General features: G+C 40.5%; 2 protein-coding genes and 1 pseudogene across 2 annotated transcripts; all 3 read left to right on the forward strand.

Annotated features, from left to right (window-relative positions):
- The first annotated feature begins 8,237 nt into the window (after positions 1–8,237).
- LOC149274434 (glutamine-dependent NAD(+) synthetase-like) lies at positions 8,238–19,105 on the forward strand. Its single transcript, XM_089505533.1, has 21 exons — positions 8,238–8,322; positions 9,252–9,312; positions 9,724–9,840; positions 10,307–10,360; positions 10,636–10,725; positions 10,930–10,981; positions 11,251–11,339; positions 11,859–11,976; positions 12,293–12,424; positions 12,577–12,651; positions 12,871–12,995; positions 13,344–13,392; positions 13,725–13,827; positions 14,398–14,566; positions 14,958–15,093; positions 15,361–15,467; positions 16,614–16,745; positions 17,219–17,288; positions 17,637–17,762; positions 18,624–18,800; positions 19,052–19,105. Exons 1-21 carry the CDS (start codon positions 8,238–8,240, stop codon positions 19,103–19,105), a joined length of 2,121 nt encoding a protein of 706 aa, XP_089361659.1.
- Positions 19,106–20,719: 1,614 nt separating this feature from the next.
- LOC149274435 (two pore channel protein 2-like) lies at positions 20,720–33,241 on the forward strand. The gene is made up of 25 exons (XM_089505534.1): positions 20,720–20,885; positions 21,393–21,451; positions 22,225–22,301; positions 22,667–22,844; positions 23,736–23,852; positions 24,149–24,255; positions 24,690–24,762; positions 25,741–25,840; positions 26,244–26,313; positions 27,158–27,218; positions 28,256–28,359; positions 28,654–28,735; positions 29,085–29,171; positions 29,322–29,441; positions 29,736–29,795; positions 29,909–30,037; positions 30,144–30,193; positions 30,691–30,790; positions 30,905–30,976; positions 31,490–31,563; positions 31,658–31,751; positions 31,841–31,923; positions 32,469–32,550; positions 32,800–32,876; positions 33,163–33,241. The coding sequence occupies exons 1-25, from the start codon at positions 20,720–20,722 to the stop codon at positions 33,239–33,241; spliced, it is 2,301 nt and encodes a 766-aa protein (XP_089361660.1).
- Positions 33,242–43,395: 10,154 nt separating this feature from the next.
- LOC149274436 (small integral membrane protein 38 pseudogene) lies at positions 43,396–43,527 on the forward strand (annotated as a pseudogene).
- The last annotated feature ends 28,562 nt before the right edge of the window (positions 43,528–72,089 follow it).

Consider the following 72,089-nt stretch of genomic DNA (forward strand, 5'->3'; position numbering starts at 1 on the left):
CAGGTCCCACATTTCCATGGAGTAAAATGTGATCATAACGTAAACGTTTACTTACTTTTTGGTGGGATACAAGCACCATTGTATTTTAACCCTAAACACAGAAACACAGAATGTGCCAGCAGATCGGCCCTATTCGGCCCCATCTAGTCTGCCCGTTTCTCCTGCTGTAAAGACTCAAACCTAAATCAGTTGTTGGTCTCTTCTTAGATTCAGGAGCCGTATGCCTATCCTCACTGTATAAGGAAACACAAGGCTGCTTATACTAAGGAAAACTTCATGGAAGACAAACCGAGTTTCATGGGGTTTAGAGTACCTGTCCTCCAAACCAAGTGTCTTGGGGTTTATAATACTTGTTCTCCAGCTAGTATCAGTGTTGAAAGAAGTGGGAATTCAACAGCTTTGCTAAACCAGTCATCCACCCAATAAATGTGTTTGAAAAATATATTAAACCTTAATATACGTGTTTGCTTTCTCAGGAGCCACCAACATTGAAGATGACGATGAAGATGATGTGTTCAGCATTATCTCTAAAAATAATAAAGGTACATATAGCATGATAAACCTCATGGAAATCCTGTGGTATGATGTCCACACATGGGAATCTCCACCTGGATTTCAGGAAAAGAGAGTGATGTTCTTCAACTGCACCCCTTGCCAGGTTGTTCCTAAATGATTCATGATGTAGGCTGGGCCTTTACCCTGCTCAAAATCAAAACTGATTCAAACTGATCAATTCATATTCCAATCCCAAAACTGATCAATTCATATTCCAATCACACCTGGATTTATCGCTTTACAGAATCTTACTCTGAATAAGTGGCCTGTGTATATAAGGGTTTTTTTTAGAGTGCCAGCAGATTCTGTAGAGCTAGTACAATAAAGGGGAGAAAGCAAAATTAACAATAACACTAAAAGTAACAATATTCTAAATAAAAAAGCAATACAAATAACCAAATTAAGAAACATAAAATAGAACAGAAGGAGAGTAGGTTCCTCTCTTGAGGTTACAATCTGTTTAGGGTGATTGAAAAAGAAGTAAACAGGGCTTCTTTTATATACAGAACCTGAAGATGGGTCATACCACTGTATACAGTAGATGGGGGATGTTTTATATTGGACTACCTCCTGTTGAGGTACAAATTCCGTATCACTGAAATCTGTTCTCTTCTGCAGGAAGCAAGAAGCTGATCCATCAGGGAGATATCGCTGTAAGATTTAGTCGCAGTGCCCTTAACTGTCCTGGGAAAACTTGCTTATGGCCAAAGTCCGCAGAGGGGTTGGTTTTTGTGCCATATATCTTATCTCTGGAATACAGTAAGCCTGAATAATGTCACCGATTGTCATAAACACAAAGGCTGGTCTCTTCTGCCATTTCTATGTGCTTTCAAGGTTTGGGGGATACTCAAGTCACCCTAAACCACTAAACCCAAACTTTTAAAAAGTTTTGAAAACTAATTAACATACATCATCACACTTGTACATCCATTTCAGCCATACCATTAACGGAACACAATATTTAACATGACTATAATTCCTCCGTTCCGGGCTCTTACGAATATATATATATATAAATAAAAAAACTTCCTTCGTTTGGTGAGACAGTAACTCTGATGAGTCCCAAATCTCTCTGTCCCTATCTTCTGTATCACATAGGTTAATGTATAGACTTGCTTCTACTTAACTAACTTTATTATATATATATATATATATATATATATATATATATATATATTATATATATATTTGCCACTATCAACAAGTTATAAAATCAAGCCAGCACCTAGATAGAATGCTTATCTTTGGAGGATGTAAATGTTAATGAATGTGAATGACCTCTGTAGATGATGATAATGGTTTCAGATATCAGACAATGGATGATAAAGAGTCTTTGAAAAGAGAGGAACTTAAATCCCGTAGTAGATTAGACATCTTTTTAAAAAGTTTGATATGCGGAGTAAGCGGCTACTTTTTTTGCTCAGAAGAAACATTTTTAAGTCTAGAAGTCTAATGTTTACAGTGAAAGCCATAAAGGGCATTAAGCACCATAAATATCTCTGTGTTCTTTGTCCTTGAGTAAAGTCAGCATATGGTGGGTTATAGAGACACATTTATGTGTGTATGTGTACTATAGAGTTTCAAATGATACTTTCCCGTCTCTCTAAAGGGTTATTGCAAATAAAATCCATTACAGTACACGTATCTCCCTTACATGCGCAATGCTGGGGTTTTGGGTGATTTTCCTGTCATCCAGGTAAAACACAGAGGAGAAATAATCCAAGGCAGTAGGACTAAGGTGTCTGATAGATTAGGAGACTTTACGAAACGAGCTCATGTCCCAGGACCCAAAACCACTGGGTCAAAACAAGAACTACATTCTCAGGATCCGTGCCGTTTGTTTGTGCAGCGGCTGCTGAGGCCGAAGTCATATTTTCAGCCATGGAAGAATATACTACCCTGACCTGCCTACGCTTTACAAAACGGAAGACAGAGACAGACCACGTCCAGATTCGATCGCTTGATGGGTAAGGAGCTTTTCCTCTAAAGCATCTTCGGTGGTCATCAGGTGGTCATCCTTTTGTTTTATTCACTTTAATGAACGTGGAATGCGTTACACATAGAGATTATGTTCATGGTTTACCCCCCAGATGCTGGTCTTATCTGGGGAAGGTCGGAGGTCCTCAGGATCTGTCCCTCGTTAAGTCCGGATGCGTATCAAAGGGCATCGTGCAGCATGAGCTGAACCACGTGTTGGGATTCATCCACGAGCATACGCGGAGTGACCGCGACAGCTACGTGGACATTGTGTGGGCAAACATTCCAGATGGTAAACGTTCACTCCTTCTATCGCATCTTTAGCGCTGTGTTTTTAAATAGTTTTTTTTTTATATACTGCGCTGGGCCTTTTCAGTTGAAAGGAATGTTACAAAACAAGGCTTTTCTGTTTTGTTTTTTATAATATATAATATATATTCCACCCTCCCTTGTGCCGCCCCCCTAGTAACTCATATACACACTGGCACACATTTTTACACACACTCTCATACATACACACTGATGTTAACACACATATACACTTACACACATACACTAACACACACTCTAACACAGACCTCATCCACAGCTTTCTTTCTGGCTGCGCATGAGCAGCCTCACATTTAGCGTGGGGTCATGTAACATTGCGTTACATGACCCTGCTGCGTCCCCAACCTCTCGGGGTTCCTGCCTCTCTATCTGCTTCCTCTCTGCTGAAACTACAATTTTATCTTCTTAAGACTTACATCTTTAGACCTTCCTGATTACAATGATGTCAAGGAGAGAGACATCTAAGTGCAAGTGATATGCAAATTTAATTGTGTTTATTTAGATGTAGATAAGTGCATAAGATTTCACGAGAGTAGGACAAGGACAAGTTACTTTAACTCAACAGCAGCTGTCTGTCTGCCCCCCAATCTTCAAGAACTTAAAGATTTTTTTCCCATTGAATTATTTAATATTTTTTTAAGATTTTCCATTATACACATCGATAGAAGATGGCTGCGTAACGTTTATTTGGTGTAAAATAAAACGTTCCTTGGGATTCAAACCCAAAACATTCTTTCTTTTTCTATATCAAAAATATATATATTTGCTACGCCAATGCTGTATGCAGTTTGTATGTAGCCTCATTATAGGGATATTGTATGTACGTGATACACAGTCCAATAATTCTATGTAATTAAACACACAGCATACGCCAGCAACTTTGCCAAGTCAGAAATGGCTAGCGATACCCCGTCTTTGCGGTACGATTACACATCAGTGATGCATTACGGCCGGTAAGTGACTTAAGAATATGAGAACTATTCGGTTTTAAGTCCACTGCCCACAAGCAGTACAAGTCTGATATCCCCCCATCAAACAGGCGCATAGTTTAATGATGACCCTTTAAACTATTGGAGTAACTACCTTTCATATCTTCTGAGTGCCGGTCTCCAAAAGCCGAAGCGTAAGTAAGACCTTAAACATGCAAGTGGAACAGTTTCCTGGCAGAAGTGGTAGAGGGTAATATAGTAAGGGTATTTAAACATGCATGGGATAGGCCTATGGCTCCTGAATCTAAGACGAGACCACCGGCTTAAGTCTTTACAGCAGGAGAAATGGGCAATAGATAGGGCCGATCTGCCAACAAATTTTATTTTGCTTTCTGGTCTTCTAGATATGCCTTCTCCAACGTACCAGGACAGCCCACCATTAACCCAAAGCCCGATTCAACTGTCCCTATTGGACAGAGATATGGCCTAAGCAACTTGGACCTTCAGAAGATAAACCGCCTCTACGAGTGTGGTAGGAATTCACCCTGTGATCCAAAATCAACCCCTATGTCACATTATTGATTGAACGGTAAACGGTTGTCCATATTCCACCATGTTCTTCTATATCAAGTGGTGTTAACATTGCCTTCCCAGATGTATGCAGCGCTCTGTTGTGTGACCCGTCTGGACGCCTGAATTCCGTGAATATAAATCCATTGTCCTCAGATAAATCGCTCTGTGTGTGGCTCATTCGTGTTCCTGCAAACAAGGTAACTTATGCAAATGTGTAATCTGTGCATTTCTGTAATAGGCGATTAAGCGTCTTTGTTGGGAACATTTATCTTGCAGGTATTTCTGCAGTTTGAAACTACTGATACTCCCGCTGGCTCCTATGGCCATATGAAAGTTTACAACGGGGCCAGCAGAACTTCCCCTCAACTACTTAACAGATTGTGTACAATGGGAATAGAACTCCCCCCACTGGTGTCATTTGGGAACATGATGTTGGTGGAATTTTCCAGTGATGGAATCTCTCGTTTCACAGCTTCTTACTCTACAGGTAAAATGATCCTGGTGTGTGGGGTCCACCTGCCACCTATCAACTACCAGGCAAATCTGCACTAGGCCGATATGAAAGTACGGGTAACTTGGTCTCATCGGTATAGACTCCCCATGTTATCACCGAATGTCCCGGGTCATCTGATGGTGGGACACTATCTCCACATGCTCACCTCATATGCCTCTCCAGCGGGTGGCGGATCGGGTGCTGCAGCGGGTGGCAGCTGTCAGCCAGACTTATGGCATCAGGCGGCACCACCTTAAAGTGCCATCGACAGTAAGCTTCCAGTAATTAAAACATAGCCCAATGCCCACTACCCAATAACTACAGGTTTACGGTAACGCTATTTCCAAATCATTCTGTATTTTGCTAAAATAAAAGCAAATGTAACAATTCTATACAGTCTCCAATAAATTCTCTTTAGCTCTTTTTCGTAGTACCTTGGGGTACCTTCACCTGGCCTAACAAATTTATTAATACAAAATAATACAATATTCGGAAAAAAAAAAAAATTGTTCCATAAACAGCGTGATCTTTATATTCAAAGTCATATGTGGCGGAACCTTAATGACGTGGAATGGAACCTTGACCTCTGCAGGATTTCCCATGAAATACCCCGCTTCTGCTGACTGCACGTGGACTATTGTGGCTCCTGTTGGCTACAGAGTAAGTTAAACCTAAACTGGTGATTTTTTTAATTTTTTTTTTAGTTTATAGTCCTGTGAAAAAAAAAAACCTGAGTGTTCTCTCAATGGTTTATTTCACAACTAATATAAGACAGAAAATAGATTTACCGTAATAGTCCAATTTAAAATGATGGGATAAACATTAATTCAAAATAACAAAATAAAAATATAATACATGTAATGAGCTTAGATACTTTTAATCCTTGGATTTTCTATAGTATTTTTTTCTACACACACCTTGACTTCTAGCCTTATTTCTGCAGATTTTGCTGAATTTTACTTCATTTTCTCTGGAGTCTTCCAAAAGATGTATTTATGATTATTTGTCCATCTATGACGGCTCTGGATCTTCTGGGTCAGTGAGGTACTGTGGTACCAGGAAGATTCCCGTGCTTGTATCCTCCGGGAGCTGGATACTAATGCGGTTCCACACTGACAAATCAGTGCAGAGTATGGGATTTGAGGTCAAGTACATGTGGGGTGAGTAACCCTCTAGACATAAAACACGGGTAATCACCAGTTCTCAGATAGGCTTCTTTAGTGCATACAATAGCTGAGTGGTCTCTTTCATGGTCAAGGCGTAAATAAATGGGGGAGTTCCGCAGAATCCCCCCACCCATATGCATATCCTGCCACTTAATGGCTGCTTTAAGTAGCCAATCACTGGTGTGAAAACAGGGCCACCTAAAGGACGTTGCTCTACAGCTCTGGAGCTGCAGCATCTCCTAAAGGTAAGTGCTTTAAACGACTTCCAAAGTACTTTAATATACATTCTTTATTGTTGAGGCTACCTGGGGCATTAGAGTGTCCCCTTGGGTTGTGAGCACGGCAAAGGTTGCAGATGAAAGACACAACCACATATTCACAAGTGCAAGAGCAATCAACGTGCAAGTGGGGGACCTCAACTCAAGCAGCCTAGCAGGTTTTCTTTTAGAAAATCACATTGAGAAACCTTTCAGTCCGTTCAGACACAGGAGTCTCCTAAACCTGGACACACTTCACTTTTTAGTTAAATCCAACATTTTTGCACATTTTATTGAAAATGTTCTGTTTTTCTCCCTCTAGTTACATCATCGTGAAGAGGAACCAACAGAGTCAAAACGTCTTTAAATCCATGACACACATATACCTTCTTTCACTGTCATCGCAGACAGATAGTGTTTCTGTGATTAGCTACAGATATCTTACATGGACCTCAGTGTCAAACGCTGTGGTGGTCAGTAGGTTTTCGGTGTTATTTCTAGGGGGCTATCCTTTCTGCCAGGGCAGATACAAGAGCACGACAATAAAGACACAACTGAGAGACAAATTCTTCAGAGGCAACTCGTTCCCATACTCCAATACTGTGTTTATTGAGATATATAATTTCATCAAAGCAAGTATTGCAACAATCAAAAGTAGCAGATTCATGCAGTTGTTTATAAGGGACTTCTTTGCTAATAAACCATCTTAATTTCCACTAATCGATGTTGTTCACTCATTTAAATGTGTCGTACTGAAACAATTCCAGATCTCTTTATATTTATTCAAACAAAGTATTTACTGGTCTTTGATCTCTAATGACTTGGAACCTTAGAATAAAAAAGGTGACGCTATGTGTTCAAAAAATACATAAAAAAGGGCTTTACCTTTATAGGCAAAGTAGGTCTATTTATTGTATTATTTGAACACATAGTATCGAAAAGTTTTGGACATTGCGCCGCAAAACCCCGTCCCTCCGTGGTCCTGAAATGACCTCCAAGAACAGCCAGGAAGGTCACTGCTGGATTTTTTTAGGAATTCTTGATTGACCGGGAGGTGAGTTACATGGGGAGAAAATCCAAAAATACATCAACACAAACACTCTACAATTATCTTACATAGAATAATTCATCAAATCAGGTCCATTTGTGTGACTAAGCCAGGGAGCAGTAGGTGGACAACAGCAGGGCTGCAGCTTCTACCTCAGGAAACGACTTCCATTGTATTTCTTCGGCTTTGAAGAATGTGCATTGCCCACAGAGTATTAACAGATTAATATATGTTGCCCCTTAGTGGGGCTTTCAGGGGCATTTAACTGCCCCATTCATTTGTACATCAACATATAAGCCAGCACTGTACAGTGTATGCAGAATAACCATTGTATTCAGACAGTGACAGCAGGCCTCTTAGTACTATGTGTTTTATGCCATATGACACCCGGACCCGTTTTCCTCCCCATGTCCACACAGCATGTCTGGCAGGAAGGGGCTTCTTTCGCTTTCTCGGCAGGTCTGTGGGTCCAGGAAGTGAGCAGCGAGCTGGGAGGCGCCCGGGGCGGGAGGAAGTGAGTGACGGAGACAAGTGACCTTCCCTATCGCCCAATTTACAACGTTCCGGGCAACATTGTATCAAAGCAGCTGCCTGTAACCCCTGCCTGCCCGTCTGTAACCCCTGCCTGCCCGCCTCCCTGTCTGTAACCCCTGCCTGTAACCCCTGCCTGCCCGCCTCCCTCCCTGTCTGTAACCCCTGCCTGCCCGCCTCCCTCCCTGTCTGTAACCCCTGCCTGCCCGCCTCCCTGTCTGTAACCCCTGCCTGCCCGCCTCCCTGCCTGTAACCCCTGCCTGCCCGCCTCCCTCCCTGTCTGTAACCCCTGCCTGCCTGCCCGCCCCCCCCCCCTGTCTGTAACCCCTGCTGCCCGCCTCCCTGCCTGTCTGTAACCCCTGCCTGCCTGCCGCAATAATGGGTAGGAAGGTGACTCTGGCGACCTGTTCCTTGAACCAGTGGGCTCTGGATTTCGAAGGAAACTTAAAGAGAATATTACAAAGTAAGTGGACAGTTTAAAAGCCTCTGTGTCTCCAGTGTGCTATAATGTATTATATGATATATTTATATATTATTATTATATAGTATATAATATAGGATTATATATATATATATAATATATTCATATATATATATATATATATATATATATATATATATATGTGTGTGTGTAGCCCCCTCTTAATATGTAAATATGTATTGCCCTTTCACCAAGTACTAGGTCTCCAGCATTCACAGGGTTAATGCAACTATAGGCCAGCAGCGGCTATATATGAATCTCATTTTGGAGGCAGGGAAAGACGATCTCTGGCAGTTGAGCTGCGGTGGCATTCAGCTTGCTTCACTCCCAGCCATCTATTGACCGGTTAAGAGTGATAGGAGTTATAGTGCGCTGCAGCAGAAGCTCCAGAATTTGCCTAACCCTGCGTGGAGGTGTGATCTGGCGTGGAGGGTGTCCTGAAATTCAAGATTGATTGATTGATTCATTCATTCGTTCATTCATTCATGCAATTATTCCAAAGAGCATTAATTCCTTTCAACTAATTGCTGGCAGTGGAGCGTTTTTGGTCGCCTGAGTGAGATTAGATTTTTAATCCACGGCATATTAAAGAATCTGACGTTCCCGTTTCTAGACGATGTTGCGATGATCACAAAAGTAACCAAATCTAATTTTACAGCAAATTTTAGAGAGTTGGGTCCAGGTTTATCAAGAACGCTTTACTTATTTAAGGCGGCATTTCGAAGAAGGCTTGTTAGAAGCACACGGGGATGATTGTGGCCCTTTAAATACGTGATTGTAGGAGGATTCCGCGACACATCTGTTTAGTGAGAACAAATTAGAGCGCGCATTACCTGTAGTTTAGCGAGAATGGATAAATTAAAATTACATGTATTTTTAAGAAACTCTTTTTTTTTTTCTTTTTCTTCTAGGTATAAAGATTGCAAAGCAGAAAGGTGCCCGGTACCGACTTGGTCCAGAACTAGAAATCTGGTAAGTTTTTCTCCAGTAAATTTTCTGAAATATTTAAATAATATTATATTTGTCAAATTTGACTAGATAAAGGGGCAGGAATAGATATTTTGTCTTTCCAGCTATAGAACTACTACTCCCATGAGCGTCATAGGAATTGTAGTTCATCAGGAGCAGAAGCAGGTTGTCTATCATTAATCAAGAACCTGGGATATAAAGTTCCATGGGGTTCTGTGGATCGATTCCCTGTGAAAATAAGGCTGGAATGATAAAAGTTCAGCCACTGGCGAATAAATACATTTTGCTCTAGTTTGACCCTAAAATGAATGATGACATGGTCACCCCATGATCCCTCATCCTCATCCCATTTCGTGTCTCAGTCCAAAACTAATGTTGGAATGCTTCACTTCTTTTTGTCTTTGTCGTCTTTAGCGGATATGGGTGTGCGGATCACTTCTACGAGTCTGATACCGTACTGCATTCATTTCAAGTTTTGGCCGAGCTCCTGGAGTCTCCTCTTACTACTGACATTATCTGTGATGTAGGCATGTGAGTGTGAAATATCTATACCGACCACCGGGGGGGGGGGGGTTAATCAACCTAAGCATCATGGCAGCTTTATTTTAGATTATGGGCTATAAAAGAGGTCGGGTGTCCCGTCAGAACACCCAATAAGAGGTGAGCCCCGACCAATACAACATTACTAAGCTAAGAATAAAAACCTGGCCTTCCAACCCAAGTGCCTTGCCTGTTTAACCCTTTACAGGGAGCTGAAGCCAAAAGGGGTGACTTTCAGAGCTAAAAGGGAATTCCCCCCCCCCACCCTGTTATACACATTTTAGTATTCTTCTGCTACTGTTTAAAATATTTCTCCCTTAATAATAATATTATCTTTAATATTAATTATTATTTAATAATATAGTCAGTCGGTGCTGGTTAGCACATTCACCTCTACTATTTGCTCGTGTGCAACTTTTATAACATTTATTTTGTTTTGTTTTTTTGTCCTTTTCAGGCCGGTAATTCACAAAAATGTTCGTTACAACTGCCGAGTGATATTTCTCAACAAGTAGGTTATTGTTTCATTTTAATTCTGAAATCCCATCACTGGGAAGCCTTGGCAGAATGAGCTGTATGAGGCAGAGGGAACCTAATGTATTTTGGATGAACTCTTTTAACGGTTTACGGATTTCAGTGATACGTACGTCATATCACGCTGTGTCTTAAAGGTGTGCAACGCCTTTTAATGAAGTCTATGGAGGCTGTGTTGAGCAGTGACATTAGTGGTGTTCTATCTATATACTGGCTGTCAATCATAAAAGGGTTATTATATATATTTTTCAGGAAAATCCTTCTGATTCGGCCAAAAATGGTTATGGCCAATGGTGGAAACTACAGAGAGCTGCGTTGGTTCACGCCATGGAACAAACCAAGGTGGGAGAATATTTCCAATTGCGTTACCAGTTTCAGATCACTGGAAACACTGTGCTGTGGATACACATCACTAATTATATATATATATATATATATATATATATATATATGCAGTATATATACTTTATTTTTTTCAAAAGAAAATATCCAAATAATCATCACTATCATACAGCAGAAATATTAATTTATTTGTATGTGTTACAGAGAAGTAGAGGACCATTTCCTTCCTAGAACTATCCAAAGAATCTCTGGGCAGGTTAGTGAATTATTATTATTATTACTTCTTCTTATTATAATTATTACTTTTATATTTTCACCTGTATGATAACAAAAAAAATATTATAAGGAGTCCTGGGGGACTTCACACTCCTGCACCTGTCTTCAAGCAGGATGCTTTCTATTGATGCATCACTATACTACACCAGTTGTGGGGCAGATGCTCCTGACCACTGAGGCTCTCAATCAGAATTGAAACATGTGCTATTGTCTGTACCATCATTCATTCGTTCATCATTTCCTCTTCAGGACACTGTTCCTTTCGGGGACGCGGTTTTAGCAACAAAAGACACGTGCATAGGGACAGAAATCTGTGAAGAACTGTGGTCACCAAACAGGTAAGAGCAGAAAGAAATCTATTTGTCATGAATTCTCATAGTTGAGGTCCTGTTCCAATATCAATCACACTCTCTGCTATGCTGAACAGATACACCGTATCAACGCTGCCCTTTTATGCTTTGCCTTAAATGTGTACTTGTATAAAATGACACAGAAACTGTTTCTGCTTCTTTGGCAATAACCAATCAGTGCCTGCTTCTGTGTCACATGGTAGTTGTGTTCCTGCAGAAAAAATATGAATGTGGTAACATTTTTGATCATTATAGAATTATTTCTGGGAAGGGTTGGGGCACTCAAGAGTACCAGGAAGAATGTTACTAATGCAGCATTCAATGCTTCCTTAATTGTTCCGCCGTATCTTGGCCCCATCAATGCAGCCACCATTTCATTTCTTGCTACAGTGAATAGACCACATTGTGCCCGAATGATCTTTAACCTTCACCCCACTGGGCTAGTTTTTGTTTGAGTTTCATATTTTCCAGCTTTTCATGATATATTTGCTCTCTGCCTTTCTGTAGCCCTCACATTGATATGGGGTTGGATGGCGTCGAGATATTCACCAACTCCTCCGGCAGTCACCATGAACTGAGGAAAGCCCACCTACGGGTGGATCTGGTCAGGTCCACCACAGCTAAGGTACTTCAACGTCTTCCTTTCCCTGTAGACAATGGTTAATGAATATTATTCCTACCTGGCTGTGTATCCCTGCAAGCATAGCAGATGACTTTCAATGTCACCTCATCCCAAAGGACATCTGGATAGCTTGCCAATTCCAAAACTGGGGGCGAGACAATACGAACCAAAAATATATCTACTGCCAGACGTGGGAGAGAACAAGCAAAGACCATTAAACAATCGAAACATTGATACATGTATCCTACACATGGGTCACTGGGTGGATTTGGTTGTTGATATTCTAGAACGGAGATAAATAGAATGTTATGTGTTGCAGAACGGAGGGATTTATCTTCTATCCAACCTACGAGGATGCGATAGTGACCGTCTGTACTTTGACGGCTGTTCCATGATATCGCTCAACGGAGACATCGTCGCGCAAGGATCCCAGTTTTCGCTAAATGATGTGGTAAGATGGTTTTGGGTCTTCAGGAGAACCCTTATATTTACTTAATGATGCTATCTAGGTCTACGTCTCATTGGCAGAATGCTGAAGCTTGAGATATATTTGTGTGAAGAGGTAAAAGGTAACCAAAACTCACAGCTTGCAATATCTTTTAGGAAGTTCTCACGGCAACATTAGACTTGGAAGACGTTCGAACGTACAGAGCTCACATTTCATCTCGGTGCATTTCGGTGAGGACACACGCCATATTTTGATGTGATTTGGCCAGAAATTGTAATCGAGAGATACTTGACATTTTTGTTTAAACAACTGTAACCTGTATTGGCCAAATTCTTCTATGCATCATGAACATTATTTTTGCATGTCTGATTTTGTCTGTTTCACGTTGGAAACACAAAATGCTGCTTTATATAAAGGTGTATTCATTGGCGCTTTATAATTTGGTGCAGGCGAGCAGAGTGACCCCATATCACAGAGTACAAGCGGATTTTTCACTCTCGCACTTTGAAGATGTTTTCACGCTCACTTCTAACCCGATCCAGTGGAAATATCATAGTCCGGCGGAAGAAATCAGGTGTGGAGCTCTATTCTTCTAGCCTGGGGTGTTATATACTCAATAAGGGTTACATATAAATCACGGACCAGCGGAGAAGTCCATTGGTTTCCATAGTAACTACTCCACATTTAGAAAATTTTGACTCTCTCAATATATAACCCCCATTGGTTGTATTCATTAAATCGGTTGTTTATATGAAGATGACTTTGTTAACATGGGGCAGCATACTTCATATTGTCTCACTGGTTTAGCCCAAAGTTTGGCCGTTCATAAGTAAAAATATCAGGGACACAAAATGTTCAATTCCCATGAAAACACCCCAAAGTGCACAAAATAATGTATCGCGGGGATCTCTTTCTGTTACAGCCTGGGACCTGCTTGCTGGCTTTGGGATTACTTACGACGTAGTAAACAGGTAATACAGAATCGGTAGAATCCTCGTGGTTTATTGGTCTTGACACTGGCTGTTACGTTGTTACTTATGATGGAACATCTCATGTTAGGGTGATGTGCAGTTTATTATGAATTGAACAATCTGCTTCTGTAAAGAGGATATTCCAGCCCAATCATGGTGTGGTGCAGCCTCAAAGCACACGTATACATAGTATATACATTTTTTATATGTCAGTAAAATCACTTTTATTGTCGTTTCTGCACTTTTTTTAATATGATTGTGGAGGTTTCATGGAGTTACACGTGCCTAGCGCTATTTTTTTTTTTTTTTTTTTTGTTCTGGATTAATTTCAGTCCGGATTTCTGCTGCCCCTTAGTGGTGGGGCTGATAGCTCCGCAGTGGCCTCTATCGTGTATTCCATGTGCTGCCTGGTTTGCGAAGCTGTGGACGAGGGAAGTAAGTAGAAAAAAACTAAATACTTATTTATGATCAGTTCAGTGGATACTTTATAATAGTTCCCAATCCCAGAGGCTTTACCATATTGATTAACGTATTTTGCTTAGAGATACACTATTCAAACATTCTGGAGGGTTTCGGCTCTTAAGGATAACGTGGAAATCCCTGTCAATTTGCAGGTCCCCAGCATTGGATTACCTTTAAAATTATTTTTTTAAAACAAACAACAAATATATATATATATTTTTATAAACGGTTCTAGTTTTTTTCATAATGTTTTAAGAGAGCTGCATATTAGCCATTTGTATCTGTTATCTGAGCCCGATCTACTAGACAACCCCCCCCCCCCCGACTCCTTATCTGACATTACTGTCTATGGGAAGCAATGGAATGGCCTGGTCTTAATCACCCGGTCGGACTTAAATAATAAAAAATATATATATATTATATTATTTGTTCTGCGGCGCTCTCCCTTGAAATTATCGGCAGTTACTTTTGTTACAGAAATTATAACTTCTATAAAACTAGACTGAATCCTTACATTATCAAGCTAACGTTTCTTCTTTCCAGATCAGGAAGTGTTGAGTGATGTCCGTCAGATTGTAAACGATGAAAAATACAAGCCGGCGCTTCCTCGGGAATTCTGTAATCGCATCTTGACGACATGTTACCTGGCTACAGAGAATTCATCCAAAGACACCAACGACGTAGCCCGGCTGCTGGCAGAACAGATAGGGAGGTACGGGAATGAGATCTGTCTTGTAGGAGAGAACAGTCCCAGGAGAAATCATTAACCTGAAACTAAACTGATTGGTATAAAAACATTATAAACATATTTCAGAAATGACAGGCTTGCAAGTCTGCAGTTACCTGACTCTAACCCCCAGCAGTTTATTTCTAAAATAGGTTAACATTGTTATTATGAGCAGTTTCCCTGTTATCTGGAACTACACCAGTAAATAAATATCTTAAATTCTTGTGTTTTACACACACACATATATATGTATATATATATTTATTGTTTTGTTTATTTCACTTTGAAGTAATTTTTTTATTGCATTTAATTTCATATCCGTTTTCATTAGGTATGAAATGTTAAATAGGTTTTTTTTGTGCATTTTTCTTTTTAGCTACCACCTAACACCTAACATAGATACCGCCGTTAAGGCAATCTTGGGGATATTTAGCGCAGTGACTGGAAAAATCCCCAGATTCCGGGCTCACGGGGGCAGCGTACGGGAGAATTTGGCGCTCCAGAACTTGCAGGTGAGGTCATTCGAATCATGAATTGTCTGGACATTCAAATATATACACATTTTTATTGATTTGCCCTCACACACCTGTTCCTTACAGTAATGGTATATTTATGTAGGATTCTATGTGATGATGTCACAAACGGAATTATTTTCCACTTTATCCACACATTGTACTAAAGACAATGATTGAAAGAATAATTGAAACTTATACAAAATGCGCAGGTATAAGTAAGGCTTGAAAGTGTATGTTTTGCTCACACGCCGCTGCGTTATACAGGCCCGCGTACGCATGGTGACCGCCTACTTGTTTGCCCAGCTTACTCTTTGGACTCGTGGCTTGCCAGGAGGGCTTCTGGTTCTCGGAACGGCTAACGTTGATGAAAGGTCGTAAATATATTCTTTGGTTTATATTTTGCTATTTTTAGATAAAGACTGCGTTAATATTTCAAATTCTTCTATGGTAACGAAAGATTTAGCCCTTCCAGCGCTAGAAGGGTTCACCCTCTTATAGCGAATGAAATGCCAACAACAGCGCAAGCTGAAATTTCAAAAGCATGCCTGTGCCTACCCTCTTGGCATTGAAATGGTTAAATTCTATAGCAAAAATATCTCACTATGATCCAACTTTCCTTTGTAACAGCAAAAAATGTACACTTTCTGATATACTCATCACAGAATAAGCAGGCTTTTATCACTTAATTCTGAAGACATACGTTCAAAAGTTTGGGGTCACTTAGAAATGTCCTTGTTTTTGAACAAAAGCACATTTTGTCCATTAAAATCCCATGAAATGGATCAGAAATCCAGGGCAGATGGGGTTAATGTTACAAATGACTATTGTAGCTGGAAACAGCTGATTTTTATGGAATCTCTTCATAGGCGTACAGAGGCCCTTTATCACTCCCATCACTCCTGTGTTCCAATGGCCCTTTATCACTCCCATCACTCCTGTGTTCCAATGGCCCTTTATCACTCCGATCACTCCTGTGTTCCAATGGCCCTTTATCACTCCCATCACTCCTGTGTTCCAATGGCCCTTTATCACTCCGATCACTCCTGTGTTCCAATGGCCCTTTATCACTCCCATCACTCCTGTGTTCCAATGGCACGTTGTGTTCACTGATCCAAGTATAAGTTTAAAAGGCTAATTGATCGTTAGAAAGCCCTTTTGCGAATATGTTACAGCCAGAAATGTCCTAATTTTCCATAAAAACAGCTAAGTGTCCCCAAACGTTTGAATGTAATGTGTATAGAATCGCATTTGTCTTCAGAATTCCTGGACAACGTTCTACTTTGTGCCTCTGAAATAAAAGAGAAGATAAACGGAATAAGACTGCAGACATTGCGTATTTTACAACATAGGCTTGTAATGCTTAGAATGCGTAAGCAGCAGCCCATCGCAGGTATGATGTTCCCTTATACGGGGATGAAGTCAACGGCACCCTCCTTATAACAAAAACATATGCATGCAAAGGGAATGTCATGTAACGATTTAAGTGATTATTCTGATTATTATTATTATTATTTCAGCCTTCGAGGATACTTTACGAAATATGACTGCTCAAGTGCTGACATTAATCCTATCGGTGGTGTCAGCAAGACGGACCTGAGGGACTTCATTCAATATTCAGCTGACAAATTCCAGCTCTCGGCGCTTACAAAGTGAGTTGGAATCCATTATAAGGGTCCTGATAGCCTGAAGAGGTTAGAAGTAATATTAAATAATTGTAAGGATATTTGCCTTAAAGGGGCAATCTAATGCCCCCGATGCCCCTATTATAGAAGAATGCACATTTACGTACTCTGTGGGTAACCAAGGTTTTATGCATGTGGCCGGGCATATCCACCCAGCGGCATATGGCGCTGTTGGCCACCAGTCCATTGGGCATTTGCCCCAACGTACCAAATGGCCAGTCCGGGCCAGGTACTTTAACACCTGAAAATGAAAGGACCTACCTGACACAGGCCTTCTTCCTCCATTAACCAAAAAGCCTGCATGTGATAATATTAGGAGGCAGTCGGCGTAATTTTGGAGAGCCAAAGCTGGATTTTGGGAATCGGTGTTCGTTTATTCATATATGTCTTGGAAGCCGTACACGGATTAATGCATTAAATGAAGTTCCGCTGTTTTATAGGGTCCTGTCTGCTCCAGCCACGGCAGAACTAGAACCACTCGTTAACGGGAAAGTGTCTCAGAACGATGAGGTAATAGAATGGAACCCCATCAATGTGTTTTCTAATACATGTAACCATGTTACAATCTCAAGGTTTCCAAGCCAATGGAAACAACCGAACACGGCTAGAAGAAGAGGAGGTACACGTGTCTGGCCTTCTGAAAGTACAAGGTGCTTTAAAATTGTAGTATAAGATGTACCTAGCACTCTCGAGCAATGGATCCATTCTGTGTTCCCTCCACGGGCTGCTCACACAGTTGGCGTAAACCCCTGGAGATACTGTTACTTACGTTTGCTCCATTTAAACTGCTTGGTTTTAGATGTGAAGACATTGGAATCATCATCACAAAAAAGTGTGACTTATTGCGTCTCTCTGCAGGTTGACATGGGAATGACTTACGACGAGCTGTCGGTTTACGGAAGACTGAGAAAGGTGGCAAAGATGGGACCTTACAGCATGTTCTGTAAACTTTTACTCATGTGGAGGACAATCTCGCCGAGAGAGGTAATAAACGAATGGACATTTTATTAACATCGACTAACTGTCGCGGGGCAGCTGCTGGAGTGTAATATATGTTTGGTTATTTAGTATTAACTATTTAGTATGTAATATATCTTTGTATAATGATTGGCTGGGAGTTGTGCAAATCAGTGTAATTGTTGTTTTTATTATTATAAGTTGTTTTTTTTCTGCGAGCCCGCACACTTGCAGACAAACCTGAACAAGTTTGACCCCCATAGGAATATATTGGCTATTATATTGTAGACAGTTTTTTTTTTTTTGGTTCTTTTTCCAAACAAATTGCATTTCCTGGGTGTTTGTTTCAGACAAAAATGAGAGGCCTTTTTAAATCCGGGAATTAAATTTGTTGTACGGTGCCCACATTTACTCACACACTCTCTCAGACTCACTCACTCACTCAATTTTTTATTCATTCACAATGTCTCCCTACCTTCTCTGCCGACCACTTCTGCTTCCGCGCTTTGCAACTTCTCCTTTCTTCTCTCTCTTCTTTCTTCTCCCGTCTTTCTTCGCCCGCATCTCCCGTAACCTCCCAGCGAACTTCCGCCAAAATGGCGGAGCTTCCGGCGACGTCCCCTCCCCCCGTGTACTTCGACTGAAAGTTCGTAGCTTTTTGCTTCGTTTTCATCAGTTTCATGGAGTGGGGTGTCTGGCCTCGTTTTCAGAGATTCTTAGGAATTGATGTTTTAGATCAATACATTTAATAATTAATACATTTATAAATATGTTAAAAATGATCATTCTAATGGATTCTTTACTGACCTTGAAATTTAGAAGTGTCCAATTTTTTAAATAAAAGCAAACATTTAAGGTTATGGAGATATGTATCTTGTTTTTTTACAGGTTGGAGAAAAAGTAAAGTATTTTTTTAGGCTGTATTCCATCAATCGGCACAAAATGACGACCCTCACCCCTGCCTATCACGCAGAGAGCTACGGCACCGATGATAACCGATTTGACCTACGACCTTTCCTCTACAACGCGGGGTGGGCTTGGCAGTTCCGCTGCATAGATAAGGAGGTACGTATCTGCCATTTTTGTAGGTGCCCCCCTGGGGTGCATTTTATACATGCGCAATCTGTCAGATTGTAAGCTCTTGAGAGCAGTTTCCTTCACACCTTCTACATTACCCCCTTGTACTGCACTACAGAATCTGTTGGCACCATGTAATTAAAGCTGATAACAATAGTAGTAAAATTATTTTATTTTTATATGTTTTTTTTGTTTGTTATTTTTTTTTTTTTTTACAAACTATTTTGTTTTGGTTCCAGGTGACTCATCTAGAAGGAAACGTGAAGGATAAAGCTTTTGAAGAATTGGATTGACCATTAATTTAAGAATTCTACAAGAACCGTAGCGAAGATCTCCAAATCGAAGCAGGAAATTCCTAAAATAATTGTTAAGCAAAATTATTATTTACAAAAAGAACAACAAAAACAGAAAACAGACAATATCGCTACTTCTAGAACGTGTATGTGAATAGTATTTTTCTCTGATAGGGAAGGCTGACACCTTCTGGCCCAGGGGGGCAGGTACAGTTGATTAGCCCTACGGCCACGCTTATACTAAAACCTACTCAGGGGTAGCTCATCACACCTACTTCATCGCATATCATCACACCTTCTGTCTACCTCACCTCCTCACGCCCCTTACCGTGTCCGTATATATGGACACCTCACTGAGTGGGCGGCTCCACGTCTGACTACCTCTGGTTGAAGAATTTTGGACCTGCAATTTTGCTGATTGTCCCCCCGGACCAGCCAGCCCCCAACGTCGAGCTACATAAAGCGATACAGAAACTATTTTCTACGCCATTAACCCATCGGCCATTGTTTTGGTGTCACGTGACAATTACCTGTTCCTGGCAAATATTTTCAGACAGAAGAGTTGTTTCTGGGTTCGGGTATTCAGTAGTTCTACAAATGAAGTTTCTAATCCTGCGTTTGGTTATAAAAGTGTTAAATTCGGCAGTGTCTTTACTGTAGGATATGCTACGTATATCGTTGTGTCAGGTATTGGCGATAAGCACTCAGGTTTATCCGGCATTTATCGGAAAGGGATGATAATACAATTTAATAAAATAATTCACCATAATGTACCATTCAGAAAAAGTATGATAAAAAAAAATGTTGACGCTGCAATAATTAAAGGAAATGTTCTAAATGTGTTTTTTTCCTTCTTCCTAAAAAAATATACCCTTTGGTGGCTCGCTGGGGGGGGGGGGGGGGGCTGGGGCTAAGGGTCTGATGTGCCCAGGGAGGGGGCAAGCACTATAAATATATTTAGAACTTGGCACATAATATAATAAAGGCTACTAACACAATTTTTGGCAAAACAATGACCCGCCGTGTGATTGCTGCCACGGGGTTATCACGGGCTGTGATACTCTTTAGTTTTATTAAATATTCTGAACTATATTTTAACAAATATTGTAGAATAAATAAGATGCCTTTATATCAATACAATAATTAGCTTGTTTTAAAAATAAAAACTAAAATAAGTTTAAATAATAATAATAAAGTGTTTTGTTGCTTAAAATCTGTTTAGTCTAGAATTAGAATTACAATACAGAAAATTCCAGGACCACAATCTCTCAGTGTCAACACTTCTGGACTGTGCGCTTCTCGGCATAAATAAGACATATTTATTTTTCATAGAAAAGTAGACTTTTGAGTTGTTGCCGAGCCTGCTGGGAAATGTAGTCCAGAGTCCCTCACATACCGGTAGCCAACGCTCTGACTGGAGATAAATTGGAACTACACGTCCCAGCAGGCAGTGCGCGATCGGGGAGTTCCGTGTTCCAGCGGGGAGGGGATGCGCTGAGAGTGAGGGATCCCGGCTCAGTGTGTGTGAAGTGCAAGCTCTGGGGTCAGCGTTAGGACTCAGAGGGTATCCCAGAACTCGCCTGCAGAGGAACTGCCCCTGTCTCCCACCCACTGATGGAGTCGGATCCTTTAATAACCCCTCTGGAGAGGAGCTGGTGCGCTAATCCGGACTTCGGACCTCACGAGAGGCTCCCAAAAACCAGGACTTGCTCCTACTCATCCACGGGCTCTTCGGGATGCTGCAGCTTGGAGCAAGGGGCCCCCGAGCCCCCCAAACACGGTGGGACCCTAAAAAAAAAAAACCTACTTTATAAATACATCTGTTGTAGGACTACAACTCCTATAATGCTCAGCCAGCACCCTAAAAAGAAAAGCAGTGGGCCTATGACTTGCTTGGAAGTTGCATTCTAGTGTGTAGAAGGGTAGCGTTCCAGCAGTTGTGGGAGTACAACTCGTATTATGCCCAGCCAGCATGGATAAAAGAAGAGAGAATGGGCCGGTGACTTGCTGGGCATCTTGAGAGTTGTAGTTCTGTAGGAGAAGATTAAGGTCATGGTAAGGACACTGATTAGCTGGTTAACCCATAATTATGGTGCTTTATAGAGGGTTAAGGTGCCACAGAGTGACGTAATTGCCCCTGTGCCGTGGGGTTCGTTGGCCAGAAGCAGCAGGACTTTGTGTTGAAATTCGTGGCTCTTCCCTGTTAAACGATGTGTCGCGAGGGGCGTCGCCGGCTGATGGCTTACTGTGATGTGATTGATAAACTGCTACTTTTTATGCAACGCAGGTGAAACCGGCGAGCTTTACGTGAAGCAGGCGGTAGTCTTTATTGAAGACGCCATCCAGGTGAGTGTGGCTTTGCTTGTAAAGTGTATTATACAGCAACTCACAGGTATTTTGGGTGACTAAGGATGATGGGAGTTGAGTAGGTAAGCTGCACTTTAGCCATAGGGAGAGTGGATTTTGTTCTCAGGTGGTTAAGCTGGCATTCTGCGCCGGGCATCACTGGCAGAGCATGATAGGGATTGTAGTTGGACAGCTCCGGTAAGGCTAAGCCGCGTACCAGATATATGGTAGCCGTCTTTTTGAAGACGTGGATGTTTCCTCCCAGCTCTCTACCTGCGACGAGGAGGAAGCGCTGAATATTTATTTTGTTTCTATGAAGCGCTGCACCTCTGGGGTTAGGAGTCCTTCCAGCTTTCTGTCTCGCTCTGCTGTCTCTGAGTTATTTGCGTGACTTAATGTTTTCATGAATACATGATATTTTTTTGGCGTTCCCTCCCTGCGATGTCCTCTCCTTAAAGGGGACGTGGGAATCCCCCAGCGATGTCAGACGCGAGTCACATGACTGCACATGTTGCAGCTGATTTGCGGTCTTTTCAGCAAATCCGGGACACCGGAGAATAAAATTGCGGGGGTCCGCGGGACTGCAGTCTCAAATCCCGCTGCCCCACCGAGCGCTACCTCTGTCTGGGTGAAAACGGGCTAGAGTGGCAAAATCAGGACTGTCCTATGCAAAGTGGGACTGTTGGGAGCCATGCTAAAGACAAGATGCCCCGGACAGTGTATGGGTCATATACATACTTCTATAAGTTGCCTTGTTTGTGTTTTTCTTCCAGTATCGATCCATAGACCATCGCGTGGATCCGACGTCTCTCTGCCTGTATCGCTGGTATTACTCCGACGTCTGCCAATGGTGAGAGGTTATTTTATCTGTGATGTAAGTGGGGTACGGGGTATGTAAAGCAGTCCAATGCTAGCTTGTGTGGGCTCTCACGAGGGTCTAACACGGTGGCAAGGCCGTTTTAAATTATTTAGCGGGTGGTAGATAAGTGAAACAGCTTCCCAGCAGAGATGGTAGAGGCTAATATAGTGAGGGTATTAAACATGCATGGGATCGGCATATGGCTCCTGAATCTAGGACAAGGTTTGAGTCTTTACAGCAGGAGAAAAGGGTAGATGAGTAGATGGGGGGGCCGAATGGGGCTGATTTGCCATGAATTTCAGTTTCTATGCTTTAGGAAACCACTAAAAGGGTTTAATTGTCTGTTTTTGTCGCAGGTTTCTGAACGTGACGATATGTGTGAACCTGGCGCTGGCTTTTGTGGAAAAACCTTCGTCGCTGTCTATCACGTCCGACGTCCGTTATCGTAAAGCTCCCTGGGAACCTCCTTGCGGTGCGACCGAGAGCGTGGAATTCGTAACGTTTCTTATATTTGTCGCCGACGTCTCGGTGAAGGTGATAATAATAATTCCGAGGCTTCCAGTCGCCTTCTGATTCATAACCGAGTGTATATATCGTAATATATAAAATGAGTGCGCGCGCATGAATGTGTCGTCATTCATGCATTTAAAGGGACTCTGAAACCTCTTAACTATCACACAAATATATACATACCGGGGAGCTTTCAGGGTTTGCCCCGGAGTCTCAGGGATTTTGCCCCAACCTCGGGGTGAAGGGGCAGATTCTGAGCGTCACACAGCCTGGATCTGACTCATTTCTATTTTTACGCTGCTGTGATCATATAGGAAGACTTTCAGTTGGTGATTTTGTGTTGTGAGCGATACATATCTTTAAATAATAAGACAAGGTTTCTATGAGGGCCGGTATTGGGGGGCTGCAGTTCGTGGCACAGAGAGTGTAGAGAGCTGGGGATGGATGGCACAGACGGGCTGTTTGAGGATAAGATGGCACAGACAGGCTGTTTGGGAACAAGGCTGGCACTGGCAAACTGGTGATAAAACTGGCACTGTGGGACACGTTTGCGGGAGGGGGCCCTGGGCAAATTTTACACCGGGGCCCTGTTTCTAGTTAGGCCCCTGGCTGAAGTAGGGGGCTGGCTTGTATTGGACGAACTGCCTCCTCTAAATGTGACCATGCTGACGTTTTAGCCCAAACGGCCTTTATCAGGGCTTACAGAGATACGCTTGCCCTGATGAAGGCTGTTTTGGCTGAAACATAATATTTCTGCTCTGTCCGTCTTCTGTTTGGATCGTCTGCGCCTCACGTTCTGAATCTTCTTGTTTCTAGGGCTGCGTTTCGTGTTCTCCTGCCTGCTTCTGTTTTCCTGAGTTTTCTTTTTGTCTAAGCCCGTCGTATAAACCGCGTCTCTGTCCGCTTTTCCCGCAGAGCTATCTGGTGGGTTGGAAGGAGTTTGTGAAGAACAAGTGGCTGCTGAGCTACATCGTCGCTCTGAGTGTCTCGGTCGCCGACTGGACGGTGTCTCTGTGCTTCATGTGCGAAGAGGTAACCGGCGGGGGGGGGGGGGATAAGTTTCTCGTGTAGCTGTGAATGGATCGTTGACTTGTGTTTGCGAGCTTGTAAGCCTCTTTCCCGACGTGTTCCAGATTAATTTTTTTTATAGGTGTTATTACAGCAATTTTTTTTTTTTTGTTTTTTGCCCCAAGATCCTGCCACCCATGGACCCCAAAAAGGATATATTTAAAGCTTAATTGGTTACTGTCCCACTGGAAGGGGGGGTATTTGCCCCAACCCTATGGTAATAAAGTCTTATCGGATAATATTTTCTTTTCCTTTTGCAGGGAATACGAATCCGGAGACTTCTACGGCCTTTCTTCCTGTTACAGAATTCTTCATTAATGAAAAAAACTCTAAAATGCATAAAACGAACGCTACCTGAAATGGCCAGGTAGGGGCGCAGAGTCATTCCGCGGGGAGGGGGGGGGGTAATTGGCGCATGCACACACAGGTTTATATATTGACTGTAATCACGTTTGGCATGTAGCGTGAAGAATGGTATTACTGTATTGAGGGGGGGGGCGCATTGCGGAGGGCCAGATCCAGGACCGCCACTGCTTGACGGCCAAATAGCAGACATTTTTTTTTGCCTATATTTTATTGAGGGCAAATATAATTTGCAGCATTAACCCCGTCTATGCTGGATTTCTGATCCATTTCATTGTGTATTGGGTTCACATATGAAGAAACGGTGAACATAAATGTGTTTTCCTCTCAGAGGAAGAAGTATCGGGCGTCACTTTTTCTCCTGAGTAAGTGGGTTTTATATGTAAACGTGTATGATCCGTGTGGCGTTCTCTAACACGCGTGTTTGTCTTCTGATAGCGTGATGCTGCTGCTGGCTCTGCACCTCTGCCTCTTTACAATGTTTGGAATGCTGCTGTTCGCTCACGCAAAGGTAACCTCGTAAAATGGGACTAACGCCTCGTAAACCTCACCGGCATGTTTATCGCCTGTCATCGTCTGCATAAAACAAGCTCCCTTTTTTTTTTTTTTTTTTTTGTAAATTAATTAGTTTTCTGTTACCAAGGTAACGACCCATTTCCGTTATGCCCTAGGTTCAGTCCTCTGGAACCGTAAACTATGAACCAACCTGGAACACCCGCCATTGCTTGATTTGACCCCCTAGAGTGTAGTACGTGGGCCGGGTTGGTAGATGCCCTGTAAAGCTGGACCTGTTTACTGGTCTCGTAACATATAATCGGCGTTCTTAAATATCACAGAACTCATGATCGTTATCATTTAAAAGTTTGGGGTCACTTTGAAATTTGCTTGTTTTTGAAAGAAAAAGCAAATTTTGTCTATTAAAATCACATGAAATAGATCAGAAATCCAGCGCAGACGGGGTTAATGTTGTAAATGACTATTGTAGCTGAAAACTATTTTTTTAAATAGAATCTCTTCATAGGCGTACAGAGGCCCTTTACCACTCCCATCACTCCTGGGTTCCAATGGCCCTTTATCACTCCCATCACTCCTGGGTTCCAATGGCCATTTACCACTCCCATCACTCCTGTGTTCCAATGGCCCTTTATCACTCCTGTGTTCCAATGGCACGTTGTGTTCGCTGATCCAAGTTTAAGTTTAAAAGGCTAATTGATCGTTTGAAATCCTTTTGCAATTATGTCATGGCCAGAAATGTCCTTGTTTTCCATGAAAACAGTCGAGTGACCCCAAACTTTTGTACGGTAATGTGTGTGCAAAGCAAGTATTGGATTATTGTCTGGGTCTCCAACCTTTTTAGATGTTGGCGATGAGAATTATTAGTAGTCTACAGCTTCACTTTGCTTCTTAAGACATTCAGACCTTAAGCTCCGTGTGACTCCATAGGGTGTTCAGTTCGCTTTAATTAATCCCTTTTCCGACTCCATCGCAGGATTCTAAGGTGGATATGGAATGGCAGAGATATTTCCGTAACTTGCCTGACTCGCTGACATCACTCCTGGTATTACTAACAACGGCAAACAACCCTGATGGTGAGGGATTTTTTTTTTTATTTTTTTCTTCTTTTCTGTATTGTGGGCACAAAAAATTAAATGTTTTTTTTTATATATATATTTTATTTGTTTTTTTGGAATTCCAGTCGGATACTCGGGATACCAAAATATAACTCTTCATTTAGGACGTATGTTTTCTCCTTATAAAGAACCGTAATACCGGCACAGTATGGATCACAGCTTATTGTTGGCGCTATATAAGTAAAAGCTAATAATTTTATTAGATTTCTTGTTTGAATACATTTTAATTTTGTCGATCTTCAAACTGAGCTCCTGGTTTTTTTTTTTTTGTTTTGTTTTTTTCTTTCTTTCTATGGCAGGCATTCATTTATTTGGCTGTTTCATTGACCTTTTTTAATGTTTCCCCTCTTTCTTTCCGTAGTTATGCTTCCTGCTTATTCTATAAACCGAGCGTATTCCATCTTCTTCGTTATCTTCACGGTTATCGGTAAGTTTGCTTTTGAGCTGCTTACGGTGTGTAATTCACCAACATTCACGGATGGCGTTGCTGTAATAGGAAACCGTACCCTGCTGAGCCCATAGCATTACCTGTCCGGGCCGCGCAGAACCGGGAGTGGGGGGGATTTAGTCTTATTTTTTATTAAGGCAATTTTAAATCTTATGGCTGTCAAAATTAATATATGGCGTATAGATATGTTACAAGTCTGGGTGGTTACAATAGCACGGGTATTGCAGACAATTTTAATTAATTTTATTTTTTTTATATAAAAAAAACCTGAATATACTAATTATTTGATACTGCTCGGCTAAGTATACGTCAGAAACTGTATATTAATGAAAGCACACGGATCAGCCAGAGAACTTACAAAAAAAAAACTTCTTCTAGTATTTGACACGTTGACAATTGTTTCAGGTTCTTCCTTTTTTATTTATAGCGATTTAAATTCCGTTATCGACCGGGAAGCTTTATTAGTTGGGCAGACTAGATTAGATTGGCGTCACTTTCTATGTTTAATATTTCTATGTTTATTACGACGAAGGGAGAACTTAAACTTAACAGTAACACGAGCCTGATGGAGATGGACTTATACGGGAGGAGAAGAGCTCCCTGCTCTTGTGAGCTTACAATCTATTAGGTCACTGCTTTGGTGACTCTTTGGTTGTATGAAACCCAGTGTTATAGGATTTAATGTCGGGTTTTATAGCCATTCCCATGCATTGGCAAAAACTAAGCATGTTGTGCTCCCAAAAAAAAAAAAAAGTGTATCTTCTACCATCTCACAAGCTTCTTTTGAGTTGCCTTTTTTCTTTATGTTCTTTTTCTATCAAAGGAAGCCTGATCTTGATGAACTTACTGACGGCTATTATATACAATCAGTTCCGAGGATATCTCATGGTAAGTGTGTGTGTGTGTGTGTGGGTTGTTTTTTTTTTGTTTTGTTTTTTGTTTTTTTCCTTCAATTCAGTAGAAAAGAGTGGTGGAAACGTTGGCTTGTGCTGTTAATTATTACTGTATTTGCTCGATTATAAGACGAGGTTTTTTCCAGAGCAAATGCTCTGAAAAATACCCCTCGTCTTATAATCAGACCTCAAATAGGTCTGACTATGAGACTATCGCTGCGGGGGATCTGGATCCTCCTATGTTATGCGCCCCCCCTCCAACTTACCGGTGCTTCTGAGTCCCCGGTGCTTATGCCGGGCTGCATGTAGAGCGCTACGCGATTTGGGGGAGCTCTACATGCTGCCCGGACTAAGCACCGGGGGCTCAGATGCAGGGGACCTGGATCCTCCTGTGTTATGCGCCCCCCCCCCAACTCAGAAGCACCGGTGAGGGAGGGGGAGGGAGTGTTAAATGGGGGGTGTAAGGCATTTCTGGAGGCAGAGTGCCAGTGAAATGCCTTTTAACCCCTTTAATGCCACTCTGCCTCTTGAAATGCCTTTTACCTCCCTATATGCCACTCTGCCCCATAATATGCCTTTTAACCCCCTAAATGCCAGAGTGGCATATAGGGGTATAATGTATTTCTGGAGGCACAGTGGCATATAGAGGGTTAGAAGGCATATCATGGGGCACAGTGGCATTTAGAGGGTTAAAAGGCAAATCATGGGGCACAGTGGCATATATGGGGTATAAGGCATTTCTGGGGCAAGCCTGGGGGGCGATGTGCATAACTGGGGGGGCAGGTTGGAAAAAAAAAAAAAGGAAATAAAAACAAAAACAAAATATTTTTCTCAATCGTAGCTTTTATTAACAAACAATTGTTTACATAGTTTACATGAATAACCATTTACTGGTAAAACTTTTTTCCTATAGGGTCGTCTTATATTCAGGCTTTTTCTTTTTTTTCATTAATTAATATTCAGATTTTGGGGGGTCGTTTTATAATCGAGCAAATACGGTAAATTGATTTACATTCCCCCCCCCCTTCTCAGAAATCGGTGCAAGCGTCTCTGCTTAGGAGAAGACTAGGAATCCGGGCTGCCTTTGAAGTGCTCTCTTTCCAACGAGAAACTATGAACCGGCCTTCCGATCAAACGTACGTTATCCCGCCGGCCTAGAAATCCTTTACGTTTTTTATTTTCATAAGAAGTATTGGGTACAAAAAAAACAACACAGGAGTAGCCAGGTCCAGCGTGATGAGGATCCCTCTTAATTATGTTTGACGACTTCGCCTGAGTTTTCTTGAATAACAAAAATGATGATCTGTACCCTAGAAGTATCTCTTTGGAGGAAAACTCATGCTAACTTTGACTTAAGTGAATCCTGCGTCCACGCTGTTTGAAGAATCTGCTTGCTCGCTCTCATCGCCGTCTGCTTGTTTTCTCTGTAGGGCTTGGGTTGATAACGAGACCTTTTTAAGTGTTTTGGAGAAAGTGAAGATGGACGGTTACTGCAAAATAGCTATTACCGAGGTAAGGTGGATATATTGAGTATGAGGAAGCGAGTTATTCCTTTGTAGAAACCAATGGTTCATACAAAGTTAGAGGGACAGGTGGCTCAACTTTACCGGCTGAGAAACATGGGACGTTAGCCCCAGCTTGGCCTTCTGTTAGCCCCATCTTGGCCTTCTGTTAGCCCTTTCGCCGGTAACGTTCAAATATAGTGCCTTAACCATGTTTTCGATGATGGCATGCAACGTTCACCATAGGGGACAATATGGAGACCCATGAGCGGAGCACAGAAAGCATCCAGTTAGGGTGTAATTCCGTTTTGTTTACCATGGACACCGCTCTGACTATATTTCTGTATCTTTAATATCAGAAAGTCAAATCTTACTCAGACGGCGTAATATCAGCTGAACGCTTCCAGAAACTATTCGACGAGCTCGACAAGGACCCTGTCAGGCAGGTAATACACACATTGATGAGGTTGTTTTTTTTTGTTTTTTGTTTTTTGTTTTGTTTTTTGTTTTTTACAGTCATTACCAGTGGTTGGGAGTGAAGGAAAGCGCTTAAGATACATCGTATGTCCTATAATATTTTGCATGGTTACTTTCAGCACCCGCCGCAGCCTTATTACGAATCCCGGATTCTGCAAGTTGCACAAATAATCGGCAGCCATCGTTACTTTGACTACCTGGGAAATATCGTGGCTCTGGCCAATCTTCTCTCGATTTGTGTAAGTGAACGCATTAACACCGCCGTGTTCTTTTGTCAATTTACCCGTAACCATGGTGATGGTGACATCGGTGTAAGTGGCACGGATTATGGAAGTCACCTTTGCCTGTTGGCCACTTAAGTGGTTTGGCACAAAACCTCATTGCTTTCTGCCCCTTCTGTAACAATTTTGTACATACCTTTAAAAAGAAATTAGATTTAATTGTAATTCAAATTTTATATTCATGAAGGTATTTTAATTGTAAGAAAGCCATTTACTTGTATTAAGGAAACGTCCTTTTTTTTTGATACCCAGGTCATCCTGATGATTGACGCAGAGAAGCCTGGAAGCGAGCGAGATGATTTCTCCTTAGGAGTGAGTATTTCGATTCAATATGTGTATCAGGATACGTTATGTTTTAGTCATGTCATTAAATCTTTTTATATTATGTATATAATATATATTTTATTTCTTAATTTCCCCCCAAGGCCATCAATTGCTTTTTCATTTTGTACTACGTACTGGAAATGGGGCTGAAAATATTTTCCCTGGGGTTTAAGCGCTACATTTCCTACCCAAGCAACATATATGATGGACTGCTCACGATAATTCTACTGGTACGTGTTCATACGATGTATATCTCTGTTTCTAAACATTTAAGGTTTGTATTCTCCCAACACCATTTCTATTTCCCTATTTATTTATTTTATTTCATCTTTTAAGGTCTTGGAGGTTGCCACCTTCGCGTTATACAGGTTTCCTCATCCCGGCTGGTAAGTTTCAGCAAATTAAATTTCTAATAGGGAGTATGTATGTATGTATGGGCCATTGGCTCACAGGAGTGATGGGCGTGATAAAGGGCCATTGGCTCACAGGAGTGATGGGAGTGATAAAGGGCCATTGGCTCACAGGAGTGATGGGTGTGATTTTAAAAGGCCTCTTTAGGCCTTTGAAAATATTCTGTTAAAATAGCCATTTACAACAATAGCCACATCTGCGTTTTATTTCTGATCAATTTCATGTTATTTTAGCGGACAGAATTATCCTTTCTTAAAAACAAAAACAAAACACCAGACAAGGACGTTTATACGTGACCCCAAACTTTTGAATGGCTGTGTATGTAATATATATAATGATAGAGGGAGTTTATTGAAATGTATTCAGTGCTGACCTCCGTTATTGTATAGGGAATATTTATTTTGCAGTGATACTTCCCGCTTTAAGTCCTCCTGAGGATTTATCCCACGTTTTTAATGCCTGTATATTTTAGGAGGCCTGATATGGAGGGAGTGCTGTCCCTCTGGGAGATGGTCCGGCTTGTCAACATGTTCATAGTCTTCCGATTCCTCAGGATTATCCCAAATATGAAGGCATGTATCAGAGAGAGCCTTGGTGGCCTTTTTTTATTATTTATCATTTATTATTGTTTATTTTATATATGCGTTCTGTAAATAAACAACTTTTAACTTATTTTTTTCTTTTAGGTCATGGCTCTGGTGGCCGGCACGCTGGTGGACCTAGTGAAAAATTTACGGGCGTTTGCCGGAATTTTGGTGGTAAAACAATAAAATGTGTCATGTTGGTTTAGAACGGTTAGAAATGGGAATTTCCGCAGGATGATTCTGAGAAGGGCCATCTGAAGTTGATGGTCCCGGATCCACCATGAGCTGGACCTAGCTGATCTTAGGATAACAACTGTGGACCATTGTGACTCCTGTCCTCCTGATGAAGATAATTGGAGTTATATTGTAACATATGGTTGTTGGTCATAGTTGCCAATCAGAGCTACGAAACACAAGCCAAGTGTGATATGTTTGTAGGAGATCAGCTGCTGTTCTTGGATGCCCTTATTTTAAGTCCCCAAGTTTCTCCATGCGGTGGCTGCTAATGACCAGTGTGGTTAAACTCAACCCGGCCATCATGCCCCATCGGTTTTAAGACTTGGGTTCATCTAAGGTTTTGGTTCTTGGATTGTTGCGTAGAACGGAGTGCGGTCCGGCGGACCCTTATTTGATGAGCAGATCGTATTGTGTATAAACTCCAGGAATCGCCGTTCTCTCCCTCCGCAGGTTGTGTATTATGTCTTTGCGATAATCGGCATAGACCTTTTCCGAGGTGTGTTACCGACTCCAGGGAACTCAAGGTGGGTATTTTACCTTTCATCATCTGCTCTTCTTGACGGCTCGTTGTCTGTCGTGGCCGGTGATTCTAAATGAGCGTCTCGATTCTGTCCTCAGTATTCCCACCAACAGAACCGAACGTAACGAGACTCTCCAGTGCGGAACCTTCGAGCAACTGGAATACTGGCCAAACAACTTTGATGATTTTGCCGTAAGTACTATGTTCTTGAGTGCTCTGTTAGGGCGCCGGGCAGCCTTTTTTATTTTTTATTTTGGTTAAAATCTTGATATCTGTTTCAGGCGGCTCTCGTGACCCTGTGGGATGTAATGGTGGTGAATAACTGGCAGGTCTTTCTAGATGCCTTCTCCAGATACACAACACCGTAAGTGTTCTATCTTCACAGAACCGTAAACGTTATTATAGGGCAGGGGCGTCCAACCTGCGGCCCTCCCAACCCATCGGTTTATTGATGCCCAAACAATTTCCCCATTTAATTCTCTTAACGCTATAACAGGGGCGTCCAACCTGCGGACCTCCAGCTGCTGCAGGACTACATCTCCCATAATGCTCTTTCAGCTAACGGGCTGGCTGAGGAGGATGGGAGATGTAGTCCTGCAGCAGCTGGAGGTCCGCAGGTTGGACGCCCCTGTTATAGCGTTAAGAGAATTAAATGGGGAAATTGTTTGGGCATCAATAAACCGATGGGTTGGGAGGTTCGGGTAGCTATGTTGACATGCGATGATGGGGTGCAGGGGTTAGAATATGGCGGTGCACCTTGAAGATAAAATGAGGAGGTGACATCTACATTAATATGCCTCGCGTAACGGCTCTTGAGCGGCAAGCACCTTTTACATATGTGAATTGGATAGGGTTGCGCATGTCTTGCGGTGTCACCGCTGAATTTGTATCCCCCTTGTTTACTTGCAGGTGGTCGAAGCTTTACTTTGTGTCGTGGTGGTTGGTTTCCTGCGTAATTTGGGTCAATCTGTTTGTTGCTCTGATTTTAGAGGTAAGACGGTGCTGTCGCGTATGATATCGCATATAGATTTAACTCGAAAAGCCTTCTTTTGTCTAAGCGGGATTCTAGTTATTTATTCTTTTTCAGAATTCCACCAAACACGTCTGTGTGCCTGACCGTAATGTCCGTTTTAAGGATAAAAAAAAAAAATTTGGTTTAAGATGTATTTGCTTTTTAACTTTAAATAATAAAAAAAAAATATATATATATATATATATTTATTTTTTTTTACCTGTTCAGAATTTTATTCACAAATGGGATCGTAGCAACCGACCCGAGCAAGTGGAGTATCACATGACGGTCCAGCTCATGTTCAGGTGAGACGTCTCCGTACGTTCTTAAAAACGCCATTATTCAAATTCCAGTAAATAAACACATTTAACCCCTTGTTTTCTATCCCATGTTATAACATCTTTGTCTTGATGTGTCAGGCAGGTTGGCCATAATATATATATATATATTACAAAGCCCTTAGCTGCTCGTTTAAATGGATGGGTGAAATGAGAATAATTCTGATCTTGGTGCTGGTATTGCTTCTCTGCTTCATCATTTTGTTCTTTTAAATGTTCCAATTTAATCATTTTTTTTTAATCATGCTTCTAGGGAGGATTTGGAAGAGCCAACTGATGAAGAACTTCTGGACAGACTGCATCATCACCCTCACCTCCATCTCTCTAGATGACCATAAGGCTCATATACTCTTGTAACGTTTTTGGACAAAACCGTAAACTTGGGGCACAATCACTTTAAGCCGCCATGCCAAATCCACTGCTGGAAGTCTGGACGATGCCCTGCATAAAGATGGAGGACGGCGGACAACGTGTGTCATGTTCCGTTAAATGTCTTGCCTAACCGTTGGGGTGGCGGGGCTACGGACGCGTAGGTCTTACTTAGCGAAGATATTGTTTTCCGTTCTGTTGCTTGGATCGCACTTCTTGCCTTAACTATTTTAAAGGGGGTGAAATATTTTATTATTTTGACTCTTATGGACATATAGAGTGTTTGTTTTTCTTTTATTTTTTCGTTTGGTGGGATAAAATGCTGGAGAAATATGGTTAGAGAAAAAAAATCGTTTTCTTTATCTTTGTCCCCCCCTGTATATTTTTAAATATATTTTAATGCTTTATTTGGGGGGGGGGGGGTGTTACAAAAAAGTGTCCATAATGCTCTTTTTCCTAGGGTTTTTATATGGCATACAGTGGCTGTATTTACCCCTTTAGCAAAACTCTAAGGGTAGTTTTGAAGCACTTTAAATCTCCTTTTTTATTTTTAGCACTATAACCCCGCATTTTATGAGTGTCAAATAAAAATATAAATTCTATTAATAAAGTGGTATTTTTCGTATACTTTTAACTCGGGCCTATTTATATATAGGTGGCTGCTTAGGTCTGTCCGTACGTGGACCCCTTGCCTTTTAGAGATTGCACACCGCTGATGTGTCGTTACTAAAACTGTTTTAAAAGGGGGTGATCCTAATACCTAGAAACTCCCTTTCCTAAAACCACTTTTTGGTAGCTTTTATGTCTCTTAAATCATTGCTCAGCTCAAAGGTGGGTATGTATGTTTGCATCGTGTTTACCCCTTATGGACCAGGAAATTCTGATTGATAGTGTTATTTGTCAACTAATATTAGTCTTTTTTTTTTGGTTGCACTATATTTAAATATATTTTGAAATAAATATTAACACAAATTACAAATTTATTTTTTTTTTTGTGTGTGATTTACTTGATCAATGCTTACTTGCAGCGTGGTGGGGTTACAGTAAAGGAATATTTTTTATTAATCTTTTAAGAAAAGGACATGTCAATAGTGTCTGTTTTTTTTTATTTTATTTTAGTGTGTGTATATATGTATATAATGTGTGTGTGTGTGTGTACACACACACACACACTGAAAACAGGGACATTCTAAAGCCGTCATCTTGATTTCCGCCAGCAGGGGGCAGTATGTAATACCCTAATCAAGTATTGCTTAAAGCCTCTATTTAGATCTACACCCTTCTTATTTCTGAGTAGGTTCGGTGTCTCGGTGTGCCTGCGCAGCTTTTATCCTCACTCTCCAAATTTTATAGCTGATATTTTGTGCTTTTTTTTTAATTTTTTTTTATTATTTATCATAGTAATTCTTTTAAAAGTAGTGAGCTCTTTTAATTCTGTGAAACTAAGCCCAGCTCACTAATTGCTCCATAAACTTTAATGCAACGGATTTTACTGCTATATTTATAGCCATTTAGTTTTTATTTAGGTCTTTTGCACTTGGAAGGGTTAAATGTATAACTGTCTAGCAGGGCCCACATCGTCTGTTCCACCTCAATTGTCATGCTCACTTGCACTTGAAGGGTTAAACCTTTTGTTCCCTGGTGGGCGTGACATCCTCTAAGCCCCCAAAGAGTTAAATCTGTTGCTTCCCAGTCAAAACCCCATGCTGTGGCAGTTGAAGGGTGCAATCTAATGTTGTCCATGGGTGCCGGCATCTGGATCACAAAGGGTTAAACCTATGAACTATTCGATCTTGCACGCTCTGACCCCTGGTGTCGAATCCGTGGCTGATGGTGGCCAATAGACTCTGACCCTAAAGGGATTAACTCCTTTGCTGCCTAGCTTTGCTCGCGTGCCCTGGCATTTCAATGGGTTAAACCTCTTGGATCCTCTTGTATAGGGCTGTATATGGACACCTGTCAGGTAAGGCTTACCTGGGCTATTCAGCAGAAGCCTTTCTCTCTTCACCTGCCGTCTGGGATGAGTGTATACAGCTGCCGGGGCAGGTAAACGGCGTAACCTTGCTGCCTGTCATTCCTTTATCGGCATCAAGGTCGTTGCACTCATCCACCTGTCCGACTCGCTTCCGTTTCTCCATAGAAATCTACACTAAATGAATGCGATTTGCCCCAGGAAATTGCCCGTTATTAAATTCATTTGGCAAACGCAGCTTCAGGATGGTAACCCTTGTTTCTTGATAAACATTTGCTTACGATTCTTTTTAGTACAATGTATAGGTCATTAGGTAAGCACTGTTTAGGTGACGGCCCCTTTTTAATGGTCACCATATCTAAATATAAATATATGAATTTTATATATATATTTTATATATATATATAACATACCATTTTTAATAATTGTTATAATTGCTAGGCCTGTGGCGATCATACATTCTAAGCCAGAAAAGAGACTGTCCCTCCTATCAAGGGGCACTTGGGAGGTATGATTTCTATTTAACCATTACCGATTCTTTATGCGTAGGCAGCGAGTCCGCGGAGCCTTTCCCGGCCGACCTGTTAAACCCCAATAAAGCGGAGTCTCAAGTTACTCTAAAACCCAAGTATTCGGTTTCTGGCGTTCTAGGTAATTGATGGTTTTCCTGTGAAAAGGCAGGAACAATCGCCGCGCGAAAGAAAGCAAGCGCCCTCTATCACAAAGCATTAAGGTGTTTAGAGCACGTGACGAGGCGTCTCGGATCAAAGTGGCCAACAGAAGGGCGAGACGGGGAGCAGATTGTCCTTTAAACTTTTTCGCAGGGAGCGGCCTTTCTGTTCGTCACATCAGGTTACAGAAAATATGAAAAGGCAGAGCGCTTTGTGTAACTCAATCAAAGCTGCTGGCGACCTCGGCAGAACCGGCACCTGCCTCCTTTCACCTGTTTAAAAGCATGACTGATGGAGCCGCGAAGAGAGATAGCACCTAGTTAATGGGTAACCTCTCCAGCGAGACCTCTACAAGCACCTGCTCCTCAGGACTCCGAGTGTTCCCTCCTTAACACGTCCTTGGCTGCCGTTGGCCTTAAAGATCTAGAATTCTGCGAATGAATGACGTCTGATTCAGGCGTTGAGGCTCATTCTTGGCTCAAGTGGAAAATTAACTAAAACGAGAACGCACGCATTGTTTCATTCTTATACATGCATAGAACGTGTCCGCATTCCTCCGACAATCAATAGATTCAAAGCGGTCCTTAAAAAATGGGATGTTTCATGGTCGCGTATTCACTAATCACCAAAACACGCACAGCTCTCGTAACGCGTGTCGTTTTCATTACTAGTATCGGATTTAAAATGTTTTCAAGAATGTTTTGCTGGTTTTTTTTGTTTTTTTTTTAAAGCAGTTCTAGTTTTTTCACAATGTAATGTTTTCGGGACAGCTGCACATTAACCATTTGTATGAGTTATTGCTGTTATTGTCTGTGGGAAACAATAGAATGACTTGGTCTTAATTACCCAGATTACCACTAATGAAAGCCATAAAGCATCAGCACAGTGTGGTGTTTGGGCAGGAAAAGTCACCCAAAATACCAATATTTAATGAAACAAAATTAGATAAAACAGGTTTTTGTCACAACAGACATTACTGTATACAGCGCTGGGGGTTATATTACTGTATACAGCGCTGGGGGTTATATTACTGTATACAGCGCTGGGGGTTATATTACTGTATACAGCGCTGGGGGTTATATTACTGTATACAGCGCTGGGGGGGTTATATTACTGTATACAGCGCTGGGGGTTATATTACTGTATACAGCGCTGGGGGATTATATTACTGTATACAGCGCTGGGGGTTATATTACTGTATACAGCACTGGGGGGGTTATATTACTGTATACAGCGCTGGGGGTTATATTACTGTATACAGCGCTGGGGGATTATATTACTGTATACAGCGCTGGGGGTTATATTACTGTATACAGCGCGGTGAGGTTATATTACTGTATACAGCGGCAGGGGTTATTACTGGACACAGTACTGGGGGGTTATTACTGTATACAGCGCTGGGGATTATTACTGTATACAGTGCTGGGGGTTATATTACTGCATACAGCGCTGGGGGGTTATTACTGTATACAGCGCTGAGGGGGTTATTACTGTATACAGCGCTGGGGGTTATATTACTGTATACAGCGCTGGGGATTATTACTGTATACAGTGCTGGGGGTTATATTACTGCATACAGCGCTGGGGGGTTATTACTGTATACAGCGCTGAGGGGGTTATTACTGTATACAGCGCTGGGGATTATTACTGTATACAGTGCTGGGGGTTATATTACTGCATACAGCGCTGGGGGGTTATTACTGTATACAGCGCTGAGGGGGTTATTACTGTATACAGCGCTGGGGGTTATATTACTGTATACAGCGCTGGGGATTATTACTGTATACAGTGCTGGGGGTTATATTACTGCATACAGCGCTGGGGGGTTATTACTGTATACAGCGCTGAGGGGGTTATTACTGTATACAGCGCTGGGGGTTATTACTGTATACAGCGCTGGGGGGTTATATTACTGTATACAGCGCTGGGGGGTTATATTACTGTATACAGCGCTGGGGGGGTTATATTACTGTATACAGCGCTGGGGGTTATTACTGTATACAGCGCTGGGGGGGTTATATTACTGCATACAGCGCTGGGGGGTTATTACTGTATACAGCGCTGAGGGGGTTATTACTGTATACAGCGCTGGGGGGTTATATTACTGTATACAGCGCTGGGGGGTTATATTACTGTATACAGCGCTGGGGGGTACAGTAGCATGATAAATATGTTGAATAAACACATTAGAAGTTGGGTATAACCTGAAATGTGTTAAATCTTATAACGCGATCACACATGGCGGATACTCCGGGGCCTCTTTGATTTTAGTTGAATAGAAATCACATCGGTTTTCTTGCACTCGGTGTTCCGATCGAATTTCTGCAAACACTTTTTGAAATGTCTCGTGACGGCCGATCTGTTTGGTTAGTAACGACGTGAAATGGTTACGGACGCTCCGATTCCGAGTTCAAATGCTACTTTTTTCACTTTTTTATTTGTTTAACATTTAGTGTTTTGGATAAAAGACGTCCTACTTCAAAAACCTCTTTGCGCTACAATATAGAGAGAGACGCCAAGATCTACAGGACAGGTCTCGGGTGACGTTACAGGTGCCACCGAGCTTTTAACGGGGCGACCCCGAGAATGTGGGTCCCAGGCGATGGTGGCCATTGGGTAAATAAATGCTCTTACTGAAGAAAAAATAAGCAGCTCTTAACAATATGAATCAGTTAAAAAATATAAAATAATGGCAAAAAATACATCAGATGATTATGAGGCTCTGGTATTATATTTTTTCTGTGATATTTAAGGTTCTCTGCCATGTCAAGGCTCCTAAAATAAATTTTTTTTAAAAAAAAGATACTCTTGAAAAAGAACTTTTTGTTGGAGAAAGAAACTCACCTGTGTTAACTGCCCCTTGCCACCAGGTGTCAGTAGAGGGCCTACCTACGGCACTTGTTATCTGCAGACATAGAGGGGCAGAAGCTCATTCCTTAAAGGTAAAAAAGCTCTTTTGTTACACCTTCTCACAGAGTTAATTTGCAAGTTATTATTATTATTATGGATTGTTTTATATAGCGCCATCCAATTCCATAGCGCCGTACAATGTTGACGATTGTCAGATGAGCATTTGATGCTGCCTCGTAACTCAATGTCACTTGGATATTTCTGGATCTGGATCAGAGTTTGATATTAGGTCGTTATTCATCAGCGATGGAGTCAAACCTCTGGAAAATATATGATGGAAAAATGTTTTTTTTTTGTTGTTGTTGCGATTCCCAAAGCTCCTTCTTTGCCATAAAAATCCAAGAATTAAAATGGGTCCATCGTACGACCCTTCATTTAACAAAGTTTTTTTTATAAACCCCCAGCGGGGTTCCGTTTTAATGAAATTGAAACTCATGGGACTTAGAGATGAAAACCATTTCAAAATGGTTGCCCCCCCCCCCCCAGTAAGATACCCCGTAAGGTATGAGAGATGATTACGCTCCTTCCCAGTGGCATGGTGTGGTATTTGCCCCAGCCCATTTAATGCCCCACCACCATGGAGTAGGGGTCGGAAGTCCTCCATATGTGGGAAATTCCAAGATATGAATAAAAACTGGACTGGACTGGACTGGGCTGGGCTGGCATTGAGTTAAAATAGTCTATGGTTATGTTGTTTGTGCCAAAATATTTTTGGTTAAAATGTTACATTATTATGTTAGATTAATGAAGTATTTCGGGTTACCTGCAGGAGCTGCATCCACTTTCTTCTCTAACCATAGACAGGGTGTATTGTGATATCTATTTTCCATTTGGTAAAATCCAACTTGGTGTCAATTTATAGCAGAACTATTTTATGGGGGTCTAAGCTGCGTACCCCTCAAAGACCTCCCTTTGGCGGCTTCAAGCGCACAGTGTCAACAACCATAAAAAAACCATAAATAACTGGCCGCAAAATAAGTCACAATTTCATACAATATTAAGAAAAATAATGGAGATCCCATAACATCCGAGAAACCCTCGGTTACATCATGGCTGGCCTGTAACACTTCTTTGTGATCTCAATTTGAGGAAACATTTCGGCATGAAGTGTTTTCCCACAGCGTCGAGACAATATCTTTCCCCTTTGCCAGAAAAGGCATTCACGCGGATCTGTCGCTTCTTGAAGTTTCAAGGTATGCATCTGGGAAAAAAATAGTCTGGCCAGCTTCGGCCAGCGAGTTTCTGCTGATGGAATAGTCCTTGTTGACCTAACCGCCTGGCTTTCCATAATGTACCTAGAGTTGGAATGGAGTAACCCCGAATATTGCCTCTTGCCCCTGACAATAAAACATTCACCCATACCCGGGGAATCTAGAAATGGTCTAAGACCAAGGCACCTCCATGTTATTCCCCTAATAGCTCACAATGAAGACTCTACCGCGGTGACTCATGGTGGCAACCAAATGGTTCCATTAATGGTCCATAATGGAAAGCAGCCCAAAAAATTGTCAATGATGACCCCATTGTTTTTAAAAAGAGGTTTTTAAGATATCTACTGATTAATGTCATGTTCTTATAGGTTAACTATTTAACATATATATCTAAGATGAATTATAAATTTATATTCTTGGCATTTTGCCTTCTGGTTTCTCCTAAAAAATCTTTCCTGTTTTATATTAAAAAGAACAATTTTGCTTTTCTGCAATTATTTTTGGGGGTTAATGCTTTTTACCCTAAAGAAATATAAAGATCCTTTCATTATTAATTAATAATCAATGCATTCTTTCCTATCGCTATACTTTTTTGTCTTTTTTTCCCCCTTTTTTCTTTTTCCGATGAATGCCGTCTTCATGAATCTTATTCACCCACCTTGTACGGATTATGTTTTTGACTTCTCTATTTGCTTGCTTGTTGTTTGACGATATGCAGCGTTCTATTTATTTTTTTATTATGTAGGAGATTTACGAACCGGTTAGTATCCAGCCGGCCGGCAAGCATTCTGAACAGAAGTTTACGTTCATAAAAATAGAACTTGGCAGCGCACGGCAGGCGCTGCCGTCTGAACGTTTGCCAGGAATCTTCATTCTTCCATCAAACACAATAGATTTCACCTCTGTTACCAGATATAATGCATTTTGAGGCCGTACATGTACGGGCTTTGTCATTTAGGGGTTAATACTATTTGGTAAAAAGGCGATTCTCAGTGGTCTCCAAAATAATAAAACTATCATATGAGTTAGTGCTTGGGACAAGATAACCCATGACTTAAGTCCTTGCCACAGCTTGCTTCCTTAAGAACGTTGGAGAATACTCGGAAACTTTTATTAATTGGAGAAACTAACGGTAAGAAATGTTGGGGACTTGTTCCGCAGGGGCGAGCTTGTCCCGTTTCCAAAATTCCAAATGCCGTATCTTGACATTGAAGAATTATTTTGCTAAATGCAATGACGCCATTTCTTGTCCACCCACCGCCACCAAGCAGAGGACTTCCCCATGAAACAGAAGAGTTATGTCAGCATGGACCATGTTCTTACAGAGCGACTTCCTAATGTCTATGCTAGACTTGGTACGTTTCACTAAATTCAACAATATCTCGAAACGGAAATCAGACCTCGATATCACTCACAACGGAGTCAGGTGTCAGAGGACAGCAAAAGTCCCTTCACTTAGATCTGAGTTCCTTCAAGAGCGGCCTTCAAAACCAGTGATCGGAATAAGTCCTAGCGTCTCAAGGTGACCCTTAATATCTGATGTATGCTTAAAGTCCGCTCACGTGATTTCGGAATGCATATTGACTCAGCTTGTCACCTTTTACTCATGAAATAAGACGCATTTCCAACAGCATCATGGGAGTTTAGGTAAACTGTAATATCTTTCTTTTGGCATTTCTGATAGATTTAGCTATAAGTCATGGAGACGGAGACAACGTAGTCCTCGCTGTTTGAGAAAAATGTGTAAGTAAAATCTGTATTATTTCATTTAAATGGAATGTGTATAAGTCTGTATTATAGACAGAGTGGGTATGTATATTAAATAACATGTATTTATCCATTTAAGATAATATGCTAATTAATGTTCATATGGGTTGCACAAGAATACAATAAAGGATGGCAATTTAAATTAATTGCACATGTTATTTCATGGGTTTTATGGAAGGACTTTTCTTAAGTCTACCAGGATCCAAAGTCACTGTCTTTCACTCCATTGATCCAAATAGGTGATCGGAACTTGGAATCCTGGTGGGGCTTTTAAAAGTTTCAAAGTTACATATAATTCCACAACTAGCATTGTGTGTCCTTGACCAATCTCAAGGACAGCCCAAGGGAAATCCAAGCTGCTTCTTGGACCTTTTCCACCCAATACACTGTAGAGTCCTTGGCGTTGGTGAGGTCCTGTGAGAGATGAAGATCCTGAAACCAAACCTTCTTGGGTACCTGAGACGTTCGAAGAACTTTCCAGGGACGGGAGAGCGTTCTTGCGAGATCATGAAACACAATATCAGTTGAATCTGAATAAGGGATTAAACTAACTCTGATAGGCTCACCCAGGAATAAAAATATATTCGTGAGGGTTAAAAATGTCTTTTATTGAAATGACCTTGGTGAGAAACTGGGGAAATGATTAAATATCATTAAATCAGAATATTAAGGAGTCAGCTCTAGAATTTGCTGCTGATAACCTGAGACTCGGGGACGTATTCTGAGTTATTGAATTTAAATTTCATCTTTTTAAAAAAAATTCCATCTCCTATGGCTGGGGTTTCATATAATTATATATTTAGAGGGTTTGGTCATTAAAATGGCATTAGGTCCCCGCTTTTCACTTTTTAATTGTCATTTTCTCAATGATTCTTTTTTCCTTTTCTCTGCTAAAATGATTTATGCTAATATTATATGTTCTATATTCATCTTATACAGCGAAACCAGGAGGAGATTATTGTTAATTGAGTACAAAGTTGGCCGTTTCAGCTACGTCATTTAGCTTAAAGCCAACATCATGTAACGTTAACCAAACAATGATGAAATTATGCTTTTCTCTCTTTTTTTCCTTTTAGCTCACAAATGCTGACATTTTGTGTTAGGAAATCTGGCTTCGACCTTGCTTAACCTCCACAAACAAGCGTGTGATGACGGTTATCAAAAACAAAAAGGAAAAATAAATTTGGAATTTCTCATTTTCAGATCCCATAAAATCGGAAAAACCTGCAATTTTGGGGGGAAAAAGATGAAATATCACAAATAAGAACTTTTAGAAGATTACATCTTATATGCCTTTGTTTTAAGACTTTTGAACAAATATCCACATGATTTGGAATTCCTAATTTCTCTGAATAAATGCTACAAAAGTGAAAAAATCTGACATTTTAGAAGAAACGATAAAACACACAAAAATGGATTCCTAGAAGATTATATGTTTTTTTTTTTCTTCTCAACTTCTTTTTAAAGGCTTTTAAAGCAATATTCCAATAATTTGAGATTGCAGGACTATAAAGCACCATCAGACGGGGTCACCTTGCTTTTTCCCCCCATCTTTCTTATCTCTGATATCTAATTGACGTTCGAATATGGAATCTACCATCTTGATGTTCCTCCTTGTTATTATTATTATATCCAGATTCCTGTTATGGTCCTGTCTCAGCACTTACATAGACTACAAGTTAGCAAAGAGATTTCCAGACAAACTTAAGAATGAATGATGGGGTTTTCTTCAAGACAAAAAAACTTCTAATATCTCAGTAAGCCTCATCTGTCATCAATCTGCAAATAAAAGGAGACAAAATTGGGTTTGCTCCTCAAAACAAAAAAAGAACGTCCAGACAAAAAATAATAATAACTTGCTCTTCAACTAGAACGGGCTCGTTCGAAGATGGAGTCAAAGTCTTCCAGAAGGTCTTCTAACCTCGTCTTCAGGTTCCCAGACCGTGTTTAAGGAAACCTTTGCCAGCGATTGCCTCTTTTCAATGATTATTTGAGAGTTTGTACCTTAAGCCATGGAAAAAAAGATGAAACAAAGAGAACCAAGGTGTTACCTTTATTAGCCAAGTTTGGTGCAAGCATTCAAGACAATTTTGGTCTCTTCTTCTTCTTCACGCCTGAAGAAGTTGTATTGAAAGCTTAATGTCTACTCGGCCAATAAAGGCATCATCTTGACTTTTTTCCCTAAATAATTGGATATGTGAAATAACATTGTAGCAAAATATATCGGTGGTTACAGAGTATGAGTGAAGGAGAGAGAGTGACCTCTATAGACGGAAGAGGTAGCAACACTTTGTCCTCGTTCAAGGACACGAGTCAAGGTGAATAGTAAAGTAGAGTATGATTCACAAATACTAAACCTCTAGTTTCATATATAGCATAAGATGTATAACCCTAGCCCTAGTATTAACCCTTACCTGCATGTTCCTAAGCCTCAGTTTTAACCTCCTGCCCCCCAGTCTCAATTTACGACCCCTACACCCTACAGAATGATCCTCATCTGATAATATCCCATTTATTATATAGTTCTTTTCTATATACGTGACATTCTAGCAAATTAAAATTTCCTCAACGGGCCACTTTCTTAGTGTTCCGATAACAGACCCCCCCCCCAAGTCTGATTACTGTACATTACTGGTACATTCCTTTTTAAATACAATTATTGCTTTATTATAATAGTTGTCAAACCCAAAAATTTAATTATTGTCAAACTATAATGATGGGGCACCACGGTTTGTCCCGTCCAAGTAAACTATCACAGCTAACATAATGGAATATTAACTCAACGAGGAGGAATAATCAGAGATCTGATATGTCTGCTCTCATGATATCCACACAAAGTGAGTCCATTATACATATAAAATGTGTACTTAGATTATCTGGATTTAGTACAATTTATTAAACTGTAAAATGTAAAATTGTTTACATTTTGTTTTGTTCTGTGGCCAACAATGGGGGTCATTGGTTGGTAAAATCCCTGGAATCTTCTGGTGGGACCCACGGAATCCTCAGCTCCCAAAATTCCATGTGACAAATTTGGTTTTAATAAACATTGAAATTATAGGGAAATGTTTATTTCAATCTTTTTATTGAGTCCTAAGCCAGACATAAAGCTATATATGTCATCAATAAGAAAAGCAGATGATGAAGTTGTCCACACCAAGAGTCCACAATTTGTGAGTCCGGGATTATGAATTTAAGCGGACAAAGCGATCATTTTCAGCTAATTATCCAATATTGCCTTTTTTCTCCCTGTTTTTAAAGGGTAAATATTTACGACGTATGGCTATTTAAATTGGATCATTATATATATATATATATACAGTATATATAGCACATGCTGGTGGTTTGAATGGTTTTGGTAGCCTCGCTGGGTTAACCGGTATGGGTTATTCTGGAACGTAAGTGGAACTGGTTGAGCGTTTAATAATCTCCGAGATGTGTGTTTATTTTGTACGTCTCCCAGAATCCGCATTGCACAGTAGCTGAGACCTGACAAAAGCTATTCATTGCTGCCCGGGGTGGGGTGCGCGGGGCCGCAGAGGCAGCGGTATTTGGCTACACTCGAAGTCTCCGCGTGTTCCAGAGCATTTCCGTCTCTCTTTCATCTTTCTCTCTCTCTCTCTCTCTCTCGGTGAAAACTTTTCCGGTAGAATTCTAAACAACGCTGTTGCTTTCTGGTGTAATCTTCCATTTGATGTTTGTTAAGCAGAAGGGTCCATTTCACTTTCTGTAAGGGCTTCTGATTGTGCGACACGCTTGCACTCATTTCCATTGGGTAATTTCCATCTGATTGTACCACCTGTGCTAAAGGAGGATCGCATTCTCCTGAGTCTTTATATAAATAACACATGATCTGTTTGTTTCCCCCCCCCCCGGTTGTTAAAGGGGCAGATCACTGTCCCTGGCCATCCTTCTAAAGAAAAATGCGTTTTAAATTACTTTAATACGTATTCTTTAAAAAAATAAATACTGACCTCAGGGAGAAGCTGCAGCTTCAGCGCTGTAGCTCCCCCCCTTCTCCTTGGTCTGACAATACTCACCACTGATTGTCTTGTTGAAGCAGCCAATCAGAGGCAGGAAAGTGCTCCCCTTAAAATCAATAGGTGGGCTTTCTGTGTGTGTGATCATGGGGGTCTCACTAGACCCCCCGCAGCATTCGCAGAGCCAGTGCTGAAGTTTGTGCATATCACTCACAAGGAGCACATCTCCTGCATGGAAAATAGATGGGGGTGGGGGTAGGGGCAAATGTACATGTAAGGGAGCACCACATACATTTAAAGGGAGCACGCAGCTATTATATGTATTTAAGTGGAGCGTCCCTTCAACCTCAATAAATATCCTTGACCAGTGAACGTCAGAGTCTTCGACAGACATAAAGCGCATATGGAATTATGATGTCATTGCTTTTTGGTATAACATAAATAAATGACCCATAATTCTGAACGAACTCCACGAGCAGACAGCCTGCCGGTTACACACCCTGATAAGTAAACGGATTAAAGCAGATCTCTCGCAAACATCCTACGCTGATAGCTTTCTATCTCTTCCCAAGCAGGTGTTTTCTGCCATCGAGGCAGCTGCACAAACAGCAAATAGTATTTCCCTATCTCCCAAAGTGATTTTCCCGTCGAGCTCCATATGGTAATTGGATTGCAGAAGAGAATGTAGAGCAATTGGAAACTAATTGGCATTCTCTAAAAAACCAATAAAAGGACTGAGGCTATAGTGATAAAATGCGCAGGTGACGAGACGTTAGATTAGCCCCGAGGCACGGTTACATATCACGGCATTTTAAAGTGGCTTTTACAACCTCTGTTTGAACAGGCTGGCTGAGCATTCTGGTAGTCGTTGTCATCTGGAGTATCAGACCTTTCGAGATGGAACGGTCATGAATTCAACTTTTAGAACAACTAAATTCATTAAGTTTGTGTTTTTTATGTTCTTTAAACCGTTTTTCATTATTTTGAGATATTTTCATAAAGATAAAGTAGTGAACTCTTAATTGAAGCAGAGATGGCAGAGATGGCAGCCGTGGCAGAACCAGTATAACCTTATCAGTTTCCTGCCCTGAAGTTCCCTCCGATCTCCTCGACTCGCCCCAAACACATACACACACACATATACACACATAAACACATACTCAACCATACACACACACATACACAAACACATACATACATACACACACATATATATATATATATATATACATATTGGTAATTTTTTAATTGACAGATTCTGCATCATTTTCATACCTAGTTCTCTTTAATAGAGTCGGGTTCTTATATCTCGACTGATACGACTTGTTTCTATTAAACCCGCCCTCGCCGACACGTTACCCCCCCCCTGATATTTAGACTACGTATTAAGGCTGAGATAAATGTGACTGTGTTCTCACACGCGTTTCTTTTGCCGTTTTTACTGTCATAATACCTCCATTGTGCTTAAGTGGGTTTATTCCGTATGTAAACAGACGTCGGTGCGCGTTTGTTCCCCCGGCTCGCTGTATCTTTCTTTGTATCTCATTGAACTTGAGAACAATGTGGAAGGCGGCTTTTATCTCTCGAGATACGGTCTTATAGGTCAATGGGCAAGATGCGGCGAAAGGACAAGTCATTATGTGATTCTCTGCCCTTCCTCTCCTTGGGCATTTACAGGATAACAGTATCATAGCTGATGAGGGTGTAGAATATTCTAGAATTGTTTTCACAAAGCAAACAGGAAGCATGGGCTCCGTTAGCAATATCTATCATTTCTATATTTAGAAGTCGTTTGTCAGGAACCATGTTACTTTGCGTTCTAGTTAGTGTATCGCCTTCTGTTACCTGTACCCCAGGGCTAAAGATGTAGTTGCCCAAACAACCTCTGTAGGCCCAATCACAGTTGCCCCCTCCCTCATCGGTCGTTGTTTCAATAAGTTGGAAGATGCCTCTGTGCGTTGGAGCTCAATAAGAAAAGAGAGAGTTTTTTAAATGGAGGAAAACTGCTTATATCTCCCCCCACAACACCTCAAGTGGTTTGGTCCATGTGCCCTTTGGAGTATGATCAGGCAGTACTCCATGCTGTAGGTTGTTCTCCTGTTGGTATGACCCATATGTATGTTTAATTGCAAGTTAATGAGGGCAGAATATTGCATTAAAAAGTAACCAGGACAGGAGTAAAAATTCTAATCAATTGAAGTAGAATCTGGAGGTCAGTTTCAGCCTCTAACGAGTGCTTTAAAACCTGCTCTCCAATCTTTGTACAGATTCAGGCATCTCTAGTCTGGATTAATTTCCCATTAACAGAAAAAAAAATGAATCTGAAACACTACTTTCCGGTTGAATCACTTAAATAGACGATCAGAACATTAATTTCCATAACTGTGTCCCTTTGAGGCACGATGAAACAGTGAAGTGTTATATTCTATGCACCGGTAACATTGTTGCACACTTTGTATCCATTAAGTGACATCATGGCTTTCAGACTCCTGCGTATGTATCTCGGACGCCGTGCCCTTGGGTGACCATATGGCTCTTTTATCATTTAATTGTATCAATTTCATAGAATTGTTTCTCTACGTCTAATACTTTTCAATTTCAACCCTACAGCAAATGACATTTCAGTTTTTATTGTTAGGAAATATAACTATATTCCAGCCACGGACATGCGATGTAAAACAGTATTTAATATGGGAGAAAGATACTTAGCCTCATAGAATAAGGATTAAGCTATTACATTTAACTCCATTGTACAGCGCTGTTGAATATGATGGCGCTATATAAAAAAAATATTAATAACCATAACTATGGAGACAGGTGGAGCAAATCTGTTCTTCCAATTAGCCACAGGTCCCGTTAACCGTGAGCTTTTTTAAATTTCAATGGAAAAGATCAACAGATGGGAAAAAAAAAACATTAAAAAATATTTGACCCATGATCAGAAATATGTATTTTGATTTTCTTTACGTCCTGAACTAACATATTGAAAATGATGAAAGAAAAATTGGTATGCTAGTTGAAACTCCTATGGAAATGTAAAATTCTTTGTCACATTTGGATAACGTTGGTTCAGATTCTAAAATTATCAAAATATACTTTATTTTGGAGAGAACAGACTTCTTTTGGCCTAAGAATAGCTGAAGAGTTTGTCCTTCATCCAGTAGACCTGAGGTTTAGCACTTCTTCCTCCATAAACAGGGATGTCTCAATAGTCGATGACTTGATTTAACCCCAGAGCCATGCCTAGAAGCTTGAACCCCTGAATTTATCTTCACCCCTAATACAACACAATATTCTACATAAAAATATCACGTAGAGACATCTCATGCTTCAATAGTCTCTTTGAGTTTACCCCTAGGCCTTCTGTTGGAAGTAAAGTCTAATCTAAAAAAATTACTTCCTAACATGTCACCCAGTCCTCTAACACTATATCCACTCGTCACAATGTTTCTTCTCATTTTAAATATAATTACCTTGTGTTTTGTATTTCAAAGATTCTACTAGATACCTTCTCTCTCATCTTTCTTTCAAGCTAAAAACAAAGATATTTAAGATATTTCTCATATATCTTTTAAAATTCTGTATTTGTTTTTAGACACATCATTGCTATATTATTATTATTATGATATATATATATATATAATAATATATTATTATTATTATGATATATATATATATAGAATAATATATTATTATTATTATTATTATTATATTTATGATATATATATATATAGAATAATATATTATTATTATTATTATATTTATGATATATATATAATATATTATTATTTTTATTATATAGTACCAACAATTTCCACAGCGTTTACATTAATCATGTATCAGTAATTATGTTTCAGGCTTGATCAGAAACAATCTCCTTACAATCTCCTTACATTCTTACGAGACAGCGAGGAGAAAATGATGGGTCGACCACTTTCTTTATTTTTTTTAAATGGGGGTGTTGAATTTTCAAAGGGTGATTAATGATTGTTCCAACTACTTCCCATCTTGAGAATAGGTCTTTATTTTGAAGTCTTCTTCAAAGGAATACCTGCGTCCCTAATGTTTCATCCAAACACCCACCATCAATTTGAAGAACAGAGGTACCTTTCAGGAGGAATTCATGGAGTATTTTCTTCTGCATTTAGAGTCATTGTGGCAAAACAGAATGAAAGAAATGTATTTATGCATTCCTTAAGTTACAGTCATGTTTGGAACTGGTGTTTAGGTTTTGAATGCTCTGACTTGTGGAACTAAAGCAGATCTGGGCAGAACTCAAGCACGCTGAATTTCGTGTTTTATGTCGCCAACCCCGAGGGTAGAGGATCAAACAGAAGACGAGATTCAAGAACAACCGTATGTGTTAATGCATTGGAACCTAATCCTAGCTGACACTCTTCCTTCAGCTAGGGTTACTACCCTTTCAAAAAGAAAAAAAAAAGAGCCATCTGGACATGGTATTGAACCCAAATCTTTATTATAGACTTCAGAGTGCAATCTTTCCTCATCCTCAAGTGCAATAAAGGTCAGTTGGAGCGGCCAACAAATCTCACCGTCTTTATTTTGTTGTAAAAAGAATATTGTGAAAAGCAATGGAAAGCTGCATCTCATGGGGAGACAAGATTGGGTCAACATGGAACGAGAAGACCTTTGCTGTTTCATAAAGCAAGACATATGGCAGCCTAATTCCTTTACAGAAGGAAGGTAACGTTAAAGGGACAGACGAGTGTCCCGGGCAGCTTCTTGATCAAAGAATGCATATGAAGTACTTTGTAAACCTACAAAAAATACTCTCTTTAGGAGAAGCTCCAGATCTCCAGATCTCCAGGTCTCATTCATGGTCCAGCATTTCACACCACTAGTTGGCCTTGTGAAGCAGCCAGTCGGTGGCAGGAAATCTTTCCATCTGAAAGCAAATAATCCCACCCAAGAGGGGGGACTTGAGAAGTTTGATGTTTTTACAAGATCATTTCTTACTTAAAACATTCTAAACATCTTTCCACCTGGACAAAAAGTTATGACCTGCATGCAACCTTTGTTCGTAGATTTAATTAATTTCCAGGTAACTGCATCTATAAAAAACTGTAAAAAAAACCCCAAAAAAACACAACATTTAAAAAATATATATTTATCATAGCATCACCCTAACACCTCAATGTATCACATCTGTGTATTTAGTATGCCTATGAAGAAAAAAGTTGTTCCGTCTAATAGTCCTTTTACCCCAAACCAGGGATGTCTACTTCCCACCCCTGTTGGCTTCATACCAAGCAGGATGTCCGTATGATACATAAAACATGACTCTGTGATGCACACAGTTACTTTATTGTTTAATCGCGTGCTAAATGGAGTAATCTCAAAGTTCTGCCAGGATTTTGGCCCTCGAGGATTGAGTTACATAAAAGTTAATCTTTTCATTCAACAATAACCTAAAACATCCATTTTAAAGGGAAATTGCCTCCATCCTACTCATGGTCCTGTGCTTTTTGTGACTCTTGTTCTCATGACTCTTGGAGATCAGAACATGGAACCGATTGTGATCTACATAAAAAAAAATAAAAAACTTAATGGGGAGGAATAAATAGTGAAAAGGAAGCTTCTCCCACGAATACCTAAAGAGGGTTTCTTGGACATTCATTTTGCTTATTTGTAGACATCATAGAATAGGTTTATTTACTGTACTGAACAGAAAAAACGTAGGGGAAATGCAATTGTTTAAGTTGAAACATTTTTTTGAAGTATAAAAAATATAAAAAGAAAAGTTTAGAACAATTAAAAAACAGCAATGTTTAAAAAAAATGACATTTTTAAATTCTTCGATTCCTTTGGATTTTCTTCTCGTGCCTTTATGAAAATATAACTGTTTGTTTGATGTAATGACTTCGCTGAGTTACTTATAGTTTTGTCAGTCGCTTCTCACATAATTTGTTCATCCGACAAAATACAAAAAATAAAAAAATCAGATTGAATTAAAACAAATAACTATGAGCTGAAATTGTATTTGGAATGAGCATTCTCATAGAATTGGCTTAAAATGATATTGCCTCCAGCGACCGGAATCCGAATAAAACATGTTGTGCATGAAAATACAGATTATTGCAATTAGAGCTAATAGTGTATTAACTACATAGAAACTTAGTGTGACATATTGAGGGTGGGGGTCATGCGTGTCCCATACATGTCTTGCTGAAACTTTATTTCATATGAAAGGAGCAGTCAAACCGAGCAATTCTTTTATTGTTGAAATCACACAAAAAGTTTCAATGATGTTACGCAGCACGCGGCTCAGGATGCACAATATCTCATTATATAGTCAATAGTGTATCTGCCCATCACTGAGAACAGCTCTCTCCTCTCCACTCCACTTCTCCTCTACCCGCTCCTCTTCATTCCACTCCTTTAACCTCCACTCCTCTCCACTTCATTTAGCTTCACTCCACTACCATCTTCCCTACTCTTCTTCACTCATCTTCTCTCCACTCACCTCTTCTCCACTTCTCTCCATCCCTATTCACTCCTCTCAACTACTCTTCTCTCCATTCCACTCCTCGCCTTCTCTCCATTCCACCCCACTCCTCCCCTTCTCTCCATTCCACTCCTCTCCTTCTCTCCATTCCACTCCTCTCCTTCCCTCCATGACACTCCTCTCTTTCTCTCCATTCCACACCCCTCCTTCTCTCCATTTCACTCCTCTCCTTCTCTCCATTCCACTCCTCCCCTTCTCTCCATTCCACTCCTCTCCTTCTCTCCCTTTCACTCCTCTCCTTCTCTCCATCCCACTCCTCTCCTTCTCTCCCTTTCACTCTTCTCCTTCTCTCCATTCTACTCCTCTTCTCTCCCCTCTAGTCTACTTCACCCTGGATCGCCACCTCGATACATCACGCTTATCACCCATCTCATCACCTATTGTATGTACATCCCATACTCTCCATGATTGCTCCATAATATACATCATCAGGGCCGGCCCTACAATGGGGCCGACTGGGGCAATTGCCCCAGGCGGCACTTCAGAAGGGGCGGCACTTTGCCGCCCCAAGCGTTTTTTTTTTTTGTTTTTTTGAAGCGGAGGAGAGAGAGAGGGGCACCGAGTGATTTTCGCTTACCCGCTCGGCGCCCCTCTCTCTCTCCTCTGCGGCGAGTTTCCCTGTTCGGTCTCGGTGCCGGCTTGTAATGCAGAGCGCCGGAAGTGACGCGAATTTCCGGCGCTCAGCATTACAAGCCGGCACCGTGGCAGCACAGGGAGACTCGCTGCAGGACTGTTTAAGAGTAAGTACCGGGGGGGAGTAGATAATGCCGCCCCCCCCCCGGCATCGGCGGGGGGCGGCATTTTAAACTTCGCCCCAGGCGGCGTTAAGTCTTCGGCCGGCCCTGTACATCATCCACATCCTACAGAGCCTCTCCTATAGATTACTTACTACATCCCCACCTTATCGCCACTACTGTCCCAGCATCACCCCTATCACCCCACCCGATCACAACCGGTCTCGTCCTCAACCGTGTCCTGGCTTTAGACCTCTTTTCTTCACACACTGCAAAGTTTTATATATTTCATATACGCTGTACGATATCCTGAGCGAGCCGCAAGGTTTTCTTACTAATTGTATGCAATCCCCCTGCTCTCCTCCTCACTGATAACCAGCTCAGCGGAAAAGGATGTTTAATGTTTGTTAACAAATACCACAAATCAAAATATGTGGTTTTAATTTATTCTAACCGCCACCCCGGAGGTAGAATTGATTTTATTAGGTTTCTCACAAAAGAAAAAAAAAGAAGCACAAAATCATTACTAGTTTATATAAATTATTAGTCATAGACGCTTCAGGTAACGCTCATATCCACATACAAAGCGATGGGTCTATTGGATGCATTAAGAGTCCTCTGAGATTGGTATTTCTGGTGGTCTGGTGGAGAAGGAATAGATCAGCATGGATCTATCTCGATCCCTTTGCCATTACATCATGACATCATTCATTACATGCGATCTCATTCTTTTTGTACGGGAGAAAAATATCTCTATTCTCTTAACAGAATATGGGAAAGAGTAAATCTTAGAGCTCATTGGCCTGGTGACCTCTACTTATACCGCTAAATTAATATCACTTTCACTTATGTTTCTTAACCCAATTCTGGAACCTCAGAGGTCTCTTCTTCAAATGGAAAAGGGACCTCTAAGATCCTTGAAGCATAAGCGACACTACATTATTTCCCATCTGACTCCAACATATCTCCACTAAAGATTCTACCCTCTCTGGGTCGATGGTAGCTCTTTCTGTTTTCCTTGTTTATCCCTTATATTGAACCCCATTTAGTGAATCTGCCGCCTTCTAATTGCAGACGCACCGACTGATCATTCTCAAAGGCCCTGGGAAATATAAGACGCGAAGATAACGCAGGGAGTGACGGGAATGCGTAAGGGGAAAGAATTATAAGGGTAGGGTTCGATTCCAGCGCGTTCCAGACACCGATCCAAGTCACGAGCGTCTTCTCATTCCATTCCGTAATGTTTTTATTTATATATAAAAGAGTTGCAACATTACATGGAACAATACGTGGAACAAAGACGCAGTGATGACGCCCACCTCAAACAATGTCACTTTCTCTAATTCCCATTATCATTTCTAGTTTTGGAGAAACTCCCTTTAAAGTAATTATCTAGTTAAGTAATTATCAGCTTGTTTCGGGTTTTTTTTTTGTTTTTTTTTTGTTTCTCCTTTTTCTTTCAAACCATCTCATGGTCAAAATGTGTTTACTCTTTGGCTCTGAGATGTGTTTGATGCTATAGCAAGAACTATTGTTTCTTTGCCTTCCCATGGGAAAATGACATGACTTTGGATATCTTTCAACAAATGTAAGGTAGGCAAAGAAAACGGTAGGGACTGTTTACCTATTCTTTGACTCATTAGGTTCCAGGGTGACTTTTAAGTAATTGGAACGCATCTCGTGCCAACCGGCGTAGCTCTGATTCAGTGAAAGTGGCGGAACGGATGCAAGACCTATAAATCACTTTTTTTCTTTTGTCTTTGTTTGGGGATCTTTTATTTATTTTTTTCCCAAAATTTTTTTTTTAGATTAACTCTTTCCTAACACAGTTCTCTCAAGTCTCTAGGGGATTGAGGGGTTAAGTGACTTGACAGAACCGTATGAATGTTCCGTGTATCTTGTATGTCAGGTGCCAGGGTGGTCACACAATGCCGGATACATACACACAAAGAAAAAGAACGCACGACTTCCATGCAAATATGAAACAAACATAGTTTTTTTTCCGCGCCGTTGTTGTCTCTGCATCATCATCATCATCATCATCCCATAAGAGGACCGCAAATAAAATATTATTAATAATAATAATTTTAAAAAGATACCGGAAATATCAGCCTCCCATTGGAAAGGAAAACAACTGCCAAGTTAATTACCATTTAACCAATTATATATTATTATATATGATATATTATTAGATATTATATATATATATACATATATATCTAATATATAATAATATATAATAATATATAATATATAATAATATCTAATTGGTTAAATGGTATATATTGGTTAAATGGTATATATATATATATATATATATATATCATTGACCTTCCATTGATTAGGAATGGCTCACTCACAAATTATTAATAAGTGAAAATTGTACTTTTTAGGTACTATACAGACAGAATTTAGACGTGGGCTGATTGCGAGTAGTCTATCTAGAGCTTAACCTAGAGAAAACTTCATAAAACATAGTCTCAGCCTCGGTCTATGAAAGGAAAGAGACTCAGATATGTCCACAATATATACATTGTATGTATGGTGTATCTACACCATACCTGCCAACAGTCAGGAATTTGCTGGAGTTATGTACTGCTGTGCCTGGAATATAGACCTGTGTTTCTGAATTGTTGTTGACTATCCCCTTCCCATGTAATGGGAACCAGTGGTGGTCCCAGTAACATCACTGGGCCACAAGCTTGATCGGATTTGCCCTTGGGCCACTAGATTCAGAGAAACTTTTTAGGAGGTATCAATTGACAAACTCCCAATGCCGGTCATCTGCCTCATTACGTATCTCAGTGAGAATTTTGGGCAGACTCCTGAAAAGACTGTAATTAATGATAATTTGACGTTCAGCTTCCTTAAAAACACATTCCATAAACTGGTTTATTTATTGCTTTGTTCCCATATTTTTGAGTGATTTCAACCAATGGGAGCACAAAAACACAAACAAACACGATAAATATATTGATAAATATGTTTAAAAAAAATTAAATAATCTTATTTATTTATTATGATTTCCTTGGATGTGGATATTTGTTCTCTCGGTTTGTTACAATGTTTATTGACAAATAACAGCTAACATCATACTTTTCAAGGAGATTTCTTCAAAGTGCCACGTTTCGAGAGCGTTCCTAATCATTCCCAGGAATGGAACAAAGGAGTAGACCTTTTTGGTCAGGATGCGAGTCCGCGGCTTCGACCTCAATGAGGTATTTTACTATTGAATGAGAAGGCTTTATTATAATTTTGCAGTTCATTATGCTCTTACCGTCTGCAACTACATTTCATCCTCTTTGTTCACATAAGTAGTGCGTATCGCATGTCCTTGGCTTAGTTCTCCGTCCAATAACTAATGCTTAACCTGAGGATCAAATGCGACTTGCAGCCAAAGGATCTGAACAAATGGATTCTAGACAGATGCTAAAATGCAGGGCATGGAAGAAGCCCTCCCAGGGAAAGAAAAAAAAACCTATAAACCCCCCCCAAAAAAGGCATAAGATGGATGGAATCTATCCTAACCATTAAAGCATGAGGTTAAAAAAAAAAATCTTGAGTTTCGCTGTAAGGAGACTTCCCTCCTCCTTACATCTGGTAGAGATATCAGATACAAAAATGGCTTATTGGGAACGACAATCATAGAACTAAAGCCGTGAATGAGAGGCGGCTAATTGCGCTAATTGCTCTGTTAACATATTAGATAGCACTGGGATTCATAGAAAGCACATTTGGCTTCGGCTCCCTTGGGTTTTAGCTGATCTGCCCCGTATCAGTCATATCTGGTAATACTAGGGCAGCATTAAATGGGGATATCATACAGAGCGCGCCGTGTGTTTAATACAGAACAATACCTCTGCGTTATACACAGGGAATACAGATCAGTTACCATCAGCCTGGTTGTGAGTTTATCTTTGTTTTTTTTTTATTCTATATTTCCACCAAATTGATCAAACATGGAAATGGTGATGAGTTTTAGGATGTACTATATTTCTATCATACCCAATGTGTCGTAATTATTATGGATGCTGGAAAAATCCTGGAACCAATCACAACAATTTTAGAAATGGGAATTTTTTTTTCTCCTTCCTTCATTTCTCTTTTCCTTCCTTCCTTCCTTTTTTCTCTTTCTTTCTTCCATTTTCCTAATTTTTTTGCTCATTTTCTCAATCTCTCTTTCTTTCTTTCTTTCTTTCTTTCTTTCTCACTTTCTCTTTTCCTTTCTTCCTTCCTTTTTTCTCTCTTTCTTCCATTTTCCTAATTTTTTTGCTCATTTTCTCAATCTCTCTTTCTTTTTCTTTCTTTCTTTCTTTCTTTCTCCCTTTCTTTCTCCCTTTCTTCCTATTTCTTTCTTTCTTTCCTCCTCTCTTTCTTTCTTTCTTTCTTTCTTTCTTTGTTTCTTATATATATATATATATATATATATATATAATTTTATCGTTAGTTCCAGTTTTATTGTAATTTTTCACACGAGTGAAAATATGTATATGGAGTGTTTTTTCACAATTTGTATGCGTAAGGGGTATTACCCCGGGGGACTCTATAATGCCGCCATTGTGTAAGACTTACTCTGAATGCTTCGAATTATGGTGTATGATGTCGGACAAAGGCAATGTAAACCCCCTGAGTGGTATACTGCAACAAAATGCTAAAAAATACATTAAATATTAAAAAATCACATGAGAAAATGTGAAGGACATTTAAAGAATACTGGAATTATTTATTGGTATCCGCTAACAAAAGCAAAAAAACCCCCACTTGTTCGTAGCTTTGTCCCTCAGAACATACGAGTGTACTACAGAAAATTCTTGGCAATTCCATTTTTAATGAAACAATAATAAACATGTCTGCCTCCACATTTCCCATGCCATTCCTTCCCTACATCCTGCAGCCCTTACAGGAAATAAAATAACCACATTAAAGGCAAACCGTTGGAAAGCGATTTCACCTGAGCTGCAAACAATAGCAAGGTAAGATTCCAGAACACCGGTGAAACACTCAGAGGTTTCTTTGAACAGGGAAGCTTTTCATCTGGTGAAGAAGATTTCCATCTCCGCAATGTGGTGGCAAACGGTCCAAAAATGTAAGACTTCAGGACTGGGAATCAGAAGTGATATCATTGGGATCACAACGTGTGCTTGAACCATTGGATCTTGTGGGCCACCACGTAGAAGGTTCGTAGATAGGGAAGCAATGGCTTTTTTTCATATCTTTGATGATTATTTGCCAAGGTTACCAAGTGGCGAAGGATGAGAGACCTCCGACTCTGTCCAACCCATCTCCACGATGGAAACGTTCCATCAGCATTTCACCAAATAGTCGGTCATAAAAATACTTTGTGCAAGAAATCTAAAAGGTAACAAGGATGGAGAACATTCCAATTTAATGGAACAAAATTAACCCAAAGTGGAACATTTGATGAGCTCAAGGGAGATTAGAGAAGTTAAAGGGGTGGTCCTCAAACCCATTGACAGAAAATGAAGACTTTACCTGTGATATATGTCTGAAACTGAGCCTTCAGGTGAGGCAGTCTAACTGCTCTTTAAAGTCTTATGGCCTGAATGGGCTTCTTTAAACCAAAAACTGAACCAATTTGGACCCTTTGGCAACTTCTCCAACAGTACACCTTGGAAATGGAATTCTGCCTACGGAATCCTCGGTTTTCTGTCGTTCTCCTAGTAGCTTTCCTATGCTTTTAGACATAAGGGTCACACTGCAAACCTTTGTCACAACTTAGAAGGAAAGGTCATCAGGCGCTCTCCCACATCTCTCTACCTTGGCATATAGCGAATGGAACACGAGACAAAGTTCACTACAATGCTGTCCTCTGTATGGCACAGATTACAGGATAAATCGGTTGCACAGGAAACGTTCTAAATAACAACGCAACAAACTATAGAGAACTGAGACTTCTTATCAGCGATTAAAACAAATATTAACAGAACCAGCTGCTAGATCAGAGAAGGGTTATTGAGACCGACAAGTCATCCACTATATACATTTATTGTTATAGCGTGTGCGTGAAGCTTTGTATTCTGTACCAAGGAGGAAGCGGGGGTTTTGTACAAAATGACTTTGACCCGCTATGTCTCACGGGTGGTCAATTTTGTTTTCACCCTTCTAATGGAGACACCATAGACCAATTCTGGGCAGAACAAAGATGAGGAACCATCACACATCTCACATTTTGGAGCTTTTGACATTTTTTCTGTTCTGCTCCCATCAACGTCTTATTTTAAACCTATAATAAAGATAACTGATTCTTTCCTCATCACGACTTTCGTGAAATGGCCCTGAAATGAGGTTGGACGTTGACCTGAGATATCTCAGATGGCGTTTCCTACATCCGCAATCGTCTAAGCTGCTTTTAATCGTCCTGCCTATAGACAAAATATATAATACATGTCAGTCTCCAAATTCAATATTTATATTTTGTAATTTACCGGCATACTGAATATTTCAATAATTGTAAAAATTAAATAATAACAGGTCAAATACTTTAGGTTCACAGACAATAAATCTTCCAACTTAAATTCCAAATGTTCCTTCCAATAATAGTTCACTTTATTTTATTCTATTAAAATATTACCTTTTTTTCTGATTAATATTTATTTTGTAGACGTTACTGATAAGATCTTGTGCAATTCTCACCCATTTTACAGCCGTACAAGGGATAAGGAAGGCAAGAGATGATCTTTGAATGGAGGTGGACCTGGACTGGCCATCCGGCACGTCGGGAAAACGCCACCGTGCCGCCGGCCGAAAGCGCTCCATAACCACCCCATCCGGGGCTTCGACTGGATGTGTCCGTCCGCATGCTTTGCGAGAATAATTTGCTGTTTTTAGGCACAATTTGTCATCGCCAACTCAACACCAATGGCTCGAAAGCCTTTACTTTGTATCCAGCATGGGGTTGAAGCTTAAAACTAGTTTAGCAGATTCTGCAGAAGTTAAAAAAAAAATCCGTTTTACAGACTGTGGAATGTTGACTGATTTATAAATAAATGATATTCGAAGGTTCCGGGGCTATACGTTTCATAATGAAAATGTTCTCTGAGTAGGCGAGTGCTGGCAGATAGACGCCGCTGAGTATTGTGCCGGTGAATGCTGCCAGGTGGCATTACTCATACTGTTATTGTCATATTCATGTTAAATAATATTTTGAGGCCGCGTAGCTAGGGAGTCCGACAGGCGGAGGCTCTGGGCCAAAAAAAAGACATTTTTGTTTGCAAAAATTGCTTGCATTCTACTGTATACCTCCCAAGTGTCTCTTTTTAAGTGGGACAGTCACGATTTTTGGGTATGGTCCTATCAACCAGGGTGACCACGTATAGCCTTTCCATAGCTGACCAGCATATGTAAAAATCTTGAAGCACATTGGATGAGAACACGGATACATCCGACGTATGTGCTCGTCAGCAACATGTGAAATGTATGTGCGTCCTGATGGGGTTATCCTATTGCTGAGCGACCCTGCTGTTAGGGTTTTGGCAGGCAGTAGGGATCACCTAGCAATTTATTGAAGCAGAGCATCATGATATGACATCATAGCCCGGTGTTCTGATTCCAAACATTGACTGCTCCCTATAAACAGGGATATTTGGGAGGTAGCCCCCACCTTGCAAAACCCTAGTACCTTATTTCCCAACCAGGGATTTGGGAGTTGGGTCGCCGCTCCCCTCCACACACAGGCAAGTAAAGGTGTGGGGTCAGCAGAACCATCAATGAGGTCATGCAGTGACATCAATATATATATTACCTTTTTAGAAGAACCCCTAGGGACACTTAATGACATAAGAACCATTTTCAATAATAAAATACCTTGTAAATCATCTAACACTACATCTAAAGAAAAGTTCTGTTACTTAGGTCCTGTAGGTGGCGCTATCGCTCTGCTTAGGTCCGCCGCCGCGTGATATTATGGGAAAACCACACGTTTTTTGGAACGCGCTGTACTTTGCACATACTGAGTAATAGTTTCTTTATTTTTAAAAGAAACCTCTCTATTAAAATGGAAAGCAGAATGCTACGGTACAAAGAATTTAGTAGGCCACCAGGGGTTCTGCTCCCCAAAACAAGAGGTATAATACATATGGGCATACAAAGGGGGGAACTGACATAAATCAAAGGCCGGGGGGGGACTCTAGAATTTATTACTATTGTTCACAAATCCAAAAGAAACTCAAGAATGTATTAATTGTTCGATTATTAGAGGGAGTAACACTGTTACTTAGAACAATCCAACTTGTAACCACACATGTTGGACGACCGTCGCTTTTACACGACAGCTTGTTGGGGGCTTCCACTTCTTTCCTTCTACAGAGAGGGGCCCCACACTCAGGGGCCCCCGGGGCTTTTGTGCAATCGTTAATCTACCTCTAGGCAAAATGCCTTTTTATTTGTTAAACCAACACATAGGTGTCTGGGAACATGAGCCCCGCCGGCGTGTCACGCTGGCTGGGCTATTTCCGAACACGCTGCCAGGTTCTCCCTTTTGATAAATTCACATGTCAGGCGCATGCCCCGTGCTTGTTATGGAAGCCAGACACACGTATTGAGCGCATGGCACTCTAGTAAATCCGCTTGCCAACGGGGCAGCGTGCCACCCGCGCTTCCATTTGAAGCTTACAAATTGCGTCTGTTACCTGATCAACAACCTCGATTAGAGAATACATCAGGACTGTGTCCTCTAACATCACAATAGGCTGCGTGCTTTAACCCCTTAAATGCCGTGGTCGCCCCTTGCAGGCCCATCTGGCTCTTAAAGGGTTAAAGTTAGAATCCCTTTACTGCCATAAAGCATCCATAAAATGAGTTTGACAAATTGAACCTATGGTATTTAACCCAGTAAATGCCACAGTCGTCCCTTGCAAGCTCTCGTTCATCTGGCTCTTAAAGGGTTAAATTTCAATACCTTTACTCCCACAAGGTATCTGTAAAAATGTATCCGATTTTTGAGGGATACAATTAGAAGATTGTACTTTTTTAGCAAAGCAATAGTAGATACACTGGATAGGTCTGAGAAGAAGCCAGGTTTCACATCCTCAGATTTACAAAATTAAATTAAAAACAACTGAATTGAGGAAATAATGACATTTTGAATGTATTACTGAGTACGAAAGGTTAAGGATCTTGTGTATTTTAAAACTATTTAAAGGAACACTAGTATATTTTTCAGATATGATATCCATCTATCTATCTATCTATCTATCTATCTATCATCTCTATATATATATATATATATATATATATATATACCTCCTCCCTTCTCTCAGCATGAGAAATGCTCTGCAGACTCATTTAACTCTTCTCCATATTGATTGATGTTATGCCAGATCGCTGAATGGGTTAAATTCTAAAATGTGTTGCTATTATGTGTATTAATCTGCATAATATGCATAATATGAAACTATCATTATTATAAGTTAGAATTTAATATATATATATATGTAATAGTTATTAATCATTCTTATTATTAGTAACATTACTAATACGCTTACAGAGTATTTTGATGTCACGATCATTCATGCACGTTGTTCTAATGCACTCTTGTATATGTTGACAGAGATGTGGATACATTTATGTTCTGCTCAGAATACTCAGGTATAAATGTTTAACGGTTTGTCCCGTCAGCTTCTCTGATTTTATCCGTGTCTTTATTTAAACGGCGCCCTGTAACAACTAACAACAGACCCTCTGATTTCAGGAATCAAGTCAATCATTTCATAAATGTAAAGCCCGTAAATGAGTAAAATACAGTAAAACCTATTGATGACCTGGAAAAAGCTCTGTTAGGATTTGGAATTTCCATAACTCGAACGTGCAAATTAAATGGAAATTCTGCACAAAAAAAACAAAAAAAAGGCACCCTCTGTCTGGCTCTTTAACATTTTAACCATCAGGGCCAAGAAAAGGCAAAAGTTCACCACAGATTTTTTAGTCTCCGTTAACCACTTGGTAGACCAGAAGAGAATGCATTGGATCCAGGGTAATGGCATCATGTATTTTGCCCCAAATTAACTAGCGTTTTTTACATCAAGAGGCTATTGACTGGAGGCCCAACAAGTTTATTCATAATGGACATCAGCGGAAAACACGATTTATTTGTGTTGCCCATTAAATCCTCATCTCATGTACCAGGAGCATTCTGAGTTGTGATGGAATCCGTCATAGTTTGATGTGTATCAAGTCAAATAGATGAATGATCTAGTGGATCTAATACAGCGAGGGGATTTAATCATGCATGGGATCGGCATGTGGCCAAGACCAACGACTGATTAAGGTTTGAGTCTTTGCAGCGGGAGAAACGGGCGACTAGACGGGGGCCGAATGGGGCCGATCTGCCGTCACATTCTTAGTTTCTACAGAATTGCATTTAATTTTGCTTATTATTTTTCTTACAATGCCAAATTCAATTGTTCCCAAATCAACTTGAAATCACAGTGGAATTTGGTAGAATTATTTTTTTTTTTCTTGTGAGAAGCAACGTTTGTGGACAAATTCTTTGAAAAGTTTCCTGATATTTTGTACGGCGAATCAATGTCACATTAATGCCACGAGAAATATTCCTATCACAGCCTTAAACGGAAATGTAACGGGAACCCCGGGGTCTACCGGGGCGTAGGGAAAGCCGGATACAAGATGGGTAGACGCTCCGGTACTCAGATGAAAGGTGGTCCTCTGGGGGAAAGTAGTCTCCCAAAAAATCGTACCATCGGTCACCACACGACACCCCGGACTGGGCAAAGTTTCTAAAGTCACTTGTCCTGGGGAGGGGAAACTGACAAACACAGGAAACAGGAAAGGATTAACATAACTAACACAATAACACAATAGCAGGGATTACGGACACAGACCACATCAGCACCAGACTAATCTCATCACACATTCAACAAAGGCGAATACACAACAGTAAAGGCACCGGGGAAGTAACACACCGAGTACACAAAAAATTACAACAAATACACAAAATATAAAATTGCAGTCCCAATAATTTTCCTAAAATGGAGGCCCAGCAACCATTACAGGAATCCTCTGCCATTTTTTGAACAATCTTTGTAGGTCGTTGTGTGGTTTTGTGGCGGGAGAACTTGTTCAGGACCGAACGGCTGTGGTTTGCTTTCTTCCTTCCTCTCCCCAGCTGTCCATCCGCTTCCACTTCTAGAATGATCTCGCTGTTATGTTTATGAAATCTTCCTCAAGTTGCTTTTTTTTTTTTTGCGGAACGAGTTCTCGTTACTGACCGCCCATCGCAAATTTTGTGTTCACTAATTTTAGTGAACACAAGAGAATGATTCCAACTAAGGTTGCCATGGATTCTGGTCGATAAACCGCTTTACCTTATTCAGGCTTCCTCAACCACGCAAAGGGACCAAGGACCAAGCGTGTTCCTCTAGAACAAAGGGACAATTAAATGGACCAAATGGGTTCTTATCACCTTTGAAGTGGTTTTTTTTTGAGGAACATTTCCCCTAATTAAATAATATTGAGAACCTCCTGTTTTAATGACCAAGAATGTTCAGTAATTGAGTGTTTAGTGTTGGGTTTGGAAGTGTGTGAGTGTAACAAAGTATCCACACAACCATGCATGGTCCCCTCCTAACTGACGGGACCCCATGTTCATATCCTAATTAGGGTCTATGTGTTATATGCAGGCATGTTTTAACCAAAAATGCAATAAAAAAGCTATTTTCTGGTAATCAATATTTATAACATTAATTAGCAATGGCGTTGGTATTAAATGGACGTTGGAATCTGGGACCCCCCCCCAGCCATGGAGGGGCCGATCTGATTCACCCGGGATAGAGATTTATCAATTAATGAAACATATATTTGTGATTTGGCTGAAGGGACGTCATTGAATGTTTAATTTAAGCACTCGTTGGCAGATGGTTAACCCCTTAAGTAACAGAAGAACTCTCCTTCACAAAAGGCGATGGAGTTTAGGTTGTACTGGGAAAACGATATTAGTACAAGGGATGTTTGTACTGGAGGGACAGATGACTGGGTGTTAGTGACGTTTGAGTGGTTTAGAGCAAATACATATGAATTTCCCCGTTAATACTCAAGCCAAGGTTGCAGTGCACAGTAACAGATCACATAGGTGTTTTTGTACATGCAGTTACATATTAAGATCATATATGCAGGGCACGGAGAGGGACCGTTTAACGTGTTTTTTCCCCCATAGAGGTTAGGTTGCATGGACATCTCCAGGACTCTGTTCCGTGTTGGTTTGCTCGGTGATTTAGTTGTTGCGTCAGAACAAAACTGAAAATGAGGAAAAGAGTTAATCCCATTAATAAAAACGAAGACAATTTCTCAGCAGTCACTGGGATCTAACTTTCAGGTTTAATGTTGCAAAGGTTAAAAAAAAATCCTTTTCCATTAATGGAAGTGATTAATTAATTAAGAACAAAATGTATTATTATTATTATTATTATTATTATTATTACTGTTCCACAATAATAATAATAATAATAATAGTATATTTTATTATTATTATTGTTGTTGTTAATAATAACAATAACAACACAAACAATATTATTATTATAATTTTTATTTTTTTTATATAGCACCAACAATTCCCGCAGCACTTCTTACAGTCCATTTATTCAAAGGGTCCGACAAAACTAGAACCGACAGACTAAGACGAGCCGATACATTACGTAAAGAGGACCCGGCTATATGATAAATTCAGAATTTCTAGAAAATTATATTGTATCACCAGGTGGACGGTCCTTTGGTCAATCACATCCATATCAAAAAACAATTGTGATGAGAGACCAGGGTAGGGGCACATGGGAAAGAAGATAATTTTGGTGGTCTCAGCCTTTTTAGACGATTTAGTAGTTTATTTAACTCATGTTATGATATCCATTTATTTCGGATTAGTGAATTTTTGCGCATGGTCATTTTTTTTTTACCAGGCATGACGAGCTAAACTTAGAAGGTTTGGCAATGTTCAGACATGGGTTTGGAGAACTCACAAAACTGCTTGCCTGGCGTTTTGCACATACATGCAGTCTTGCAATTCTTTGATGTCTCTATCCGGTTACATAATGTTAAAAAAATGCGATAATGTGGCATTATTGTGTTTTTCTAAAGCCTATAAAACACACGAAAAGTTATAGCTCTACGAGAAAATAGATCAGCTGCTTGAGCTAAAACTTTACCAGGTTAAGCTGATAAGAAACGACTGCCAATTCCCTGCTAACTGGCAAATTTCTATTAATACACCTGATTTCTCTGGTTACTTCTTGAAGATTTTATCTAGTGCTTCACCAAGTGTGTGAAACGCGTGGCTCTAATAGTGGCCCTGATGGAAATCTTGACTTGTCAAACATGCGCTTAATTGAGTCAGTCACCTGCATTCAAGTAGGGATATGAAACATAACATATTGGTAGTAAGTGGGAGGATTTGGTAGATAAGATCTATGTGACCCTGAGAATCTGCCCCTTCACCCCGAGACCCTGATATTGGACCAAAAACCCTGAGACTCAGGGGCAAACTCTGAGAGTTCCCGGGTGTGTTAGTTGCCCTAAGATGTTTCCCAATCAGAGGCTCACAGCCCTCGTTCCTCTGCATCAGAACATTCAATTTATTGGCTTCTGGCCCCCATCCATCTATCTTTCTGCACGGAATGCCCCTCGTGTCATCTGATTGCCCGTCTTTTTCTTGCATCCACCGAAAAGGCCGGAGGAAAAAAACAAAATCAAAAGGTTAGTTCTGGATTTAAATGAGATAAATCACTAGACCTGCATACTATGAGGGTCCCACCAATGGCGGAGCCGGCAGGGCAATGGGGGCTCCCAGAGCTTCCACTGGAGCCGTAAATAAGGCTCTTGGTGCCTGGGGCAGGGTCTGAGGTTCTGGCCCGCAGAGACATCACGTCCACCTGACATCACGCCAGCTCAAGCGCTCCCCTTCCCCTGTGGCAACTGCCCCTTTTGCCCCATGGGCGTTATACTCAGGAATACTCTGTATCCTTGTGTTTAATCCAGTTTATACTCTGCTCCCACTATTATAGCCTTCGTCACAGACCAACGCCGGACTAGTGATCACTCGGCAGCGCTGGCACTTTAAGGCCAGTGGCCACCTGATAGTATAGGCACGCTGCAGGTGAGTATGGGCTACCGATGGCATTTTTTCGGTGGGCCAGGTGGCAAACCCACATCAGGAAAGGGAGTCCCTGCCCCCTAGAGCTTACAGTCTATGTATCCGTTTGCCAATGGATTATTTCCTGTGGCTGTTTGAGCGCTGCAGGAGACAGCGCTAGAACAATATTTGTAGTCATACTAATTAAACGCATAAAGACGATGATGAACATTGTAAAAAATACCTGTTCCCCTTTCCCAAAAGAGATTCTCGCAGCATCCAAAAAGTCAAAGTTATCAGTCTATATAAATATCAGGAAGAGTCCCGCGTTACGGCGATTCCTATGAATATCAGGCATGACTGTGAGGTTCTACTTTGGACTCCTGGGTATTCGAAAATAACTGATGATCTCCCGGTACACAAACACGTTTACATGTGACTGGACACGTTTAACATCTCCCTGATAAATCAACAACCGAAACAATCTATCACCGGAGCCAAACGGGGTTAAATCTCAGATCTTCTTTTAGACAGGGTGACATTGTATCCGTAGACACGCATGTTATGTACTTAGGGCTTTAAGCTCTTCAACACATGCTAAAAATAAACCGAGTACGTTGTTTTGGGGGTATTTACTTTGTTTTAGAGGTATGTGTCATCTTAAGCGTATTATAGCATGTTATGCAGGTTTTTGCAGACGTGTTTGGGTTAGAAAGTAAATCGGATATTTATGTATCTACATACTGTTAATATTCTGCAAAACAGAATCAATACGATAAAGGAGCGTGTTGTATTTGAAGGTCATATATTGAAACACAAACACAGGTCTTTATCAGGCACGTAAACATCATACATCATGGCATAAAATCAATCAATAGTGTCCAAACTTACCCCGGAATCCTGGCAAATACACAAAATGTAGTTCAGTTTCAGGGTTTTTACCCCAGTATAAGGGTGAATGGGCAGATTCTCAGGGTCACATAGTCTGGAGCTGACCGAGTATCGGCATTGGTGCTTTTCCGCCCTGCTATATCACAGCTGAAATCCCTGCTTGAATACAGGTGGCTCCATTATGGTTACCTCCTGATAAGTAAATTTTTTTTTAAATGAACCACTTTATAGAACATTTTTGTTTAACCCCTTCGTGACAAAGGCTGATTTTACTTTTTGTACCCTTCGTGACAATGGCCGTTTTAACATTTCTGCGCTGCTCGTGTTTAGCTGTAATTTTCTTCTTTCCCGTTTACTGAACCCACACACATTAGATATTGTTTTTTTCAGGACAAGAAGGGCTTTCTTTAGATGACATTGTTTTGATTGTATCGTATTATTTACTATTAAAAAAAGTATAAAATATGGTGAAAAATGTAGAAAAAAATGACTGTTTCTAACTTTTAGTTGAAAAATCTTTTACTCATCTATAAAAGGTAATAAAAAAACCTGCTAAATAGATTCTACTATTTGTCCTGAGTTTAGAAATACCCAATGTTTTTATGTTTTTTTGCTTTTTTCTGCACGTTATGGAGCAATAAGTACAGGTACCGTTTTGCTATTTCAAAGCCATTTTTTCCAAATCTGGTAATTCTTCCCCCCATGTGCCATTTCGGGTATCTTTGAAGCCGGCCAATGCAATTTACCCCATCAAGTCATATATTTTTGAATCACAAAACACCCCAATATGTGTTCAGCAACATCTCCTGAGCGCAGTGATACCCCACATGAATGATTTTGCCTGGCTGTTCGGGGGCAAAAGAGCCACATTTGGGGCATGCACATTTTTCAATGTTGAACTTTGGCATTTGGGGATCCACTGCCCGTGCCCTATTTGGTACATCTTTGAGCCGGGCCATTTCAGTATGCCCAACAAAACCATATATTTTTGAAAACTAGACACCCCAGGGTATTTTAAATGCTGGTATTTTAACTCTTTGCATGCACACATTTTACCACCAGCATTTTTTTAAAGTTTGCAGTAGTATTTTTGTGTGTGTATTTTTCCCACACACACCTACTTTATGTATGAATTTACAGCTCCTGGTATATGCCGCTGTCACACGACACCCCAATATGTGTTCAGCAACATCTCCTGAGTACAGTTATACCCCACATGCATGGGTTTGTCATTTTTGGGGGGAACTAAAAGGCCACATTTGGTACGTGTGCATTTTTCTTATTGGAAATTAGATGTGTGGCCATCCTTCCCCCCGTGTTAATTGGGACCTTGTTGAACCTGGCCAATTCAATTTACCCCATCAAATCATACATTTTTTTAAAAGTAGACACCCCATGGGCATTTAATATGCCAGTATTTTAACTCTTTCCATGCGAGAATTGTTTTAAGCTAATATGCTAATTTTAGGACTTGCTCACAAAAATATATTTTTTATATATATATTTTTTTTTTTTGCCTTTTTTTTTATTTTTTTAACATTTTTTTTCAACTTGAAGGTTCCCCTGATAGTGACATCAGTGGGAAATTATTTTTACATTTTACTGTTTTTTTACTATTTTTTTTCTAATTATTATTAATTTTATTTTATTTTTAATTTATTTTTTCTAATCACACTGTGATTAGAAAGCTGAGCTCCATTGACTTGCATGGTTGAATGCAGTACCTATATTCAACCTGCAAGTGGAGCCAGAGTTCTCTAGAGGGTCTGGAGACCGTCTAGCGAACTTTTTAGACTTTATTGTTTCTTTATTGAATTTTCCCTGACCGCCGCCATCTTGCAGATGGCGAAGATCACCGGCAGCTGCGGCTGTGACCGCTCTCCGGAGCGGTCACAGCCCATCCAAAGGTAAGTGTTTGGTGTCGCTGGATGCCTCCTGATCGAGGCATTCCAGCGACACCATTTAAGTTTAGGAGGCGATCGTTGATCGCCTCCTAAACGCTTTTAAAACGGGCGTCCGCCGCCATACAAAGTATGGCGGATGTTGACGCCCCGGGGAGGGGCCAGAGATGGCCCCTTTGTGTCGATAATGGCGTTGCTGAATGCCTCGAGGTCGAGGCATTACAGCAACGCCGTTTCGGTGCAGAAAGCGAAAATAGATCGCTTTCTGCACCCGTTTAATGACGTGCCGGTCCTGGCACGTCACTTGTCGTTATCGACATGAATTTCCGTGACGTGCCCGGACCGGCAATTGTCATCAAGGGGTTAAAAGCAGTTCAACGTGGAGCAGTTATCAAGAACATTGTATTCTATGGTAATTGTTCCACCGCTCGGAGCTAGAATGGTTCGTTATAAGTTCTTCCAAGTCTCATAGGAAGAAGATATTAAAAGCATTTAGTAGTTATATATAAATCAATTTTTGAAAACATTTTTTTTGCCAAAAATACTTTTATTAATGTGACTATAGTAAAATGATTTGCACTCCTAGATTTGCTCATAATAATTCATTAATTGACCCAGTAAAAGACATTTTCAGTAAGCCTGCTTGTTTCAATGCCTTGGTTTTGTTGGAAAACTTATCATCTTTGACTGCTATAGATGGGATCAATTCACTTTTCTGCAGCTGGTACTCAAACAGTTAATAACCCCCCCATAAGGGGTCTATTTATCCATTATCTAGAATTATTTTTGTTATTTCGACAGTCCTGACCATTCATTTCCAGTTGCCTCTATTACCAACACAACAGCATAACTTGGAAAGCGAATAGAAAAAAAAAAAGTAATCTGGCTATTGTTGGTCAAAGGTATGTGTCCTTCAGATACCGCGAAATTAGCCGCATCAGCGGGATTTATTCGGCGTTTATACAGGAATAACAGATCACTGTTAAAAACTAACTTTCGTCACATGTGCTTGTAAAAAAAACAAAAGCTATGTTAAGAAAAACACCTGGGAAGGAGGATGTTTCCCTTTAAAACTTTGCGAAGTTACGTCACTAAGGCATAGAATGTATAGAATGTACGGGTACGGAGCGGGAGACTTTGGAATTTCTATTGATTCAGACCAAGCTGGTATTAAGGGTAGGTTGAGGGACCTAAGGGTTTTGAAGACCCCAGTCTTGAGAGGCTGATCAGAAATATTAGATAATATTGGAAGAAAGCCAAGCTCACTGTGTATTGATGGATCAGGACAAAAATGATAATATAAAAAATTATAAGATTAATAATATCAATAATAAAAGTTGGCCAACCTTCTATATTTAGTTCATTTTTGATAAGGAAATGGAGATTATTGGACTATGAGAAAATGGGGTCTTTAGTTAAAGATGATACCTTTTTTAAGGGCCAAGATGTGGCGTCGCGTATGTGTTCTGGACGTCCGAGGGCTCTTCTTCACATGGACTCTTCATCTTTGGGGTCCTGAAAGCACATCCATGCAACCCACTCCATGCACACAGCATGTGCTACACGGTATCGGATGCGGTCCACAAGAGGACATAGCCCTGCGCGGATAATATACCATTCTGGATACCAAACGGTTAAAGTCTTCATTACGGAAAGGAACAACCCTGGGCATTATAATACTAAAGATGTTATCAGTATTTTGTTTTGATGGGGAGACCGCGTGATAAGCAGAAAACAATGGAAAATACAAGGAACTCTACAGATAAGGAAACCTAAAATAGAGTTGAAGGTGATATTTTAAGGAGTTATTCTCTGCGCATATAACCGAGTCCGGTTCACGTAGGGGTGAAAGGGCTTATTGAGAAAATTACGACTGTCCCACTAACTCGCCTCCATATTTCCCCTACGTGGCCATATAGTTACAGAATAAGATTGTAGAACCATTGTATGCCAAAACCTTCACCATTAATCTGATTGATCCCAATTTATAGCGTAGGTCCACCTTCTTATTTCCCTTTAATTGGGTGAAACAATAATTCCCAAAGTGAATCCCCATCTTGGTAAAGGGCAGGTTCTTCCACTCTGTATTAATGATGTCTCTTTCAGATGTCCAAAGCAAGCAGCACTCTCAAGAAACCATCCAGAGTCCC

This window comes from Sceloporus occidentalis, unplaced genomic scaffold (genome assembly GCF_023333645.1).
Source record: "Sceloporus occidentalis isolate IW3139 unplaced genomic scaffold, rSceOcc1.0.p SCAF_331, whole genome shotgun sequence".
In the NCBI taxonomy this organism is placed as follows: domain Eukaryota; kingdom Metazoa; phylum Chordata; class Lepidosauria; order Squamata; family Phrynosomatidae; genus Sceloporus; species Sceloporus occidentalis.

What these genes read in the sequence shown, in the direction of transcription:
- LOC149274434 (XM_089505533.1), top strand. Translation starts at nt 8,238, where the DNA reads ATGGGTAGGAAGGTGACTCTGGCGACCTGTTCCTTGAACCAGTGGGCT. An exon ending in TGGCGCTCCAGAACTTGCAG is followed by an intron (nt 15,094 to 15,360) that starts GTGAGGTCATTC and finishes TGCGTTATACAG; the next exon opens with GCCCGCGTACGCATGGTGAC. An exon ending in ACGGCTAACGTTGATGAAAG is followed by an intron (nt 15,468 to 16,613) that starts GTCGTAAATATA and finishes TTATTATTTCAG; the next exon opens with CCTTCGAGGATACTTTACGA.
- LOC149274435 (XM_089505534.1), top strand. Translation starts at nt 20,720, where the DNA reads ATGGAGTCGGATCCTTTAATAACCCCTCTGGAGAGGAGCTGGTGCGCT. An exon ending in ATCTTCACGGTTATCGGTAA is followed by an intron (nt 26,314 to 27,157) that starts GTTTGCTTTTGA and finishes TATCAAAGGAAG; the next exon opens with CCTGATCTTGATGAACTTAC. An exon ending in ACGGTCCAGCTCATGTTCAG is followed by an intron (nt 32,877 to 33,162) that starts GTGAGACGTCTC and finishes TCATGCTTCTAG; the next exon opens with GGAGGATTTGGAAGAGCCAA.